General features: G+C 35.5%; 1 protein-coding gene across 1 annotated transcript; it reads left to right on the top strand.

Annotated features, from left to right (window-relative positions):
* The first annotated feature begins 4,494 nt into the window (after nt 1-4,494).
* Nucleotides 4,495-50,086, top strand: LOC145691055 (uncharacterized). The gene is made up of 9 exons (XM_081766696.1): nt 4,495-4,747; nt 14,376-14,574; nt 18,750-18,947; nt 19,879-20,022; nt 23,824-23,986; nt 36,751-36,806; nt 37,888-37,986; nt 42,547-42,754; nt 47,512-50,086. Exons 1-9 carry the CDS (start codon nt 4,563-4,565, stop codon nt 47,751-47,753), a joined length of 1,494 nt encoding a protein of 497 aa, XP_081622822.1. The 5' UTR covers nt 4,495-4,562; the 3' UTR covers nt 47,754-50,086.
* Nucleotides 50,087-54,403: the final 4,317 nt, after the last annotated feature.

Here is a 54,403-nt window from a genome sequence, read left to right as displayed (position 1 = left end):
CCGCTTATCTATCAGTGTTGCCAACTAAAAATTTAATCCTTCCGCTACCGTTTGCACTTTATTTGATTTCATTATGAGCATTTTTATGAAAATTATAAGCAAATTAAATCCGTCCAGACTTTATGAAAACCCTGTATTTTGGATTTTAAGTACAAACATTGAACATATTCTTCACCTATATCGATCAATATTTAGAAATTCACAAAGAAGGCTCCATCTGAATTTCCATTACATTTCACAAAATATTTTTTACCGCAAAAAGATCGAAATTAAAATGCTATTGATGTCGTCACATACAGAATAAAATTAAATAGTTTACAATTATTACTGGCAATTAATACTGTAACTGATTTCGAACAATTAAAAGAACATAGTCTAAATGTATTGAAATTTCATTTCTTATCGTTAGTACGAAGCGTTGTAAATAGTAGTAACTTTCGATAACTGTTCTCCTAATGAATTTGTATACAACCAAATGTAGTTTTAACAAGTTTAACAAAAAAGTCCAAAATAACACTCTTGAAAACAGCTCTTATTTGAAAAAGGTACATAATTATCGCGTTTGGTTCTTGCAATGGTCTTTCCAAGAAGATTAATAAAAATTCAACATAGCATAACAACAAAAGCTGTTTTGCTTATATATATTATATATATATATATATATATATATATATATATATATATATATATATATATATATATATATATATATATATATATATATATATATATATATATATAAATGATTGGTAAGTTGAGTGTAGGGGGGCGCCGAATTCTGCTTCGCCCCGGGCGCCGATATCTCTAGCTACGGCTCTGGTCTTGTTTCAATATTCTCTTTTCAGCACACACTTTCAACCCGCCTTATGGTTCATGTTCCAAGATGGATACACTGAAAAACTTGACGAAATGAATGTTGTCACGTGATCTCATCAGCCAATGAAAATGAGCTGTGGCTAGGCTGTGACAGGAATAAAAAATATGCCACCTACCCTAGACATACACTTACACTCTCTTTTTTACATTTACACGTACATACATCCCCTTCTGTTTTCTACATTTTTTTCTTCATTTTACACTTGCCACTTTTCTCTAACTTTTGCTCTGTCCAACTGAGCCTTCAGCCCTCTTTCACTGTCTGAACTTCTCTCCCGATTTTGACCTTTTTTTTTTTTTTGACTTTGACATTTCTTACCCTGATTGTGTCTTTCATCTTACTGAGTTTCTTACAAAAATCCTCCTTGTGAGGTACACACAAGACAATTTGATTATTGCATTGATTTATTCGGAATCAGGAAGTTCGGATCGTTCGTGCCAATTTCGCAGTTTACTGCGCATTAATTTTTATCAATTTTTATTCGTAATCAATTCCTGCACAATACAAATTTAGTGACATGGCTGACTTGACTCTGTAGTCGCGGCCCTAGTGTTATTGGGCTCCTAGTTTTTCTTGAGCAAGTAAAAAACATTCATATCTCCCTCCCGACAACCATTTTTGCCGATCCCAAATCTTCTGTATTCGCTCGCTATCCTAGCAAGCTGTTTTAAGTTGGTCATGTAAAGTGTACAGAAAAAATTTGGGCAAGTCTTTAATTTGCCTATTTGATGTCGGGAACAGAACAGTGTTGAATTCTGACATTTTCCCCCGGGGGGAATGTGAACTCCTCGGGGGAGGGTTGTTTTTCTGTAGTTTTGCAAGAAAGCAGACAATTCCATTCACATGCACACCTTACCTAATATTGAGACTAATTGCGATAAATATTCAATGTGAGATTATAATTTTAAAAAATCGTTTAATTTTATCTAAAACATTAAATAAAGACTGGCAAAAATATTTTAGACTAAACTTGAACTGCTATTTGCAATAGCTACTTTTGTTATTATTTCCTATATTCAGTAGTTACTGTTTGTTACTAATGTAGAAGTTTTTAAAAAGAGTTAAATTAACCCAAATATTTTTTGTCCTAAAACAAACATACATAGGAATATCTTAACAAAAAGTTATCATTCTTTCTAAACTTCTAATTCTAAATCAAGGATATTAGCCTTGGTTTCTTCACTAAATACACACCAATAGTTTAGTTTACGACATCTTCAGTAGGATTAGTGCCGTGTCGTGAAATATCAGCGCTTGGGGCGAGAGTATACTACGGCATCCCCGTACATACAAATGAAGTCGACAGACCAGCCGCGAAGGTGAAAAATTTTAAGAAGTAAACCCTGCTTTTCCTTGATTTTGAGCACATATTACTTTTTTCCTTTCATTTTATATATGTGCACATGTGTTTCATTCCTCTCTTTTTTCTTTCCTTCTTTTCTTTTCTTTTTCTCACTCGAATTTTGCGCCCTTACTTCGGCGCCCGGGGTCGTTGCCCCTCTTGTCCCTCCCCATGGCACGGCACTGAGCAGGATCTTCGTCACCTTCAATAGCAATCTTTCACTTATATACTACTATTATATTGATAAATTCTATATAAATCTCTAACCCAGGAGGGATAACTGTTCCTCCCTGATCCCTCTAAATGACGCCCTCTGAACCTCACCCTTTAACTGACTTATTTTTAGTTAAAGAAAGGTGTGTTTACTTTAACAATCGTGAAACACGTTTACGTCTGTCACTTCCGATGCGAGAAATGGGATTTAGGCGCTCTATTTCAAATAATGCAATGTTCTTCATTTTCAAGAACTGAAGTCTGCTGACATCAGAGATCATATGGAATGATCGAAAGATCTTTCCTTTCCTATCTCAATCTGTGCTAGTTCTACCACAGAGAAAATAACAAGTTGTTATTTTCTCTGTGGTTTCATCTACTAATATATAATATAGGGCGAGAGTATATAGTACCTACTAAAATACAAACCTTTCTTCAACAGTTGACAATTTCATGTTCTGCCAAACTCGGTCATAGCGTTAAGAAATACAGGTTTTATTGACTATTTGGTATTCTATCTTAGATGTTACATGTTTAATATTTATATAGAATGGGTCTGCGTCATTCCCGTCCCCCGGGCTACCTCCTGAATTCATCCCTGGAACAGAATCCAATCAACCCCTGCGGGGCTTCTAACCCGTTCCTACTACTACTACTACTACTACTCCATGTTAATCAGTAGATCCCGTCTCATATAGCCTCGCTGCTGAAAGGGACGTTAAACTCAAAATCAAATCAAATCAAGATCAGAGGACGTTTGGGATCCGCAAATATGGATCCATATAGAAAAACTGCAAGCTTATTTTATTTTTAAAAAGTATTATGAAAATTTTAAAAAGTAATAGGTAAATCACTTTTTTGAGTATTATTTTCAATCTTATTTTAATGAAAAAGTGTTACAAGTGTTACGAAAATTAAAAAAAATAAAATAAAATAAACTTTCCTTGGGCCGGGTTTGAACCCACGCCAAAACGACTTTCGTTATTAGCATGTTACACTAGCACGCTCGACTGCGAGAGCCGACAGTATTTGGGGTTTACTTTCTGCTATATGTGGGACTAGTGGCGGACCCAGGATATGGTCAAGGGAGGGGTTAAACTATAGTTTGCAGCTTTATCCAGTGTAAAGCAGGATTGACGCCTATTTTATCCAGTGTATACCTGAGCTTCAAGAAGGGCTATAGCCCATATAGCCCCTCTTGGATGCGCGCTTGTGTAGGACATGACTCTTGTTTTCTTACCTGTGTCAGCCAATAATATCAGAATATGAGCTCCTTCGTGGCTAAGCGGTTAGGGTACGCACCTTTGGTGTGGGAGACCCGGGTTCGATTCCTGGCGGGAGCTCACGTGGTTCGGACTCCATGTTAATCAGTAGGTCCCGTCTCATATAGCCTCGCTGCTGAAAGGGACGTTAAACTCAAAATCAAATCAAATCAAGATCAGAGGACGTTTGGGATCCGCAAATATGTTTCCGACAACTCCTTCCAGTTTCAACCAATAAAAGTATATAATAACACAACAGCGACTCCACAGAACATTTGCTAAATAGATCTATGCATTCTACCAGCAATTATAATTGTATAAAATTGTATAATATTGTAAAGTGACGTGAAAAGTATAAAGAAACGAAAAAAAAAAAAAAGTAGGGGGAAGCTCAAAGTCGGAGACGGGCGGATCCAAAAGGGAAGGAAACTTTCTTATTTTATATATAAATAATACCTATCCCAAACTTAGGAGCTCTTAAAGCTAGCACTAAGTAGCAATTTTACAACCGACCGCCCCCTCCCCCCAAAAAGTCCGTCCTGGAACCGCCCCTGATCTTAGAAAAGATATTTAAGATTGGACAAAGTTGGGAAGGAGCTCTTTAAATTGAAGAGTGTCTGCTATCCAGATAGTCGGGAAATTAATAAGGAAGAACGGAAAGAAGCACATAATGTAAAAGCATAAATGGAAATGAGTGTTCGTATGCATAGAATAAACGAAACAAGATGGATGCATGTTCAGTATTTCCATAACGAATAATTAAGATTCTGCTGCGCAATTCGCTCTTCTTCTGTTAGAGATTTCAGTAGTGTCCGTAAACTGTCTGCATCAGTGCTTCCCTATGATTTTGTGACGAGAACGTGGTGTCATGGAAGATGGTGTAAATGCTTTGAGTGCAGAGGTGAATCCGAATGGCATAGTTCTCGTTGATGGCTGTTTTAGGACATTATCTTCTCTTTCATCTGATGATGAAATCCAAGGAAGTACGATTAATGCCGCATCTGCAGCAAATGATTTATTGGAAAACGGCATTCTTGTTGAAACGAACATGGGGTGTGTATCTCAACCACATTTTTAATTACAATTTAACGAAGAGTACAGCAGTACGAGAGAGAAGTACAACACGTGGTGTTTATTGTGTAATGTTACATTAATATAAGCTTGCATTCATCCACTACAAAAACAATAGTGTCACTCCATACAAAAAAAAAAAAAAAAAGTTTGGAATATGGGGGTATTATTGGGACGGGTACACTCAAGTATAGAGTAGATATTTTGGTCACTATTGGCATTAAAGCATGAAGTGTATATTACATATTCTATATGTACGCAGTGCTATATAATGGATCCCACTTTAAGCTGTAGGTTCGGTGCAGAATCACCATAAGAGGGGGTTATTCATTTTCTCGTTCAAAATTCTATAGTTTTTAATAAGGGATTAGTGCTGTATTACAAGACATGAAAAAAATAAAAAAAATGTACTAAACTAGGTTAGGTTTAAACCTTCAAAAGAAGAGTAAAATTTTTCAGAAAATCAAAAAAAAGGTAGTATTCAGTTTCTCTCCAACATTACTTCGTAGTAACTCTGGCCCTGGAAACTTTGCATTCTTCTGTGCAGATTCACTTTAGAACTTCAGTATACGTACCTAATAAGAATTATAGTGCGAAAAACACTGACCAGCTTGTGTTAGATGACCACTAAAAACTAACCGGTTCAGGGCAGGACCGAAACCGGGGAAAGGGGATGAGCGTTAGTGAGGGTGCGTCCGTACGTAGTGGGCGCGTGAGTGACGGTGGGTATCCACATAAACGTGGATGGCACAGGAGGTAAAATTCCTTTGGAGGGTTAACTGCTGTATCGCCGAACCAGTTTTAGGATATTTACCGGGTCAGTTGGAGAATTTATTTAAGTTTATGAGGAAGAATGAGTGAAAGTCAGGTAAGGAGAATGGTAAAAATTAAGAAAATGGTTGTATTTGGTGTTGTAAGTGGCACTGTATGTGGAGGTGGATGGACTATTTCGCGGAGAGGTACACTAGTTTTATTATACAGATCCATAGACTGTAAAATGCACAGAAAAATTTGGGCAAGTCTTTAATTTCTCCATTTCATGTCGAGAACAAATTCCAAGAAACCCCTGTGGGGCTTCTGACCCGTTCCTACTACTACTACTACTACTTATATTATGGATCAGTTTAGTAAAACTACACTTCTAATAACGTAATGTAATCCAACCAAATATAACCGAATGCAGTACATTTATTATTATTATTATTATTATTATTATTTTATTTTCAAATTGGTCAGGCGATACAGCAGTAATGCCGGATTTGGATGAGGTACTGAATGTCATTCAAAATGGTGGTAAATTAGGTTACATTAGATTTGGTTAGATTATACCATTAAAATAGAGGTGTGTGAACTTTTCCAATTTCAGGTAGAATATAGTATGGAGATATACGCGCCATTTCCATACTAGCTTTCCCGCGACTAAATCATAAGTGTATCTCTCCGCTTCCACGTAGTGTCGCTTACACCATCAAAAACAAACAACCACACCACACTTTCTTCACTTCAGCTATTCGGCTCACCTGACTTTCACTCTTTCTTCCTCACAAACCAAAATAATTTTCCAATTGAACTGGAAAATTTCCTATAATTGGTCCGCGATACAACACTTAACCCTTTGATATACCCGTTAAAATATTATTTTTTACCAGGGTGGAAAAAAATCATGATTTTTTTAAAAAAAATCATTTTTGTTGATTTTTTTGATTTAAATCGATTTTTTTGATTTAAATCAAATCTTTCTCCTCGTAAATTACAAGTCGCGAATTGAAGAAAAAGCATTAGGAATTAGTATTAAATGCTAATTATGCCATTTAAGTGAAAGTATTAGGGTTGAATTTTAAATTAATCCCCAATTGTCAACCTCTGTTAATCCCAAACAATGTTTCTTAACCCTTTTAAATTATGGCTTTTTTAAAAAGGAAAATTATGGACTTTCAGTCAAGCAGCTATATCATCATCCCTATTTATCCTAGGATTACGGTTCATACCTCATTCTCTTCAGAATAGAACAGCCTTTGAAACGGTAACATTCACATTTCCCTATCATGTCCCTGAAGCGGGAAGTTTTGAGAGAAAATGGAATTTTTCTGATTTTTTTTTTTTTTTTTTTAAATTTTGATCCCCTCTGGACTCCCTTGTGTTAACGCACATATCTCAAAATCAACTGAGAAATACTAAGGAGTGTACTAAATGTGTGTATAAAATTTCAAGCTATCTTGAATAGTAAGGGCGGATAACCCGCATGTAATATAAAAATTTCCTCAGATATCTCTATTTATCCTAGGGTCGTCATTTGTATATTATTCTCTTCAGAATAAAAGATTTTCAAATCGTATCATTCAAATGTCTCCATCGTGTATCTGGGGCGGAAAAATCACGAAAAAAGGGATTTTCTGTTAAAAATACCCTTTTTTACTTTCTACCCCTCTGGACCAACCCCGTGTTTTAAGGTAGAGATCTGAAACACTGAAAAATACTAAGGGGTACATTAAATAAATCTGCAAAATTTCAATCTTCTAGGTGCAAAAGTAAGCCCGCGAAAAATAATATCCCCCAAATACCCCAGATTCCCTTATAAAACAGTATCTCAGGTAACAGTTTCCTGAAACCTCCCTATTTATCCTAGGATCATGGTTCGTACGTCATTCTCTTCAGAATAGAACAGCCTTTCAAACGGTACCATTCATATGTCTCCATCTGAATCGTGGAAAAAGCTATTTTGTTAAAAATATATTTTTTTTACATTTTTCCTTCTGGACCCCCGTTTTCACGCAGAGATCTGAAAACATCTTTTAAAAATACTAAGAGATGCACTGAACGAGTGTGCAAAATTTCAGTCTTTTGAATGCAAAATGTAAGCCTGCCAAAATAATAATAATAATAATAGGCATAACAAAAAAAATCTTTTTAAATTTATGATATCATCACACACTATATCTCGACGCAGAAAGGCGTGAAAGCATATGTAACATGTTCTACAATGCCTTCAGTCTTGAAAAAAAAACGAAGTAAAGAGGTTTATTGGTACTTTTTTAATCGAATAATGAAGATTCGATTTTTAATAGAATAAAAACAGGTAATATAATTTAAAAGGTTAAGCATTAAGGAAAAAGTATAGCAACGTTTATCAAAATATCACTTTTTTCACAAAAGTTACTGATATTTGGTAGGGGCATATTTTTTTAAAAAAATGGAACTAGCTTGAGGCAGGAAATACATAGATTTCGCTTAGTTATAAATCTTTAAAAAAAAAAAAAAAAAAATCTGAGAGGGGATAGGACCCCTCTATATATGCCATATTATCCGGGAACAAACAAGCACGCGAAAGAATTTTCGTCTTAAATGTCGATGGTGATTTCCCCGTTGGAATAGTTAACGATTTGAAAACCCAAACCCATTGTTACGAAGAGAAGAAAGTAGCATTGCTTCGTTACCCGTTCAAAATGGGATTTTCTCTAATCATCCAGTGCATGACACTTGTTTTCATACTATGCTGTACATACTGTACATTTGATTATGATCATTGTATTATCATAATCATTGTATTATGATTATTAACTTCCGTAACCGAAATAACAGAACAGAAACGGGATTTTACTTATTTTTACTTTAAATTATTTTATTTCGGAATTTTGATTTAAATCAGCGATTTTTATTAAAAAAATCAAGTGATTTAAATCGTGATTTAAATCAGACTGATTTAAATCAATCCACCCTGTTTTTTACTGCTCCGATTACAAGTGTTTGGTTACGTTACATAACCTAATAAGGAGGTCTACTTCTGTATGTGATATACATAAGTAGAATCCTAATCGGTACAGGTTAGATTTGAAGATATTAGGTCAATAACCAATAGCAGGGTTGGCAAAAACCATGGGTCTTATTGAAAAAAAAAATCCGGTTTTCTGGTTTAAACCAGTTTTTTTTTTTTTTTTTTTTTTTTTTGTTTAAATCATTTGCTTTATGTATTTATATCATATATGGACAGAAATAAATTTGTTTCGCGTTGGTGTTATTATGCAACAACCGGGTTATACTGTAAGAGATCACATAAACTTAAAGCGCAATCCAAACCGCTTCACGGCATACATCCGAGAGAAATTGTCCTCCATTTGAACTCGAAACCGGTACTAATTAGCCACAAATGCGATACGTCTGCCGGCTCACTCGCGAAGGACTCATGATAAAAATACGTTGTACTGATCTTTACATACTTGTTAAAATAACTGCCAAGAGTCATTACAGAAGGACGTAAAGATAAACAGTTGCAAAAGTGAAACTATTACACTGAATTACATGTGGACAATTTCAAAATATTTCAGAGTACAGAAGAACTAATTTAGTCCAAGTTAGTTCACTACAACTTTCATTAGCCCAAATTAAAGAAATACAATGACTTAATTTGCATATCAGTAAGAAAAGTGAATAAAGATACGAATTATTTGAGTCCACTTTGCTCTGACCATTTATACATAAATAGATACCAAAGATACCTCTGATTTCAATAAATGCCTCTCGTTGCATTTGTATGACCCTCCCCCAAGGGCACCGATCCTGGGGACCTCGGGCCCCCCAAAGCTCATGTGGACCTCCTATTGTATTTATGAATATACAATATTTGGGATAATTTGAATGCAATTTGTTTTATACTATATACCTTCCCGTTTTTACTATGTTGGTTGGCCTACATTCACCAAGTTTAGGTTTGGTATCGTCTCTAAATTTATATCTTAGTTGACTATCACAATATGATTGGTTTGGTTAGGTATCATCTCAAGAATGTTTATCGTGGTTGGCTGCTCTCAATATGACTCACATTCCGTTTTCACTTTGTTGAAGAATCACAGAAGTATCTATTTCACATGCATATTTTCTGTTTGGTAGAACCGTCTGTGGAAGTGAAACCCAAATTTGTGCCAGTTTTTGTCCCTGGGTTTCTCAGTTTTCCCTCCACGTTCTCATTCCATCAGTTATGTTATAATCATTGATTCCTCCTTGCTGGTCTTCTGGCTAGCTCGTGTGCCTTTGATGCACATGCCTCCGGTGAGAGAGTACAAAAATTTAATTTCATAATTATTTACTTTCGTTAATCATCCGTCACCTTCATTAATCGTGTCGTCCTTAGCCTAAAGGGCGTAACGATGGGACGTAAATTTAAAAATGTCATTGCAAATTTCTGTAGGCGACATAAATAAACCTTAAGTTTGGGCGCTCTTGTGGTGACGTTATTACCGGACCGCCAATTTAATTCGGTGCAATAGGATAAGGTTCGTATAGTTCTGTGAATGCGGCCCGCACGAGCGCGCGAAGCTTAGATGAAGGGGAAAATAAAATTTTAAGTTACGTAATATTTCGTAGAACAGTAGGTATCATATCTTGCAGCGAGTGTTGTTAAAAATTTCGCTAATTATTTGTATGCCTTTTAGACGAAAAATTATGTTGGTCGACATGAAATAAGTAAGTGTTAGGATAGGGGGGGGGGGACTGACAGAGGAAAGTGCAATTGGAAGGGGAGTTCGACAAGGATGCTGTCTCTCGCTAACATTATTTAATATCTACCTAAAAGAGATAGTGAAAAAGACCCTACATGCTGAAGACGGCGTTTCGGTAGGAGGTAGAATGATTAGATGCATAAGATTTGCAGATGATATGGCGCTTGTTGCAGAATCTGAAGAGAAAATCAATAAGATGTTAGAAAACTTACGGAAGGGTTTTGGAGAATATGGGATGAAAATAAAGGAATGGTTAGGAAGATGGTAAATATGTTGGAAAGACAAAAGCCATGGTGATTGGAACGAAGAGGTCTGTGTCAAATATAAAAGTGGGAGCGGAGAGAACAGAACAAGTGAATAGTTTTTGATATCTGGGTAGTATTCTTAATAATGACATGAAGTGCGAACGTGAAATAAAAGCAAGGATAGAAATGACGAAAAAAGCCTTTAGCAGGAAGAAAGGTATGTTTTGTGGGATCTTGAATAAAGAGTTGAGAAAAAGAGTCATAAAATGTTTCGTGTGCAGTGTTGTACTGTATGGGACGGAAGCGTGGCCATTAACGCATAAGTGATGAAGAACGACTGGAAGCTTTCGAAATATGAGTGTGAAGAAGATGGAAAGAATTAATTGGATCGAGCGGAAAACGAATGAGAGCGTGTTAGAAATGATGGGGAAAAGAATAATTTTAGACATTATTGAGAAGAGGAAAAGAAACTGGTTAGGGCATTGCCTAAGAAGAAATTGTATGATGAGGGACGTGATAGAGGGTAGGGTGGTAGGAAAAAGGGAGGGGGCAAAGGAGGCTACAATTAATATACGATATAAAAGCAGAAAGATCATACGTGAAGATAAAAAGCTTAGCAGAGGACCGTGGAGCATGGAAGCTTCTCAGCTGCGGCAAGTGACCTGCCAATATGAGCAGAATACCTATGATGATGGCATGGAATAGCGTTCTTTTCGTTCAGGTGAAATTATCCACAATGAAACAGTACATACACTCCAACACTTCATATGTACTTCAGGATATTTTAAGTCGTAATTAGTTACTACGAAGTAGTTTCCGTTTCTGAGCTTTCGACTCGTGAAACCTCTTCTACTTGCATGCCTTTGCATGCATGCATGTATACTCAACAAACAAAAAGTTCATTAAGCAATGATTGAGGACGTCCAACGTAAAAACTGATATTTTTTCTGTAACTGAAATTACGTAATCAACAAGAAATGATGAAAGTCGAAAGCAAAAACTAATCAACTTAGGGAAAAAACAGTAATTGAGATACCGACGTCATGTATACCACCAAGGAACACTTAGGTTCTTGCCAAAACAGTGTCATGAAAGCTTCGACAGAACAAGACTAGTTGAAATATGGACGTTTCTATGTAAACAAGTGCAGACGCTATAGCGTATTTCCTCAGAAGTTCTTTCTTGACTGGTCTGGTTTTACAGTCAACCCTTTAATTGTAAGTTTAATGTGTTTTTGCACAAGCAAATTCAGTTCCAAAGTAATAAATGCCTTATTGTATATTACCTGTACTGTTGCTCCAAACTTCAAATTAGCTATTTCAAGCGGCAATAAAGAGTGGACACACAAAGTCACTTACCCCAAAACAAGGAAGGAAAGAAGAGAGAAATAAGCGATCTATCACCGATCTTTTGTTTTGTACTAGAACGCATTACTGTCTCTCTTAATGTGACTGGGATTGATAACTGTGTATTCGTACATATTTTATTTAAAAGTTGTTTAGTGAGTGAAGTTGTGCCGAGTAGTACAGGTGTTGAGATGAATCGCAAATTAACAAAGGAGCAAGTTAGCGAACGTGGTAGAAACACAACAAAAACATAAATGTAAAGACAGCAGATTTCAGATGATTTCCATGTGTGGAACCATGATCATGTCAAGTCATGAGAAACCAACAATTCGAGGCTACAGGTTCTGTGTATGATCTAACGCAAAGCAAACGACCATGAAATGTACGAAATTTAAGGAAACATTGAACTTGTTGCTCAGAGTTGTGTCTAGGTCAAAGAAGGCGCGTACGCGACCTGGAAATGAAACTTACCTCTTTTAAGTAATATGTTACAGGATTTGAAGATGAAACCTTACCGGTCAAAGCTTCTTCACCGTTGCACGAGTGTGATGTGGACCAGTATTAAGTTGTATGAGTGGTTTCTCATTCGAAATGAACCTGACAGAGACTTCGGGAAACGAATTTTATGGACAGATAAAGCCTCGTTTAAGATGAACGGTCGTGTAAACAGACGCAGTTGTGCTTATTGGAGTGATACCAATCGACACAAAATTGACAGAAGAGTTAAACGTCCTTAGTGTCGCTGTTTGGGGGTATGTGGATTGGTAGTGTCATAAGACCATTCTTTTTAAAAGGAAATGTTACCAGTGACACACGCCTTCAGATGTTGCAGCAAGTTGTCATTCCAGAACTTGATAACAATCCTCGTTACGAAAACATTCAGTTCACGTGGCAACACGATAGAGCACTGCCACACTTTGGTGGTATTTTAAGGGATTTCTTGGAAAAATATTTCGATGAATGGATTGATCGTCGTGGTACGACAGATTGACCGCCCTGTTCATTTCACCTCACAACATGGGAGTTCTTCATGTGGGATATTGTCAAAGACGAGGCGTTTTTGGCAACCACAGGATTTGGATCATTTAAAACAGCTAATCGAACAATCATTTGAGAGATAGGATGCCAATCTTCGGTTGTGCCGTGATAATTGCAAATCAGTGCAGAAGAGATGTATTTTGTGCACTGAACATGGTGGGAAACAGTTTTGAAAGTATTGGTACAATAAAGATTGTCAGGTCTCCTAGTGCTTCTTTTATTTTATTTCTTCACATATTGAGGAAAATTGGGGCTTTAGTGGTAGGGTGTTGTCCTTTGGTACGTGGGGTCCCTGGTTCGATTTAAACTAACGCCAAATGGGTTTTATGATGGACAAACACCGTGTGCGTAGGTTTTCTCTGGGTTCTTCTTTTACTTTCTTCATTCTTTTCTCATCATCGCCATCTCTTTTAATCTACACGGCGTAACCGTGGGACGTAAAACTGAAAGATGTCATTTCATTTCATATTGGAAAAAGCAACTTTGTGCTCCATGTATAGTATAGATTCTAAAGTGAGACGTCAGATTGTCGCGTTACTTGCATGGATGTACGAATATACGGATTTCTTTTTATTTTGATTTACAATAAGATCTTTCGTAAGTGGCAACAGCAGGACTTCGATACAGAATTTTGCCAGATAATCGAATATTCACTATATATTTCAAGAACTTTATTTTTTGTTTATATTTCATAACTTCATTATAGAAATCATAGTCGTTGTTCATATTCAATAGCGGCACAACGTGAACAAACATTTTAAAATGTATTTCTGTTAACTCAGAATAGCGGTATACGCTGAACTGTTCGCGAATGAGCCGCTTGCAGTAACCTATTGTGTGAAGCGTTCGTTCAGGACTTACCTGTGTTAGACGAATCGACAAAGAATACAAAAATGCTGTGGTTGTGGTATTGGCCGTTAATTTGGTTAGTGTCCGGTTACAGGAGATCTTACTGTGTTTGAGTTTGTTATTCTTCACCGCAGCTGTATGAGGCTGGTCACATTAAGCCTTCGTTAGAAAGACCCTTGACTTACCAAGAAATAGTCAGGATTACTCAAGAAATGAAATGTCCGGGAAAAGGAAAACGTTGTACTGTCTTTATTTGTTTACATGAAAAAACCTAGCTGTTCGCATAAATTGACTGGTGTTGTGCTTTGTCGAAACAATCGCTTTGGCTTGAAGCTAGGTGTTTCCTGATGTAATTGATGTCGCTATCTTACTTTGTTTATTTCTGACTTGTTAGGACTTCTCATATTCAATAATTAAAATTGAATATCTTATGAATTCAATGGAATATATTGAATTACTGACAATCTTTTGGTATTATATATATATATATATATATATATATATATATATATATATATATATATATATATATTATAAAGATTCGTTATAATGGTTCAGGCTAAAAGTAATGTTACTTTTAATTATTTAAGTTCAACTGAGGTTTTCACTTTAATATATTAACTGTTCTCTTTCTTTTCAGTTTGACATGTGTATCTCTGAAAGACGCCTTAACAAGTGGTATAGGAGGATTAAAGCTCTCTGCGGAAGATCTTCATAATGTAGCGGCCCAATTACTGCTGTCACAGCAGACATTTGTAGATAATACTAGTGGAGAAAATGAGCCAATTTTCAACAATTTTCCAGGTTTAAAAATTAATGTATTGTCAGAGGAAACTCAGGTATGTTCACATTCAGTTGTGTTTTTGTCTCGTAATGTATCAGTTGCATACGAAGATAACCCTTTGCTTTGTACGGACACACGTATCTTCAGTTAGAAAAGGCGTACGATCATGTTCAAGAAAATTTGAACATTCTTTAAGTGCACCCATAGGTAGTATGTTTTCAGTACAATATTGCCAGGAAGGTTTCAAAGAAAAGAATATAGATAGGAAAGCAATAAATTGAGGAAAACCATGAGTTTTTTAAATTTTTGATTAGGTGTGTATCATAGAATTGCTCATAGATGCTATTGAGTGCAAATTGAATAACTAATATAAAGAATTTTTTACTATGCGTCCAAAGTGAATTAATATCTAATTCACCGTATGCAAGGTTAATTACTTATCGCAGAATTTAGAGCATGTCCTTCTCATTACTTTTCTAACACTTAAAAATTCAGCAGTTGGAAACAAAGTGAAAATGGGAAATGTAATTAAGTATTTGAGAACAAGGGCGTATATTTGCTGTAGTCCTCTCAAATACGGATACAAAGCTTCTGAAAGGTGATTGTTCAAACATTGTGAACATGACTGTATGCGAAAGTTTAAAAAGTTTGATAATTAAGACTAAAAAAAGAAAAAAAAAAAACAGGAGGCCACGGTGGTCCAGTGGTTGAGATCGCCCATCTCACGCGAAGTGGAATTTGTAGTGGACGAACATAGTAGGCGTGCGTTTTACTGGGGTTCTCCCGTTTTCTTTCATTTTTTTTTCATTCTGCCATTTCCTTCATTATCATTATTACCGTTTTTCATAGTTTCGCAGCATAACCGTAAGACGTGAAACTCAGTAAGTAAATAAAAAAATTAAGGAAACAGAATAAAGAAAATATCAGGAATACAACATAGCACTCACAATAATCCATCAAATTTCGATATTGTAACAAAATCACGTTAAAGCACAAAAGTAATGAAAAATTAAGTTACGTACAATGGTGCCAGAATGTTAGTTCTTTAAGGGTAGCTTTGCTAAACATATTGGATAGGAATAAATCTTAATGTCAGTAGATTGGCTTTGGAATGCACACGTAAGCTGTTGCGAAAACAGTACATATCTTCCCTTAAAATAAGCAAAATACTAGCTTCATTGAAAATGTATGTAGAAGACATTTCTTCTGTAGGCCTTTCTTGAAGTCAGCGTGTGGGGAAAAGCTAACGATATAGATATAACTGAGAAAGTAGTTCCAGGAAGTAGAGCAATCTATAAATTAGATAGTTCTAGTAGTAAACGAAAACGTGTCGCAAGTTTAAAATGGTTGAGGTTTGTTTTTGTCTTCAGTCGACGGAAAAAATAGATCTTCTTGTATCGTATTATTTTAAATCAGCTTTTCAATCTTCCTAGAAGTTGTAGAAATGTGTTACCAAAGTGAAGATAATTATTTGGGTGTGTCGAAATTCAATATACTTACTAGAGTGAAAGATCATATTAAATGTCCGAGATAATAATTAAATAGAAGAAGTTATTCCCATTCAAATAAGTGTTAACGTATCTCAATCAGAGTGTCCACATTCTGGAAAGTCAGGGAAGTAAAAATGTATCAGGGAAAGGAAAGAAACAGAATTGGAGAGAGAACAAGGCCAGCAATGGAGAAGGTGGAGACTGGGGTTTCTTTCTTTTTTCTTAGTTTTAAATTATTCAATGGTCAGGAAAATCTGGAACTTCAGCCATGGAAAGTCAAGGATTTTTCTTCGCCAAATTGTGTGGACACCCTATCAATATCCCGTGGCAATTTTCCTTGTGAATGATGTCGGTTAGTGCTGAACCCTTGTTCAGCATCAATTCTTTTTGTTGAGTTCGATTAACTATATATATAAAGATTGGTTGAAGTAGTCTCTCTAGAAATATGAAGGAAACAGGATCATCTGAAAAAACGTTAAACGTGTGTATAATATTTGTTACCTTCGCACTTACCTTTTTTTTTTTTTTTTTTTTGTAACGTTGAAAAAGGAAGTCACTGTTTTTTGCAAATTCTATTGACTATGATTAAAAAATGTGGCTCTCTCTTTTAACGAATGTGAATTTAGTTTGTTGATAACAGCAGTATAAGCTTTTCCACATTCAACTCTTCAAAACACGTAAAAGCACTTATTTTCCATTCCATCTAACTTGCAGTCGATGTCTCATAAAAATTTCACAGCGGGAAACAAGTACTTTTACGTGTTTTGAAGAGTTCAGTGTGGATAAACTTATACTGCTGTTGATGTCAACAAGCTAAATTCACATTCATTAAAAGAGACAACCACATTTTTAATCGTCGTCCTTTATTTAAAAAAAAAAAAAAATACATAAATAAATAAAAACACCTTTGCACAGCAAAAAGAAAAAATTTCAAGAAGTGTGTACAGCGAAGGTGACAAGAAGTATAAAAGTTCAATGTTGGTACAGAGTACAGATGCTCCTGTTTCTTTAATAAATTTTACAAGGAAGCAACCTGAACATTTCTTCATATTACTCACCTAATAGTGTTCCTTATTCATTTTTTCTTCCAGTATCTTGAGTTTGATACTCAGGAGCACACGATAGCTTAAATCTTTTTTTGTTACAACACGATTTCCACATTGCTTTTTCATGTCTCAACATATGTAAGTTAATAATATATTTTTTCGATAGGTATGGTTACCCTGCCTTTTCCAATATACTGTATTGTATGTTAGTCTTATTCTTTTAGTATACTTTTAGTGTACTAGGCTCCCTGTTTATTTTACACTTTTTATTTGTGTTATTAGGTTTCCCATCTGATGGTTTCTTCTGAATTGAAATGAACACGTAGTTCATTTAAACAGTACCTAGATAGGTAGTGCATTAACGTATACATGGTATATTTAAAAAAAAAAATAAAAACAACCTTTAACACTGGGAAAGGTAGGTAACCATAAGTATCGAAAAAATACATAATATATTAAATTACCACTTGAGAGAGAGAGAGAGAGACGCGGGCTCGTACGTGAAGATCGTGCTGTCGAAAGGAATTTCAGGCACTTGTGGCCCATGAGGATGAGTGTCCGAGTGTCACTGAAAATGTTTAAAGAAAAATTGGCTGAGGAACGTTACTAGCTGAGTAATTTGAAACACCGTGTTTCAAATGTTTTATAAGTAACTTCAGTAGTGTTCATATAGATAATCAAACTCTACGAAAAGAATTGTTGCTGAAGAAGGCTTCAGCGCGAACCGACATTATTTAGAAGAAAAGCTGTTACGAAATATAGAGGTAGGCCAACAATTAATTAGTATTTATGTGAAATGTATCCTATAGCGTCCGTTATCAAAAAGATTCCCATTCAGTTTTTTCACACAAGGGAGGACCAACACACAGTGAGTAAAGTGAAGGTAATAAGTAAAAGTAAGAATGATACAGAAATTAGGGTTGATAAATAAAACCTTGCATTTAAAAATACACTAATAGAGGGAAGAAAGAAAATAAAAGGTTAGTACGGAAGCACATTGTCATAAATACCTGATCAGACTTGGGGAGGAAGCTTGTTAATAATTTCGTAAGTTTTCCTCCCTATCTTTTAATCTGTCCGTAACATTCTGCTACTGGAAAATAAATTTGTGATTGAAAGTAACAATTAGGAGGATAACCTGTTAAATTCTTTATCCAAAGCCTTTCTGCTTACAAACAATTTAACTAGTTTTTAATTTTTTTTATTTTCATTATTTTTTATTTTATTTTATTTTTTTTATTTTTTTTATTTTATTTTATTATTGATTGATTGATTGATTGATTGAAATGAAGAAATATAAAATTCATACCAAGGACCTCGAACGGAAGATCTGATAACATGTTGCTCCATTTAATTTGTTAGATATGTTCGCATTTCACACACCGTCTGAACTTTCCTCTCGTAAACTTTGTGTTTTAACAGTCACATTTTTTTCTTGCCTTTTTATGTATACAGTTATGTCTGGCATCAGCAGGTGAAATATGATTAGTGAACTTTTTAATATTGAGAGCATTTACGGAAAGATTTTTACTTTTATAAAATTTGCAAATGGCTTTCTTAGTCATTATCAGTACTACGTGTAATTCAATGTGTTTACTATTGAAGAAGTTACATGCAATTATCTGCTTCCTGTTTTATTATTAGTATTAGTATTACTTGATGTGTATAACTTTATTTTGTGTTTTTTGTTCCAGGAACCCGAAGTACCTGATTCTGTAAATAGTTCAATAAAACATGACATGCAAAAGCAGCTTTCCCAAGCCACTGATACCAAAGGGACCAAGAAAAACGTTGATAATATAAGACTGACAAAGAATGATGTAGTGGTGTGTGATCCTACCTCATCTTTATTACAGCCAGTAGCAACAGTTGCTAGCGTCGAACAAACTCAGGTACATTAGTTGTTTTCATCTCATTATTTAGTAATTAATAACATTTGATGTTAGTGTTTACCTTAGGCTTAGGCTTACATGATGTAAAGAAACGGGAGAGATTTTGTATATATTATAATTGGAAATTACTTTTCTTGTTTAAGAGTCTAATTGTCGATATCCAGACCCAGGTTTCATTGACTTATTTTCATGCAAGCTAATATTTAACTTTTAAAACGCGGAGTTCATACTTAAAAGGAATCATTTCACTACAGATTTTGAGCATCCTTCCTTTTCTGTACAATGAATGGAAAATTACGAATGGGTTGGAATATTTTCCTCCAAAATCTCTCGAGGAACTGAGGTTTTTGTATGAAGGGTGAAACGGCATGCTAGTAAACGCGATCCAGGGTTTGTATGCTTCCATCCCGAGGAAGTACAGGCTGTTTCGATGCCAAAGCTGATCTTACACGCTATAGGTAAGACATTTCTTCTTTTATAGGTTTGCATTATTTTGGCCATGCCCTGTACACAGATAGTCTATCCCAAAAATAATAAGAATAGTTTTGGTGCGCTGGTCTGTAAGGTCAGGAGAGGGATTATGAAACAGGAAAGTTGGTGGGGAACTTCCGGTATATAGTCAGATCGTACAGATTTGACTGAGTGTACAGGTTTTATATTTATAAATATTATATACAGTAATTGAACTCTCGACTCAATATTTTAAATTTGCGTTCGATTTTTGTGAATGATTCCCCTTTTCATTTTCTAAAGTCCTTTTTTAATTTGGTTTCCCAATATTCAGGAGTATGAAAAAGAAAGTGTTCCCAGCATTTTCTTCAGTGTTTGATATTACACTATTTTAATTTTGCAGAGAAGACTCTTTTGAACCTACTATAAGTAGTGATATTGCATAAGTTGGTCCTATAAATCTTGTATCTTTTCGTTTAAGGTGAAAAAGCGTGGTGGGTGGCCCAAAGGTAGGAAACGTAAACCAGAACTAGCTGAAACAAGGCCTCCAAAAGCTCCAGTAACCGGATATGTATTGTATTTAAATGAAAGGAGAAAATATTACAAGGCATTACCATTTCCAGAGGTGAGTCTGAAATCTTGAAACGTACATTTTCTGCAAACTATAATTTAAAAAGTAAGAAAAGACCATAGAAACTTTTGCTTCCCGATCGCCTCACTCATTAGGATGAAACTGCAAGTTCAGCCTGGGTTTGTAGCGTTGCAGTTGATAATTGATGGCCTATTTTTCTCGAAAATATTACAAGGTGGCGACAAACCTGTAAAACCGGGGAATGGCAGGGAATTTGAGAAATCCTGGAAGTCAGCAAATTCTGCGAAGAGTTAGAGAATTTTGATTTGCTAAGAATGAGATTTTAAAAACATTTAGAAATGAGAATTTTAAATCGATTTCAGATGTTGTTGAGTGCTTGTCTTTTTATTTAGCAGCTTCAAACTTAGCAACATATTTGTTTTGTACTAAAAATGTGTTATAAACTGATGATCTGCAGCTGTGTGCATTATCCTTTGCTTTTCGCTTATGCAATGGAATATCATATTGGTAAATCATCCAAAATTGCAATTGGATTAACGACGGAATGGTAAATTTATTTTCGATGCACACACAATTCCAGCCTTTCTCTGGTTTCGTTCCCACTAGTGTCGATTTTATTTGAAGTTTCCTCTTCTACATTAAGTGAAGGTACAATTGAAAGGATTTTCTAATACGATTGTTCTTATTTGAGCTTATGTGCTTTCATTGAAAGGTATTACAACTTGCAGAGAGGTTTATGTCGGAAGTATGTATGAGTTTATGAAAGTTACTGATAAAATTGCACTCAGCGTATACATTGAGTCAATATTCAGTGGATAGCTGGTCTAATTTTATCGAACCCTTGATCCTTAAATATGGGATACTTATACAGATATCAAGGTGTACTTTCTACTTTGTGCTTATAATACAATGTTTATTAATTGTTATATATGTGTAGGTACATTTCTAATCAGTCTCCATCAATAGTTCCGCATGTGTAATGATTTATTAATGATGATGTGTCTTATAAGTTTAATATATATATATATATATATATATATATATATATATATATATAAAATTCTCATTTCAAAATTATTTTGACATTAAAAATGATGCAGCAGTTTGCGAACAATGTTTATAGTACATGAGTTCAAATAAAGTTTTATTCTCTCTCTCTCTCTCTCTAATCATTCTTTAAGCCAAACTTTTGTATGCTTTTTCAGTCCCAATACGAAGTTTTATAAAACAATATATTGTTTCTCAGACGAGACGTGTAAAATCATATTTAGTAATTTGGAATGCAGATTTTGAGAAAAGGGCATAAAAACAGTTCTGGGATTGAAGGGCGTGCCGCCATGGGGATCCGTGTTAGCACCCCTCTCCAAAAATACGTAACAACGACTGGATTTTTGTATTTAGTAATTCAGAGTGAAGTGAAAGGAAAGATAAAAGGATGATTAGAATTTACAGTTCAAATTATGATAAAATATTAATTCGTTTCCAGTATACTGTGGAAGTAATGAAGTTTCATGATGTGCAACTCCTGTTTTAATGTTGACATATTCGTACCTTTACTGTGAGGAAAAAATTGTAAGTGGGATTGTTATCATATTCATATGTTGCTGTTCTATATCTCGTTTTTTCGCCCAAATCCTTGCGTTTTGAAACTAGGGAGGCAAACATGTTCTTTCTTGTTGACGGTTCATTATCATATGTTACATTAAATGAAGAAAACTGATCCAAGAGATCGATCATGTTTCAGAGCTATGCAGGTTTGAAATATTTTCGCATGGTGATACTAACGTAAACACACATTCGGTAATGTAGCCGGTAAAGCGTTCACTTCTGGCGTCAAAGTTCCTGCGTTCAAACCATGGGTGCGGGATACGGATTTTGTGAGTGGGCAGGTTTTCTCAGCACACTCTCGTTTCCTCACCTATTCGCATTCATTCCATTCTTACATCATTAACTCAGTAATTAGCATCTCGTTTGTGGGACGTAAAGCTAATGATATAATATGAAGTATAAATGTTAAGCTGCGAGTCTGTCAATAACCGTAAGGCACCTTCAGGAATTGTAAAATTACGAATTTGCAATAATTGATTTCTTTCGCCTTTGTAAATAATGTTCGGGATATGATTTCCTGTTTCTCAGGAATGAGCTGTTTTCTGTTCGCTTTCTGACGTAGCGGTAGTATACGTTGCTGGAAAGTAGAATTTTATAAACACCTAAATGAGCGAACGTAATAGTTAATACAAATTAATAAAGACATAACAAGAAATTCCAAATAAATTAATAGGAAACTGAGAATAGCTGTTTACTCATTATGGTGTATTAACCGCACGATCGTGTTTCAGTGTTTACCTGTTTTAGATAATCATTTTCGTTTCTTACAAACTTAATGCTTTAACGCCTAGAATACACACACAAACTGGCTGTGTCGAAAGGTAAAAGTAGCCACTGCCGGTTGATGATACAGTGGACCGAAGTGGTGCACGCGGCAAAAGAAAATATTTTGTACAATCATCATGAGGTTTTTATTTACGACAGTATATTATATATAACGGCGGTCGAGAAGGGAAAGGAGGGAGGTGCAGCATAGTAACAGCTTCTGATAAATTTATTGCTAATGTCTTTAAACATTACTGTTGGTTTAGCATGGTTGTTCAAGTTGCAGAGGCAGGATCGAAAGTGAAGAGGTGTTGTAGTTGTGGTGTTCATCATTTGCAGATAACAAGCATGCCAATTTCTAATTATTCCAAGACCGCGTTCAATCCTTTCTGGTTGTTAGATGATTCTTCATCACGGATTTGGGAAGTACCAGATGACAGATTTTTTGCTTCTTGGAACAATTGCCGGAGCGTCTTTTCACTGAGTGATATTGGACGGCAAACTATAGCAAGTCACATGAAAGGTAAAAAGCATATGGAAATGGCCATGTCCATCTCAATACCAGGAACGGATAAGAGTTTTCGAATGACAAGAGCATTAATGAGGTGAAACTCTTTAAGTCCACAGACTGATCCATAGATGTGAGAAATATAAGGCAATAAGAGGTGAATATGTGGAGAAGGACACGTCCGTGAACCAAATTACAGATCCCTAGCTCACCTTGATCGTGGCTACTCATATATGTTCATTATTCAGAAGTAACGCATTCGTTTGTCTAGTCTCAGACAATTTTGTTCATTCCCAGGTTTTAACTTTCCCATTCGCTTTCTATCACTCAATTTTTGTTTGTGAAAGCCAATTGCAGTCATACTTTACATGAAATTAGAAGATGGGAACATTATTTCATCAATTCAGCGTGAAGGAAGTAAGCGAACTATTGTCTTAGTAGAAAAATAAACTTCAAACTGTTTTGAAGTTTGTGTTTAAAACGTGTGTATTATGTTTAAAACATAACGTGTTTCAAACAAGCGTTTTCGGCAATTTAGGGGGTATAATCGTAAGGCAAAGAGAACCAAATAAATAATTGAAGACTGATAATTTAATAATATTATTAATAGTAGTAGCAATATTACTGTAGTTACTCTGTCCCTATTAATGATTATACTTTGAAATGAACCGTTTTAACTTTTTTTCATGTGTTATAAGAACACCAGAAATGACCATATTGGTATCCTGAGACTCGTTACAAGCTGGTACTGATTGTCGTTGGTACTTTCACGTCTATTCATGAATGAATATCTTTTTATGTATAGTATGAATTCCGTCTAATAATGGAATTTCAAGATTGACAGTAAGGCAATTAATTAGGTGCCTAAAAGTAGTTCTAATGAGTTTTCACATCATTATTAACTAAACCCTTTGAAATTACATTACGATATATATATATATATTGTTTTACAGGTGACAAAGCTTTTGGGAAATGAGTGGAGTCGATTAAGCTTGGAAGAGAAACAAAAATATCTGGTCCGTGCAGAAAGAGATAGGAAAAGGTACAAAGAAGAACTTAAAGTCTATAGACAGTCGGAAGCATATCAAGCGTATCTCGTAAGGAAAAGACTGAAAAGTAAGGTTTTTTATTTTTATTGCGAAATGTTTATTATATATTTATGTGTAAGTGTATTTGTTTATTTATTTACCAAGAAACAACACAACAAGATAAAATTACAAGGAAGATGTACTTTAATTTTATTGTGATGATTCTCACAGTAAAAATATCAATATCTGACGGTAAACTATTGCACAGTGATGTTAGTCTAAAGTACAAAGAACTTTGATTAGTTGAAAGTCCAGGTGTTTCATATATTAGTAACGAAAGTCTACGTGTAAGGCGAGAGGGTACACAAAAATTGAAAACTGAAACCAGGAGTACAGAGTTAATTTTCCCATTAATAATCTTGTGGAAAAACAACAAATCTGTCACTGTGCATCGTGCAGGGTTTGAAAAAACCCGGGTATTTTTGAAAAAACCCAACCCACCTGGGCCCATGTGGGTTTTTTCGGGTTTAATTGGGTTTTTTCGAAATATTTCAATCTCTTTGGGGTAAAAATGTTAAAATATGATTTACATTTCATGAGTGTCATTGTCACAACTTGCAACAACTTTCTGTTCACTGCTGTTTTGAAAACAATGCCGCCATTTTGAAATTTTATATTGGATCGCCGAAAAAATCTATACAGCAAATTTAGAATGTCTTGTGCTTCTACCCTCAAAATATCAACTTAAAAAGTCCGAAAATTGCACCTTGTAGCATGGATACCCGCTATTTTGAAAAATGGACGCCATTTTGAAATTTTGTGCCGCCAAAATATATACAGCTAATTTAGTCTCTCGTGCTTCTACTTTGAAAATTTCAACTTGAAAGACCTAAAATTGCGCTTTGTAGCGTGGATATCAGCAGCGGCGCAAATTTGTCTTCAACATTGGGGGGAGGGGTAAGACGGTATGTCTATATATATATATATATATATATATATATATATATATATATATGCGATGTACAAAATATTTATGAAGGCGAAAATCAAAGCTGAGGAGGATTACTCATGTCGGTCCCGGCGTCCTCCACAGGGGACATAAAATATGACGACATTATTATTGCTTTATAACTTTAAAATCCGACCGGCAACATTGAAAACTGTTTACAAGGGATGATCCAAATATGATCATTCCCTGTAAACAGTTTTCAATGTTGCCAGTCTGATTTTAAAGTTGTAAAGCAATAATAATATCGTCATATTTTATGTCCACTGTGTGGGACTCCGGGAGAACATGGGTAGGGGAGCAGAGTTGTCTTCAACATTGGGAGGCGGTCAGATTTGAGGCTTATTCTGGGAGGTATCAATTTCATCTCACTTTTCTTTGTGACAGTTGGACACAAATCATCACATTTCTTTCTAAAAGACACATTTCCAATCGGATTATTGAGGAGGACAGTTCCAAGATTGTAGGGGATATGTCCCCATCATCCCCCCGGGATTTTCGCCAGTGGATATCAGCTATTTTTTTTTAAACGCGTCATTTTGTAATTTTACGTTGGTATGCTGCCAAAATGTAAACAGAAAATTTAGAGTGTCTCTGGTTTGTGTCCTGAAAATTTAAAAGACCGAAAGTTGAACACTGTGTGGTAAAGGCAGACAAATAAAAAAATGTAGATTGAGTCATCCTAGGAGCCTCAGTGACGTTCGCCAAATATGAATACCAAATAGCTATATTAATTTAAAACAAAGACATAATTCATCAAAATGTCTTAAATATTTTTCAACGTGAAATAAATGGTCTTATTGTTGAAGTTCACTTTCGATGCTTTGTGCATTCAATTACGGGAATTACCCGAGCACTTGTTGCAAGACCGTTCTTTTATGAAAATTAATTTAAAACAATTAACAAAGATAGGCCTATAGTTAATATTTTATAAAGTAAATGTTTCAAAATGTCTAAAATGAAATGAAATATCGTCCAGCGTAAAATAAATAGTTTTATTGTTGAAGTATTCCCTTTCGATGCTTTGTGGGTTCAATTGCGGGAATTTCCCGAACACTTCTTTCACGACAGGTTTTCCCTGAAAATGCAGCTTGCTTTACTGTACATCGAAACTTCCATTAATACTGAAGTTTGAATGCAGCACTTGAAATAGTAAGCGTTACGTAGTCTTCGGAGCTCCGAGCATTAAGCTTCTTAATTTTGACAAGAATTTTTACGTTATTGCTAGTGTTGATTCTACAGAATGCTTATTTGAAGGCTAGCAACAAATGACTGAACTTAATTGTTGTTGGAAAACCAAATTTTACTGAATACTTTTGTTACCTTCAAAGGTTAGAAATAATACTAATAGTTGTACTAATGTATTTACATATTTACTGTTAGTACCGGCACCTATGACCTTAAACCCGTCAACGTATGAGGAATAACGTCCCTCGGCGGCGCCGAGTCAGGTAACACACTATTCACGGAAAGTATTTTCTAAAATATACAATCGCTTACTTTACTTCAAATAGGTTATAGACATAATCCGCACGTTAATTTGTTCTACAATAATCTCAAGCTAAGGTGAGGTTTTTAATTTATTTATTTATTTATTTATTTATTTATTTATTCAGTGCATTTAGAGCTTTATAAAGGTCTTATGTTGAATATTGTTGTCTATCTTAACATCTTAACATGAAAGCATATAATTCGCCCAAAGAAAGTTTAAAATCTGATAAAAATAAATTTCAATGTGATCACCTTAGTTATACCAATAATACACTAGCAAAAAAGTCAAAAACCTAGGTGGGTTTTAAGATGGGTTTTTTCAGGTGGTCCAACCCGAAAAAACCCGGTGGGTTTTTTCGGGCTGGGCCCACTTGGGCAAACCCTGGCATCGTGTCTTCGGATTTTGTATTTTAAGAAATTGAATTCTATTACGCATTCTCTCCAATGGAAGTCTTTGTTTAATAATGGCAAGAAAAAGTTAAGAACAAGACGGAATCAAGGCGGGACAGACAAGAAGAAAAAGCCATATTCCTATCAGTGAGCAATACTCAATTTTAGGTGATACAAAAGCTTTGAAGAAAATATTTAGAGATTTTAGATCACGAATTTCAGTAAAACTGTACAAAATATTGAGCATTCTCATAATATTCTTCACAGTAGCAATGATGTAATCAGCGAAATTAAATTTGTCAAATAACATTCCGAGAACTTTTGGGTGTCAAATAACACTCCGAGAACCTTTGGGCATCAACTCTTTCGATAGGATTGTTATTAATACAATACATGTAGTAGAATTTATTTTTCTTCAAAGAAATACTAAGAGTGGAATACTTTAAGGATTCAATGTTAAATTCTAGGTCTAACACCATTTGATAAGTTTAGAAAGAGTTTGTTGAAGCTGTAAAGCATTATCCATGGAGAGAATTTCCTGAAAAAGCTTACAATCGTCAGCGAAGAAAATATTCGTAGATGGTAAAGAAAGATAGGATGGGTCATAATCCTTGTAGGGTAGAATAACATGGGCCCAAGAACACTATCTTGCGGAACACAGAAAGAACTGGGACAAATCTCGACGAATTTGTTAGAGCAACACGTTGCTTACGATCATAAGATAGATAGTTTTATATATATATAAAGCAAAGAAAAGAATTGACCATGAACATTAAATCTATTGGATAGTTAGTGAAGAAGCAGCTGGATGTCAATTTTATCAAAAGCTTTTGAGAAATAACTATATTACGTTCAGTTGAGAGTTGTCCGAAACAATTAATAGCCTGAGCAAGAAATTCAGATAGGTTAGTAAGACATAATTTATGTTGAAGGAAGCCGTGCTCTGCGTAGTTTAAATAAAGGCTGTGAACTTTTAAAGCCTCCTCATTATGACTTTCTTCAAAAAAAATGAAAATGGAGAAAGAAGAGAAATGGTTCTATAGGAGTATACATCAATTTTTATGCCTGCTTTATAGATTGGAAGAATGTTAGCCTGTTTCCAAGGCTGAGAAAAAAACGCCTTCTGCGAAACACCTATTAAAAAAGAACCAAAGGATAAGCAATTCACGCGGCTGTATTGGGAAGGTAAATTGTATTGGTATTGTCAAGTCCAGAAGTACTATGGTCAGGAACCGTTGACAAGAGAGAAGAGTTGATTTTAGCGGACGTAGTTGAAATCGAGGATAGGGAATACGAACACACAGGTTCAATACAAGGAAGAGGGTTTGGTTAAGAAGTTTCTATAGAAATAATATTGAACAATTCTACTCTGTGCTCTCCAGTAATAAAGCTGCCACCATAAGTGATGTTCCTAGGTATGCTAGATTGATTTCTCCTTGAGTTAACGAGAGACCAGAAGCTATTAGGCGTAGAACAAAACATGGTTGAAATGTTAGAAATATAGTTACTATATTTCTAAGTAAAAACTTGGCATATCGACGACTTTGTGAAAAACTATTGTAAACATACTGGTTCGGATGTTGTTTCCAAAGTGATCGCTCTAGCTTCTCGCTTTTAAGAGAAAACCGAATCACAGCGTCGTACCAGAAGGAAACTTAGGTGACCATTGTGGTTTTCTCCGGATAAAGTCTTCAACAGCTAAAATGGTATCAGTAAGTAACGTTGTACATCATCAATAGTACCATTTTCCAACCAGCACCACGAAAAATGATCCGAGGCACGACATGTCATTCCATGGAGGCTTTTTCTAAAGCCTAGAGATATATTTCGCTGAACTGGATCGTCTGGTAGTAGTGCGTAAGATGGGACTCATATTATATCAAATGAGCCATGATCAGCAGAAAAAAAGAGCTTCAGCTCTGATACAAGGGACAGCTGAAAAATTCGTAGCTGAACTTAGAAGGAGTGCAAGTAGAATGATAAAATTATATAGTTTTAAAAACAGATATGTGCAAATACAAATTTTTCATATTAATAACGAAATTCTTATTGTGTTTTTCGACCCCCTGAAGTGTTCATGTGTAACCAACAAGTGAATTTCACGAACATGAAGATCAGAGCTGTCATCGAAGTTTTGTTCCACCAAGTAAAGTCACCGAAGCAAATTCATGCTGCAGATTCATGAGGAAATCATCGAACACTACGAGACTCTCCTTCGTCATATGCAGTGGTGAAGAAATGGTTGGGATAGTTTAAACGTAAAGATTTCTCAATAAATGATGCTGCACGTGCAGAAGACCAAAAGCAGTGACTATCCCCGAAATCGTGGATGAAATTCTTAACATCATTCTTGAAAATCGCAGAATCTCAACAAAATGTGTGACAGAGATTGTGGACATTTCACGGGAAGGTGTCGATACATAATTCATAATGACTGGGCTATGCGCAAACTCTCGGTAAAATGGGTTGTCAAAAATCTTGTTATCAGATCAAAAGCGTGAAAGAATGAGGGCATCGAGAAAAGTCATCTCTCATTTTGACTGCAATGCCGACCAATTCCTATCACGAATAGTATCCAAGGACGAAACATGGTTGCACTACTGTGATTCTGAAACGAAGCAACAGTCAACGGAGTGGAAGCACACAGCTTTCCCTCGTTCCAAGAAGGGTAACAGACAGAAGTCGGCTGTTAAAGTATTTGTAACATTCTTCTGAAATAAAGATGGAGCCGTACTCTTAGAGTACTTGCCCAAGGGTCTGACATTTAGTGCAGACCCTGCATTACTCACAAGACTAAACGACAAATTGAAAGTGCAACACCGCGGAAAATCGAAAAAAGGAATTTTGTTCCTTCAGAACAGTGTCCCTGTTCATCGAACATTGCAAATGCAACTGACATAGCATAATCTGGGTTTCCAGTGTCTAGATCATCCTTATTTTCCGGATCTAGCTCCGTCAACTATTTCTTACTCCTCAAATTCAAACAATACTTGCAAGGACGCTATTTTGAATCTGATGAATTTGAACCTGAAAGATGATGTAAACTTGTTAGAAAAGTGCGAGTGTATCCTCCCTGTGAATGTTTACTGAAGATCCCAACATACATATGCGCATGTGCACGTAAAAAGAAAATATAACCTTCACTTAACCGAAGATTATAAGTAAGGGGTGGCATGAAGAAAGAAAGAAAGAAAGAAAGAAAAAAAACTGCATGGTTAAATTGAGGCAAATAGTATTCAGTGATGATAAGAAATTCAGTTTCGATGTGTCGGATAGGGCAGGATATTATTAACGTAATTTACAGAGAGAAGAAATCATGCCAGAACTGTCAGTAATAATCTGGACTGCATTAAGTTATCAAGATGTAAGAACTATTGCATTCTCTCAGACCCCAAAGTAGAAGAACAGGCGACGGTGCGACGATGTCACAGAAAGAAAATGTGGGCTGCAGAAAGATTGGCTAACCTCTAAACGAAAATTACTGTCTCAGAAAGATGTCTACTCTCTAAATAAGAAATACGGTTGCAGAAAGATTTTCTCCGTAAATGAAACACGATTCAGAACAATTGTACGTTTGATAGTCATGATAATATACAAATAAACTTGAGAGGCACGGAAGGGAAGAGTAAGCGATACGTACAGTCGCCAGTGCTACAGTGCATGCAGCCGAGTCGAGAACCTAGCAGACAGCTGTTTTTGGGGCGGGATGCTTGCTGAATCATTGCGCAATACTTGGTGACACTGCCGTCGTGGTTATAAGGTGACTGTGATACTGGCTACTTCAGGACGATTTGTGAAAGTTGGGAGGGGGGTTCTTACGACTAGCCACCCTGCAGTCAGTGATTTTTCGTTTAAAGAGATTTGCAAAATTGGTATGTTGGCTTATATCCAGACAAATGACCCACCTGCTGATTACAAGATAAACATGAAATTTTTGAAAATGGGTTTATATCAGGAATTGGTAGTCAATACTACAGCCATTTCAAGCTTATTTTTGGGGACAAATTAATACCTAAAGAGGTGGCATTCAAAATTGTAAAAACGATTCAAGGAGACTTAAATGATTGGTCGTCATGTTTTAAGATGTAATAAAAAAAAATAAATTAAAAAAGATAATTCTTTTTGAGTAAATATTTGTGAAGATTTCTTGATTTGTTACTTATTCAGTTATTACACAACTCTAATAACTCCTTATATATATATATTTATCCATACATAAGTAGTCTATAAGTAAATTAAATTTAAAAAATAGAAATGTAGAAACTTTTTGCTTTTATATGTGTGAAAATTTTATGTTATAATTTTACTACGCCATTGCTAAAATGCTTGCAGAAAGTTTTTTGTAAATTGTCGCAGAAAGCTGAAAAACGTTCTGCTTTGAAGCCTACAGATCATATGAAAAAAACGAGCTGTGAGAACCTATTGTATGTCCATCTTTTCTATTGGGAAAATTGTTTATAGAGTTTGTATTTAATATGCTAAATTTTATAATAAATATAAAACAGTTTTTTCGTAGAGAGCGTTGGCAAATTAAAACTCTGCTCTATATTGTTGACAGGCTTCTGTTACTTGGCTGCGGAGAATCTATTCTCGAAAGTTTTTTTAACTGTTAACTACTTCATCTTATTTTTGTTCTGGTTGCTGGAACTAAGAAATATGTTGACAAAGAATTTGAGATCTTTTATTGTGATCAAGTGGGACTTAAATACTAGTCTTTCTATTAAGAATGAAGTTCTGTGAGAAATATTAATTTGTTTTATGATTTGCTTAACAATTGTATTCCTATTCATGTTGCACACTTTATATGGAATGGTTCCTATCCAATTCCATGGAGGTTACAAAGGACGAGACCTACTATTAACGTAAGCTCCGGACCACGACCGAGGCAGGTGCACGGATCACTATGCAAGATTAGCCCTCTCAATATAAATTGTTCCCCATCTTACTATTTTGCTTGCCGCCATCCCGTCTTCTAATTTCAAGGATGAACATACATTTATATGCATATCAGTATGGGTATGAAAAGAAATTTAGTTGGACACGAGAAAAATACTATTTTGCCCCTTGCTTGGAGGAGATAAAAAGTTTAGAATTGGCAACTCATGAATGTGTGGTAATGAACAGCTGCTCGATTGGACACTTGTTTAAGTGACTAAGCATTATCCCCTTCCTTAAAGAAAATGGTAATTGAAAGGAAGTGCATAAGTAGAGATCCAAACATTGCAAAGAACCAAAAATTTGAGAACTTCCTTTCTTGTTCAGTAGTTCATTTTCCGCAGCCACTCTGGGACCGATGCGTCGCGCGTCGCCTGCGTGGGACGCCTTAGCACTGACTCTGACCCAAACCACCATCCATTGTTCTTACGATGGGCTCGCCATACCCGAAAGCATTTTATACCTGCTGCCAGGTTTGTATTTCAGCTGCCCTTCACCTGAAGTCAAACGTTGTTTATACCTATTCTGGAGTACAGACGATACTCGAAGTTGAGTCTTCCGCCTTCCTTGCCGTTGGATTCTTCTATTCCTTTTCCGCTTCGGAAGCCGTTGCTCAATCTTTCTCGGTAGCCCTACATCGGGACCTGTGCGAGGTTGTATCAGCCGGGTCAGCTGACAAGGGAAGTTCGGGAGAAAGCACTCGTCTGCAGAGGAACTAAGCATGCCATTTGAAGGACCAATTCATGCTGGTTACAACAAGCTAATAAAATTCCTGTACGGTTGAGAACTGTTCGAGAGATTGTTTATATGAAAAAAATGAGTACATGCGCATTTAAACGTGTTAAGTACAACATTAATAGCAACGAATATTGACATACGAATTAAAATCTATCGGAGGTAACAGAAGAAAACTGTTTTGCAGTAACTAAAGGATTTGTTAGTTAAAATTAGTCATTATACTGTTCAGATTAGAGATGACAATTGGTCATTGTTCTTCTTCCGGTCTATGAAGAAATGATGCAGGCAAGAGACTTCCTTGCACCATGAACATTTTATATGAGTAATTGCGTTGCATTCGTCAAGGGAACAATTCGCATAACCAAAGCAAAAAGAGCAAATTCGACAGGTGATTCAAAACGTATATAATTTGTTCGGTAACTTGCCTTGTGGAACGCGAACTGAAACAATCCAATGTATCGCGGTGATGGGAACTGATTCATTAGCATGGACACGGACTTTATTTGATTATTTCGTTGGTACATCATAACGTCCGGATGAAGTTTTATACTATATACAGTCCGCAGCAAAAAAACATGCAACATGAGCTTGTAAGTTTATTGTGAAACGACGGTCTTCTGCTCCAAAATAAGTGTGCAGGGGAGGACTTAGAGGTTTCTCCTGGCGTGGTTCGTGCCACTTAGACGTTATGTTGTTTCCCTGGGCTGTTAGGCGTAGTTTCACTAACTTACATGCTTTTTTGCGGACTGTACAAATCTCCTGTCAATCTTTGATCTAAACACATCAAATGGTTGTACAAATCGTGTGCAGTTCTTTGGTATATTCCCAACCATTACGTCTTTGCCATCCATTACGTCATTGTAATGAATGAATGAATAATTTGTCTGTGAATGGACCCCAGTGATCAAGCAATATCAAGTTTAAACCATCAAAAGTACATAATAACGGTAGGTCGCTAGGAGGCGCAATCGTGCATTTAACGTTGAATCTCTCGAAAAGTTCTTAACCATACAGGAATTTTATTAGCTTGTGATCAGCGTGAATTGGTCTTTCAAATTGCATGTTCAGTTTCTCTGTAGGCGAGTGCTTTCTCCCGGACTTCCCTTGTAAACCCTACATATATATAACGAGGTGTTATTCCTCCCCTCTTTTAACATCCGGGCATGGAACCGATATTGGAGGAGCTTTGCTTTTGTCAGATTTTTTTATTTAAGAAACGCTAGTGCACCTTAAACTGCGAAGTATTGTCAATAAACTTCAATTAATTTTTTTTTTTTTTTTTTTTTAATACAAAGATTTCTCTGCATAATTTTGTTGTAGACTTTCCAGAAACTACTTAGTGTTTTTGAGTTGGTCTTAATTTCTCCTCTGTTCGTCATCTAAGCATACATCATAATTTATTTGAATATTATTTGTGGCAGAAAAGTAACGTATTGACAATACAGATTACAATAAGAAATATTTTTAAGTACTAAATAATTATGCAGGAAAATCTCAGTATTATACTTTTGATTTCCTTTGAAAACTCTCTAAGATGAAAGCAAAACTGATGAGTCCCATTTAGCATGTGAAAGGCAAGAGCAGGGCAGTTATATTTTCATTGAATACAATCTTTTGAATACGTGTAGTAGGCTTTTAAAAGAAACAATGAAATAAATATTCTAATTTTTTCCTAAATAGTTCAGCGACATATTCCAGGGTTTGCCTTGGACCCACCTGGGAAAACCCACTTTAAAACTCACCTGGTTTTTTGACCTTTTTGTTAGTATATTATTGGTACAAATAAGATGATCACATTGATGATCACATTAAAAGTGATTTTTATCAGATCTTGGACTTTCCTTGGGCGAATTAGATGCTTTCATGTTAAAGTATACAACAACATTCAACGTTAGACCTATATAAAGTTCTGAATGCACTAAATGAATAAAAAGCTTACCTTAGCTTGAGATAATTATAGAACAAATTAATGTATGGATTGTGAGCCTATTTGAAGTAAAATATGCAATTTTATATTTTAGAAAATACTTTCCGTGAATAGTGTGCTTGCCGACTCGGTGACGCCGGGGGACATTATCCTTCATACATTTGACGAGTTTAAGGCCATAGGTGCCTGTACCACCAGTAAATATGTAAATACATTTGTATTATTTCATACATTTGATGGTAACACAAGTATTCTTAAGTAAAATTTTGTTTTCCAACAACAGTAGTGTAGTTCCGTCATTAGTTGCTACTCTTCAAATAAGCGTTCTGTAGAATTAACATCAGCAATAGCGTAAAAATTCTTGTCAAATTTAAGAAGCTTCATTCTCGGAGTTCCGAAGACTATGTAACGCTACTATTTCAAGTGCTGAATTTAAACTTCCGTACTAGTGGTAGTGTCGATATACAGTAAAGAAAGCTGAATTTTCGGGGAAAACCCGCCATGAAAGAAGTGCTCGGGAAATTATCGCAGTTGAATGCACAAAGCATCAGAAGTAGAAGCAGAATACTTCAACAATAAAACTATTTATTTTAAGTTGGAAGATATTTAATTTCATTTAAGACGCTTTGAAACATTTACTTTATAAAATGTGGATTATCTCTTTGTTAATTGTTTTAAATTCATTTTTGGGAAAGAACCGTCTTGCTAGTGCTAGGGAAATTCTCGTAAATCAACGCGCAAAGTATCGGAAGTAAACTTCAACAACAAAACCATTTATTTTACGCTGTATAAGACATTCTGAAACATTTATTTTATAATACATGAATGATATCTTTATTTTAAATTAGTATATTTGGTATTCGTATTTGGCGAACGTTACTAAGGTTATTTGTTCGTTTGTCTGCCTGTACCACACACACATTACAGGGTACAACTTTCGGTCTTGTAAGTTTAAATTTTCAGGGTACAAGCACGAGACACACTAAATTTCCTGTATAGATTTTAGTGGCATACCAACGTACAATTTCAAAATGGCGGCATTTTTCTTTTCAAAATAGCGGGTATCCATGCTACAAAGCGCAATTTTGGGTCTTTTGAGTAGAAATTTTCAGATTAGAAGCACGAGACACTCTAAATTTGCTGTATATATATTTTGGCGGCGATCTAACGTAAAATTTCAAAATGGCAGCCATTTTTCAACTAAAGGTTATTCACGCTACAGGGTGCAATTTTCGAACTTTTTAATTTTAAATTTTGAGGGTAGAAGCAAGACGTTCTAAATTTGTTGTGTAGATTTTCTCGGCGATTCAATGTAAAATTTCAAAATGGCGGTCATTTTTTCAAAACAGTAGTGAACAGAATATTGTTGCAAGTTGCGACAATGACAATCTTGAAATACAAATCTCATTTTAACACTTTTACCCCAAATACATTGAAATATTAAAAAAAATAAATAAATAAATAAATAAATAAATAAAAATAAACCCGAAAAAACCGATTTGGGCCCAGGTGGGTTAGGTTTTTTTTTTATAAAATACCCGAGTTTTTTTTTTTTTTTTCAAACTGACATATTCACTCTTCTGTTGCAAGGAACTAGATATGATTCCCTCTTGTGCGGAAGACAGGAAATTAATTTCCAGGTAGGAGTTCATGTGATTCACATCCCGTATTAAGCTTTCAAACAAACAAAATTACACATAATCAGAAAAAAATACCAAAGCTTCTGTTTAATAATTCGACACATACGTTGCGACGATCAGTTGTTCGTATTCTCAGTGTGGGTTCCTTAAGAAATCACGTTGCTTGTAGAATTACATATTCGGATTAGTCCACTATAGAAATAGTGTTAATGGATCTTGAATTACTGCCTTTACATTTCCTTGTCAGGTAAAAGTTACCTGTAAATTATGTATTTGTGCAACGACCTTGTGAATACCACTTTACTTGATATGATAAACCAATACGAATGTCCCGCCTAATTATTAGTTAGTTCTTAAACCTCTGTTGTTTTTCCAGTACGAATGTCCCGCCTAATTATTAGTTAGTTCTTAAACCTCTGTTGTTTTTCCACTTCATACCTGTGCCCATAATTTCTTGTCAGTTTAATAGAAGCCTCTAACTTTCATAACTATACCCAGCACACTTGTAAATATTCCCTTTTAATATGAAGAACTGGAACGAATATCCCGATGAATTACTTTGACAAAACGTGTTCAATCTTTCCTGTTTTTCCCCTTACCGATACTCAAGTAGTTTAACAAAGCAAAAGTGTTGTGATCTACTTCAGATTATGATTTTAAAGCTATAAAGTTACATGCGTCTCCTGAAAAGGATATTGATGTATATTTTTATTGGAATCTTTCAGATCTTCAAGCAAATGGAACAGAAGAATCAGATATGGATGCTACTGATGAAATTGACGTAAGTTTTACTGACATGGACTTTTAATTTCAAGGTTCGTTTTCCATTAACAATACTCATCATTCATAAAGTACTAAAATTATTGGGATGGTTCCTTGTTGTTCTCGACAAAGAAACTATGTTCAAAGACAAGGGCCTCATGCTAGATGCGCCGTCTGTGTGAAAACATATCCCCAACATATGATTTCTAGTGTCATTTTGGTAAACTTTAGTAATAGTATTTAGGAAATGTGCGTAATATATATGTGTTGTACAAGATGGTTGCAATTAAAGTGCCGCCATTCACGGTGGTCCAGAGGTTTCCCAGATGTATGGTCAGGAAGATCCCCTAATCTAAATCCGTGTGACTTCTGGCTGTGGGATATCGAAAAGCTCGGGTCTACCAGGGAGATGTCTAGTCGCCAGCGAATCTCAAGGACAGCATAAGGCGACATGTCGCAACAATTCCGCCGGAACCGCTGCGAGTATTGCGTACGCCATTTTGCGGATGCAACATGTTGTTGATGTGTCTGGTAGGCATACGGAGCATGTTATGTAAATTGGTCACTGTAACCGCAAATGTTAATAAAATTATTCCCATTGCGCCTTTTGTTACCATTAAATGGAAATGAAGTTTCACCTTTTGTTACTCACACATTGTTCTTAAAGTTGTTCCCTTTGCACCATTTGTTACAATCACCTGTCCTTTACCTTGTTTTCATTACTTTTATTTCACATGTTTGACCTCTTTGACCTAGATAATCATCTTATCCAAACATGCTGGACCATTTCCACGTGCGTAATACCTGTACAGCGCCACACTTCCTCCTGGTGGCGGAAAGTGAAACTAGTATTTTTCCAGCGTAATTCTCTTCCGCATGGTTTTATTAGCGTATTTACCAAACTTCAATGTAATACGTTGATTACAGCCCACGCTGGACCGCCGTGAATAATGGCACTTGAATTGTAACCACCCTGTATTTGCTCGAGAATGAGGAGAGAATTAGAATTTTTAAATTTAGCGAAGTTTCTTTGTTGTTCCAGGATGTATGGTAAAGAAACCCTTATTAGATTATATATTTGTCCTGTTTTTAATCTACAGGATGAAGATAACGAAGAATTATATTGTAGGACATGTGATCAGTGGTTCACATCTTTGCATAACAAACGGGAACATTTGTATGGAAAGCAGCATTTACAGGTAGGTATATGATTTACTGTTATTTTTTTCGAAGCTCCGTACAAGCGTTGTCACTATTAATTAATGTAAATTATTGTTTTGAAGTATATATATTTAGAAAATAGTAGCAAGTAATTAAAAGCATTAACTTAATTTAAAGTTACCGGTGAAGTAAAAGGTAGTGGACTTAATTCATAAGGGCGACATCCGTGTTTGATCCCTATAGAGCTATATTGACTTCAGGGATTTATTTCATAAGAGCAAGTTTTGAACTCTCTTCTAGAGCTCATTAAATATTAAAACTAAATGCAACTAATAAATAATAAAAGTGCTGGTACTCGTTATTTGTCGTTAGTACTTGTAATTCTATGACAGTTGTAGAAATAATAATAATAAAACAAGTTCTACTCTGCCGTTACAGGGTATATCTTCTTTCATGTAAGAGGCACCAACTCAACTTACCAAACAAGTGGTAGGGTGATGTTTTCAGCAGAAACCTAACCCGTCCTATTATTATTATTATTATTATTATTATTATTATTATTATTATTATTATTATTATTATTATTATTATTATTATTACCATATGTTGCATACCAAATTGTATGATTCGTTGAGCTCGACTATGTTCCAAGAACACTTGAAACGTTAAATAAGTTTGCGATTGGTTTACGACCGTAATTGATAATTAACATTTGTGGTTGCGTTATGAGATACATACAGTGAAATCTTTCGATGTTGGCCAGTTAGTTTCACAGAAATCTGATTAACATATCGGAAATTGAAAATAATATAACCATTATGTTCCACAATTATACTCTTTAAACTAGAGGAGATGGATGATTAATGAAAGTCAATGATAATTGTAATCAATGTACTATGAGAGAGCCTCTAATGTTATTTGATATTGAAGAATGGGATAACCCTTTACTTTAGATATGTAATTTATTCTAGGAGAATTGTTATATTATGCTTAATACATGTGCATACCTTATTTCAGTAGAATATTACTCTTAACACACTGGATTATTCAGATTGAAGACATAGAAGACTGGAGTAACATCTTATTACAAAATAAAGCAATCATTGATCATCATAAAATCTCTTCTGTTGTACACCCTGTTTCTAAAAGAGTATACGTATTTACGAAGTATTATTTTGTCCAAACTATCGATCGCTGCGCCTCGGCTCGGCTATTGGAGAAACGAAGACATAATCTAGTTTATATTAATAGCCGCTAGATGTTAGTTGTCTTCTGTTTTGCTTGCTAACCGTCATATGTTTAAAATGGCTACTCCGCAGCAGAAATCATTTTGTGTTCTCGAGTTTGCGAAGTGCAATTCCGTGATGACAGTGCAAAGACGTTTCAGGTTAAGGTACCAAATTGATCCTCCGAATGGGTGGAACATTCGCAGATAGTATCGACAGTTTGTAGATACAGGATATGTATATAAAGGAAAGAGTCCTGGCCGCCCTCGTGTTCCTGAAGAAAATGTTGCACGAATTCAAACTGCTTTCCAACGTAGTCCTTCAAAATCAACTCGTCGTACCAGTCGGGAGTTACAAGTGCCGACAACAACAATGGCGTGTTTTGAGACGTCGGTAGGTTATGAAGCCGTACAAGTTACAGATGTTACAAGCTCTGCGTCCTAATGACAAACGCAAACGTGTGGCATTTTGTAACGAGATTCTGGATGCTATTGACAATGATAACACTTTTGCACAACGCATCATGTTCAGTGATGAAGCGACTTTCCGTGTTAGTGGTCAGGTAAACAAACAAAATGTTCGAATTTGGAGCCTACAGAACCCACATGCAGTCATTGAACATGTACGAAATTCGCCCAAAGTCAATGTGTTTTGTACGATATCCCGAGCATCTGTTTACGGCCCATCCTTCTTTAATGGAAACACGGTTAAGTCAGCAGTATCTCTCTGTTACAAAGTTGGTTGTTTCCGAGGATGCACGAAGACAACTTCATTTTTCAACAAGACGGGGCACCCCCTCACTAGAGTTGCCAAGTGCGTGAATATCTGAATGAAACTCTACCGAACTGTTGGATTGGGCGTCAAGGAGCTGGCGACTTAGCATGTCTCAGCTGGCCTCCACGTGGCGACTTAGCATGTCTTAGCTGGCCTCCACGGTCACCAGATATGACACCCTGTGACTTCTTCCTGTGGGGTTTCGTTAAAGACAACGTTTATGTACCACCACTCCCACAGAACCTTGAAGAGTTGAAGAACCGAATCCGTACTGCCATAACATCAGTGACACAGGACATGCTTGCCCGAGTATGGGAGGAATTTGAGTATCGATATGATATTGTTCGTGTCGCTGATGGGGACATATTGAACATCTGTAATTTGAACTTTGAACTGTAATTTGAACTTGAGAAGTTCGTAAATATGTGTGTAAAACTTCATATTCGTATTTCTTAAAGTTTAATAAATATATGTATTCGAAATACGTATGCATATATGCATTCTTTTTGAAACAGGGTGTACTATAGGAGAAACAATTGTCACCCGAACTGCATGAACATGAAAATTTTATGTGGATATTTTCTAAGACAATGTATCACCTGTCAAAAATTTTTGTTTGTGGTTGTTCATGGTATATGTGATTTATTTTAGCTGCAGTTTAATGAGGACACAAACATTTCGTTTATGGTGCACATGCACATATCTAACTTTGAAGATGAGATCATGATTAGCTTTTTCAGTAAGACGTGGCCAGATGTACGAAAACTATCTGTTGAAGCAAGGCAGTGATATGTCCACATTATCTAAAACAAAACATGGAAAATCTTTGTTGTAATATTCGTACAGTTACTTTCTTCCTCCACGTTTTTGTTGGCCACCTCGGTTAGTGATCTAGGACATTATTCTATAGTGCAGCGGGATGGAAGCTTTTGAATTTTTGTCAGATAATTTTAATATTTCAATATAAGAATAAACTTCCTACAAATTTACTTCGAATGCTATAAGACAATGCAGGTGGCCAACTTGAAGTAGTAAGTGATATAGAAAAGATTGATGGGCCTATATTCGTTCGATTTGGAAACGTTGCTGTCACCTAGTAGTTACGAGATAACCGTGAAATTGGTGTGGTTATCAGTGTGGTGTCTCAACTTTCAAGTACCGGAGTGTCATGTAAGTGATAGTGAAGTGTCACCGACATTGAACCGTTATTCTTTTCCACGCACACTTTTCGTACTAAGGAATATTGAAACAGTGTAGGAAAATGGTGTAATCATCCGTGGAACCATAGCTGAAGGTATCATGGCCAGGCAAATACAAATAGGGTAAGGCAGAAGCATTCTCTAATAAAAAGGGCTTATTCGAGGTTGTCAGGGGAAGTGTCATCTCAGATATTTCGTAGAATTCGTCGACTGGCAGGCTAAGAGAATTTACCACCTCAATGTGACATAACCCAGCGATTGAATCGGGCGCAGCCCATTGTGAACTGCATCATTTGTCGCAGTCTTGGACTGCGGCTCGGACGTAAGGGCTGAATTCACAACTTACTCCCGCGCCACATTACTGAACTTAAGACAGGGTACAGCAAACTAGCGAAGTCAAAATGGAAGACAATTGACACATTGGATGAGGCCTACACGTATCGCACACGTAATGGTAACGTGCGGGCAACTACGTACCAGAACACGAGTTTCACCGCCAGTGCAGAGAAACTTTCCCCACAGAGAATCATGATTTTCGGAGCTCCTCCGTGGCTAAGCGGTTAGCGTACGCGCCTTTGGCGTGGGAGGCCCGGGTTCGATTCCCGGCGGGAGCTCATGTGGTTCGGATTCCACGTTAATCAGTAGGTCCACGTCTCATATAGCCTCGCTGCTGAACGGGACGTAAAACTCAAAATCAACTCAACTCAATCATGATTTTCGCCAGATGCAGTTACGAGAGGAAGTTGGATGTACGTAAGTTAGACAGAAACGTGAAGGTGAATGCTGCCTACTTCCAGAAATCCATATTGACCCCGAATGTGTCGGAAAGACATCCCTCATTTGTATGGAGCCAGTAAGATTCAGGTGCAGACCCACATGGACGAAGCGTCCAGCCATACCTTCTTATCATTAGTCCTGTTTTATTATGGTGTGGAACAAGAAACAGGAATCCGTGTTATTCCCTTTCGTGATCTTCCTGTAGAAACGCCCTGACACCATTCTATGCATTTGGTTATGTTACACCGATGTCTGCAACAGACCGTTACTAGTGTATAGAAAACCTGCAGGGTGGAGTGGGATCGAATTTGTTTCAATGATGTTTGTTGCAGTGGAAATTGTGATCTTGGGCGATAGTCCATAATGCTGACGGTCCAATAGAACGCAACTAGTGGTGGCAGCACAGCTTTTCGTAGGGAAAGTACACTTCGAAAATCCGTCGAATATAACTCGATCAGTCGTCGGTATAACTTATGGATATTTTTGAATTCCACAAAAATAAGACCAAATTAACAAAAGAGGGTTTTATTGTTTTGTAATCGTAATATATGTATGCTGTATTTTATATGCAGGAAGTAGAATTTTACTGTTAATTTATTTATGTATTTGTTTTTAATTTCAGTCCATTGCAAGCGATTTCCAGAAACAAAGTCTTGCCGATCAAGATGGACATAGCAGTGGTTTTCATTCCGTATCCACATCATTAGATGAATCAAGCCTCGATGGACCTCCAGGATTAGTCGCATCTTCTTCGAAAACAAAGCAACAATTACCATGTGGACCATCCAATGTAACCGATGCAATTGTTCAGTTTATAGCTTTAAATGCAGGTGAGCAATTTTTTAAAAATATAGAACTCTGATAATGTATTCATGTGAAGAAACTCAAGCTTTTTCTTTATATTCTGTCTTGTACTCCCATCATCATCATAATCACATTTCTATTATTTCCCGTTGCCAGTATCTTGCCTTGCGTGGGTGTGGATAGTGGATCTCTTGCAACTTATTTCATTCCACCGTCTTCATCCTGCCATCTGTTCTTGGTCGCTTGGTTAGTTAATGTAATTTCCATATGTAGAAACGTCTTAGGTAGCTGTTGTCGGATACACTCTTGTTCTTTTCTTTCACTTCTATATGGAAGTCCTTTTTCTCTTCACTTACCTTCAGTACATTATCCTTTAAAGATTCTACTTTCATTATCTTATCTATTACTCGCTTATCCAGAATCAGCATACCATTAAGTGTTCTGCTTACGTTCTATAATTTTCATTTCGCACTTCCTTCTAATTATACACATTTTATCGCCAAATCATAAATTATTATTCATCGTTTTTTTTTTTTTTTTTTTTTTTTTTTTTTTTTTTTTTTTTTTTTTTTGTAACAGTCCAGTAACATGGCGTATTCTTATTTTTAAACTTTGGCCTCTATTTTTTTTTTCTTTTTCTTTGTTATCGACTTTCTTGTTATTACCTTCTCAGCCCCCAAGACATAATCTCTTGGAGGTCCGAGTGAAGGGATATTATTTTGTATTTTTCTCCGTTATTGCACTTTCGACCAACAAGCTCCTAAGCATCCCTCTCGCGGATCTGCATATAATATTTTGGCCTGAAAAGACCAAGTAGTCTTGTTATATATTAAAAATTCTGTTTAAGGTTAATATTCTTATCCATAGGTAGAGGCACGAGTTTTTCGCAATGCGCGATAAAACGAAATGCGTCAGAATTAAGTAGGTTTTAGTTTCTTGACGTTTTATGATATTTTATGTGCATTTTCATTGGTTTCCGTTGCGCGACAAAACGCGAAATTGTCAGCTATGCGCGAAATTTCTAATAATACGCGATATAACGCGAAATTTTAAAAATAAGTTTTCATTACTTTAAAAACGCCAGTTTTACGTTGACGAAACGGTAGAACATGGCATGAATGGTGCATTTTGTGTGATTTGAACACGGCTATAGAGAACATGTTGCGCATTAGCTTTCACCATCGCAGCTGGATGGGGGGGGGGGGGGACCGTTTTAATTAGCTATTCAGAGAGCCCCTTCGTGGGGAAAAAAGTGGCAGTAATGCGCGATGAGACCACTGACCGCTGTCTTTGTAGTTTTGGCCCGTACAATGGAGGGAATATTAGACAAGGTTCCTATTGGTAAGGGAAGTCAGGGGAAGTTGTGCAGGTCAGGAAAACTTAGGGAAAAAGACTGGAAATCAGGGAAATTTTATAAAATATATTTTTTGTAACAGCAATTGTACACCAATTTCAGCTTAGCCAACCATTAATGAACACAGTATGGAACGTTGCTCAGATTTTTATGGGTGGTAAGTGGAATGCACCGTACATATGAGCAAGTGATTATGATTTGTGTCTATAGAATAAATGTTCCCATATAAATATTCACTGTTATTTATTCCGTACTTATGTGTCAACGTCATCCGACACCCTTGAAAGTCAGGGAATTTCCTGCCAATGGTCAGGGAGAAGTCAGGAAAATAGATTTCTCCAGATTAGTTGGAGCAAGTTTTTTTTTTGCTTAATGTTACTTTTTTCTGGATGCAGTTAATGCAACCACATGTTCTTAAGTGTTAGTAGACACACTGCACCACTACAGCATTGAATATGAGAATTTTCTTAGTTTTATCTTGGACAGTGCACGTTATATGTGCAAGTGCTTGGACACGTTGTTTGTGATATGGAATGCATATTGTTCATATGCAGTACAGTGTTGGTCACACAAAGTGAGCTTGATTGGAGATATCTGGCAGAACACTTGAAAGAACTTAATAATTTTGTGTGCAATGTGAAAAATGCATTTTTGAACGCAAGAAAACTCAAAAGCAAGTACCAGAGATTTCTTAAAGAGAAGTATCCTGATCTTGAACTCAAGTTGTTTCCCGAACCTATTCTGATTAGGTGGAGTAGTTGGTTCCATGCTGTGCAGTATTTAGACAAATAGTTAGAACCAGTAGATCAATTCCTTTCAAAATGCGACGATCTAAATTCTCAAGCTAAAACGCTAAAAAGTTATTTGAAAGATAAGAAGCTAATTTTGAAGGCTCAGTGATGTTAGTTTTGTTTTGTTAGTGATAATTGTGGTAACCTTGTTGATTTTATAACTTTCACCGAGACGGACAAATCTGCAGCACAACTGTTGAGTAGTCATCTTGACAGACTCAGTACTTAATTCTGCAGGGACGGTTTTCTGCAAAGCGTCTTTGGTGAAAAAAGTAAAGCACACTTACGTTTGTTTCCAAGCGAAAAGAGAGCTAGTGTTGAATGCGACTTATATATATATATATATATATATATATATATATATATATATATATATATATATATATATATATATAAGCTTTCTTTCCAAAGGAAAGACTCCCAAACTGCAGAAATATATGATGCTTTGGGAAAGCTGTTTGATCCTTCTTTAATTGCATGCAGTAGTGAACCAGACATTGTTGAGTTAAGGAAGTTTTATCAAGCTTTGCCTTCATTTAAAAAATGCAAGCACCTAATTATGAATTACCGTATTTGGAGTTTTACAAAGCGGCCTATGAACTCTTGACAAGTGATTCGGTTGGAAAGTGCAATGTAGTGAATGTTTTGAATGAACAAAAATTTCGAAGTGATGATTGTCTGAAGTTTGTTGTAAATGAACTTACATCTGTGTGGCTTCCAACAAGCAATGCCAATTGTGAGAGGTTTTCTTCCAAGTATGCTTATAATTAATGCTTAATGTGACTTTTGCCTATGTTTTCAGAACACAGCAAGATTTTCCTCCTCATAGTAAGTTTACTGATTTTCCTTCAGTTTGGTTAAAAAAAATATAATTTTCTATGAGTGAAATTTACAACGTCAAGTGAAATATTCAGTATATTTTGTTTTTAGGTAATTAATGGTTTATTTCTGTAGTGATCTATGAATAAAAGGAACAATTGTAAAAAAAATGGCAGGGAATATCTTTTCCACAAGAGCTACAAAATGTGAAACGTTATTTGGAAAATGCGAAATGTGATAAACGAAACGCGAAATTTTCAAATTCTTCGTGCGAAAAACTCGTTCCCCTATCCATAGGAAATAAAATGGAATTAAAACAAACGTGAGAGTCCTTGTGTGATAACTGATGTGCAAGTTGTACCATCAATGATTTTTGTCAATCTGACTAGTGGACAAACTGTACCTCCTTATCTTGTTAATTGGAGACCCGTCTTTCAATATTTCATTTAAACCAAATCGATATCAGAGATCCGTATAATGATAAAATATTTCAAATTTCACTATAACACCTCCCCAACTGACACAAAAATATCTACTACCTGCTAAAAGTTGATACGAAAATCCCTTACACTTCATATTGTTCATGTTTCCAGTGTTGATTTTCACTGTTACTGTCTTATATATTTTGGGGGATCTTCTTCTGCAGCTCATATTTAGTCCTTGGATCACATAAATAATTTATGAACATTTTATGTTAAGCCCCCTGCTACGTGATTTTTTCCCTCGATGTTGAATATATATTTTATTTGTAAAAATGGTTTCATACTAACCTTTATAACAAACTAATAAATAAAATTTTGATAATAGACTGAATTCAAACGAAAATTAGAATTCTACTGCATATGTTCACGTTAATAGTTTTTTCAGAAAAATTTGTATGAATAATGTTTAAAGCAACAAGAAGTATTTCATGTTTCGTAAAAGTTTCGTTAATATTTTCTGATGTAACGCATTTTCTCTCTCAAAAACGAAACCTAAAATTTACAAAGTGATTAATGCACACCGTTCCTTATTTTGAATTATTATTATTACTTGCTTCAAAAAGCACAATCCGCCAAGTGAACTTTGTGGTGGACAAACATCGTGTGCGTTGGTTTCCTCGGGGTTCTCCCACTTTCTTCATTCTACCATTTTATTCATTACTCATCATCACCGCCTCCTTTAGCCTAACCGGCATAACCGTGGGACGTAAAACCCAAATATTTCATTTCATTTTTCAGAAAGCACAATATAAACTATGGGAGCAATGGCTTAAGTGGTGGAGCGTTCACATTGGTGCGTAGCGTCCCTGGTTCGACCTCGGCTCGCGCCAAGTGGACTTTGTGGTGGACAGACACTATGTTCGTAGGTTTTCTCGGGGTTCTCCCGTTTCCACCCACTTTATTCATTCCACATTTCATTCATTTCTCATCACTTCTTTAGCTTAGCCGGCATAACCGTGGGACATAAAACAAAGATTTCATTTCATTTCGGGGTTCTCCCGTTTTCTCCCGCTTTATTCATTCCACTATTGCATTTATTGTTCATCATCACCGTCTCCTTCAGCCTAGCCGACATAAACGTGAGACGTAAAACAAAGATTTAATTTTTTTTTCAGCACAATATAAACTGTTCTTGTGATTGGTATAATTTATGTGTTCAAGCCAACTATACAAATAAGCAACATTATAGTTCATGTTTCATATGGTATACTATATACTAAAAGGTTTATACCAAGTGAATTATTTAATATAATCAATTCTGCTGTATACAAGTATGATTAACTATTCTTACATGCCTTGGTCTCGTTATTTGTAAATTGTTTATTTCTTAATTGCAGAAAGAGAAGAGGAAATAAAAACGTTAAGCAGTCAATTAGAATCAATGCGAACCAAGAACATTCAATTAAAGAACGAGCTTCTTAACTTAAAAATGAAAGCAACTCAATTGGAAAGTAATTTAAAGTGTGCCAAAGAATCTGCAGTTAAATTGAACCAAAATATATATAAACTTACTATGTTGCCAAGCCTTATGAACATTCTATCTGACTTTGATGCAAGATTAGACATATTGAATCACTGACGGTAGCTAGTGCCTTCGTACTCGACGATAACAGGAGAATTTTAGAATAAAAGTTCCTTGGGTTATATGTATATTTAGATATGTAAAGTGCTCTTATTTTCTAGGGAAACCGGGAGTTTTGTACCGGGGATTTTTTCTTAAATGACAATGCGAAAAAAAAAGTCAATGGTAATAGGACCAAAGTTTGAAAAAAGTATGTAAGGAATTCTGTGCTCTATATTTCTTTGAAGGATCTTGGTATTTCGTGTTAATTCCTAGAACGAAACAGTTAATTTATATTTTGCTTTACTTGCAATTAAGTGCAACGTACTTAAAAAATACAAAGACAATACGTGACATACTATATGTATACAATTGCTGTGACCATACTCAGTTTGTTGTTTCCCGTTGTTTGTTTTCTTTCTACTATTTGTGATAACTTTATTTCTTTATTATTGAACTTGATCGTTATTATTTATGGAGTACATAAGTTATTGTTGTTTATATAATCATGTATAAAATGGCTTGTATAATTTTTGGTTGTCTTGTTCGCCCTGGTGCTTATAGTCTTTTATCGTGCAGCAAAGTTTTTTCTGCTATTGAAACAATGCAAGTTGTATTATAGTCAAAAAAGAATTAAAGGAATTGGATTTTGTATTTTTTTTTTCTTTCTTTCTTTCATACAAAACAAAATAATGTTTCATATTAACGTTATTAGTCCAGGACGACGCTATGTTTATTTTTTGCTCGTAGCAAGTGTTATTTGCTTTGTGGGTTAAATGTGTGTAAAGTACTAAGTCAGGTTGATGAATCTGTCTTTGTATGTAAATGTTCTTTTTATTGTGTATAACCGGAAATATAAGTCTTGTTCTAATGTGATAATTATTAAGGACAAGATGATAGTATTCTGTACATTGAATTGCGTAAAAGAGAATTGCCTCTTCATGAGTAGGTATGCATATTTTCATGAACATTAAGAGTGCAAAAGTTATTTTTGTTTTCTTCTTTCTTTCTTTCTTTCCTAAAGAGATTGCATTTCTGAGAGGCTACATCAGCCAACTCATTTTTCACTCCAGATACAATTGAAGGGCCTGATGACAGAAGGGCGTATCTCACATTTACAACTTTGTGACGAAAAAAAAAAAAAAAAAAGAAAATAAGTTTTCAGGAAAGGTAACAACACATAATCCCTCATTTGCAACTTCGTGAGAAAAAAGCTGTTTAAGTCGTCAAGAAAGGTAATTGTCCATAATTCTACCAATTCCAGACAGCAAATAGCAAAGATGATCAACCCATATGTAACACATGGCACCAGCTTTAACATAATACGTGAAAGACAATTTCTAAAGAATGAGATAGGCCTTCCTACCATCAAGCTCCTCAATTTTTTGTGTAGTAGAAAAGGATTAATTCGAGTATTTTTTGTACGAGATATTTTTTACTGGTAAATATGTTATTCGACGTGGTAATTGGTGTTAAGAGAAACTGAAACAAAAAGATGAAAAGCTAAAAGTTTGTTTATAATGTAGAATTGTAAAGAAATTGTAAATGTGTAATGCTTATCATCTTACCCTCAATTATGGTGCGCTGTGGTAATTTTGGTGGAATATTGGTGCATACACGATGGCGGCTATCGTTAGTAGATTAACAAGTGCAAGTATAAAAAACTAGTTCAGGACCTAACAGAAATTAGTTCATTTGAGTTTTTGTTTTGCTCTTTCTACACAAATTTCAAATCGTTTACGTGCTGATTGTTGTTTTGTAATTATCCAGTGTAAATTGCGAAACATGTGTGAATGAATAACTAGGAAACCGGTCTTCTTATTGCTTGTAAAGTGCCAGTGTAGAAATAGCTGCTTTACATATTTGGAAATACTTTCTTCATTGTGATTTTTTTTATTTACATGTTTTAAGAATTTTAAGTAACGTCATGAAAATGCATTAACTGTTAATAACGAAGTCCATATACTACAAAATCCAAAATTTGATTATTATTGGATCAATAAGAGATGCACTGCGTTGTTCTATAAATAATAATGACTAGTCATGTACTTGCATTGCATCTAATAAAAAATAGGATGCGAATGATGATTGTAGCCGTTAGAATCTCTTTAACACATACTGTTTCACTTGATTGTTAAGCAGTTGAGGAATGTATTAAACTTAATGAAACTTCAAATTTAAAGGGTGCTCACCTTGTTTTTGTGTAACCTGTTAGCAGATTTATTCAAAAAATCTCGAATATCTCTCGCTGACTCCTATCACCATTGTCAAATTTTAAAGTATTCATTTTATACGCCATTATTTACAAATAAGAAAATAAATTCCACGGACCTTGGTATTTTTTTTTTTAATCCTAATCTATCAACTCAGATCTGAAGAAGAAGAATTGAATCTGTGTATACAGTGTGCAAGAAAAAAAAAAAAACGTTTATTATTCGCAATAGTTTTCGAGTGCATTCGATTTAAACATGCAAGTGTTACGCCCTCCGAAGATGTCGGATTGCTGAAATCGAAATGATTAGAAAATTTCGCAAACCAATAGCATAGTGTGTTGAGTATTACTTTACTACTCCTGACTCAAATGCACTGTCAAGTCACTAAAAAAAAAATCATGAGAAATTGTGATCTCCCTGTTGTACTTTCCCACGACCATGTTGTTGCCTTCTGACTAATTGGACACTCCAACCAGTTTTCTCAACATGTATTGAGTTTGCGACGACGTATACGTGACATTAGTCCATCTATTGGTTGCATGGGACGGTGGTTTCATCAGACATGAAACGGGATATTTCAATCACATCAACGCAATATGAGCAAAGGGCCGCGGTGGCTCAGTGGTAGAGCGTTCACCTCTGGTACTTGGGGTTCCGGGTTCAGTCCCAGCCCCCTCCAAGTGAACTTTGTGGTGGACAAACACCATGTGCGTGGGTTTCCTCGGCGTTCTCCCATTTCCTCCCACTTTCTTCATTCCACCATTTCATTCATTAGTCATCACCGTCTCCTTTAGCCTAACCGGCATAACCGTGGGACGTAAAACTCAAAGATTTCATTTCACTTTCCAATATGAGCAAAACCGAGGTGTCTATCGGTTACGAAATCAGAAAATAGTCATGAAAGTCAAGAAATTTAGCTTTTGGCTCACGATTTTTTTTTTTTTTTTTCAATCTGTACAAATATAAATGCAGACTGAAAAATGTTATTCTATAAAACGTCAAAATTCACCACCAAAAATGTGTATGGTCAGCTTTAGACGCTACCAAATCGCAAGCAAAGCACGTTTCTATCGCATGCGTGAACATTCGACCTCATTCACCCTTGAGTGTGTTACGAAATTTTATGGTTCAATAAAGAAAAGGTCACGAAATTTCATTTTGGAATTTTAGTCGACACCTGGCAAAACAAATGCATGGAATAGTAATACTTTCGTTGTCAAGACAGGACGTATTTAGACACAATTCATTTAGCAAGAACAGAAAGGAAACAAATTATATGTTCTAGAACAACAAACTCTAGATTTTTATAAACAATAGTAATTTGCAGTAGTTTTCACCCTGCTTTGTCCTTAAGAGAAGGCACAAGAAAGACTGGAATAAGTTTTCATAAAATCTGACCTTGAGAATAACATCATGATACGCAACTTCTTTTTCTCTGCATTCTTTTCTTCTTTACAGTTCGCCAGAATATCACTAGCCACCGTTATGTTCTCACAGATTTGTTTGTATTTTAATATAAATTAATTTAATAATTGTAGCCTAGTCACATGCAGAAATTGATATATTTCATATAAGAGAACTTTTAAGTATTCATGTAAGTAACAGAATGTCTTTGTAAGGATGTTATGGGTAATCCAAATTGACTTCAAAATTAAATCGAATGCAAATGTATTTTACATTATTCGTAGGTTAATAATGCTAAGATAACATCCCACCAATTTATCATCGAAAAAGATACATAGACTGTGATGTAATTGGAACTCTGCTTCCTATCTCGTGGTAGGTTATTGTAACAGAAAAATGTAACATGTACAACCCTTCTATTGACCTGTAAATGTTAAGGTGGAAAAAATAACTTAAGGTGCTTCAATGTTTATTCATTGTAAAACATGAAATAAAAAAAAAAAAAGATTTCTAATTAATGAATACAATATTGATTTACCAATTTTGACTGACTTTACTATATTGAAGTTATATCCCATACATATCTTTGCCCATTATTTTTGGTCGAGTAGACTGATCAGAGTAACTGATGTTTATTTATTTATGAAGAGGAAGTAATTATCCGAAAATTATATTAATATTGTCGAATATTGTCTATTTCTTCCTGCCATTTCCTAAAAGAGCTTCCAATTCATATTTATTACTATAATGAATTATCAAAAGCATAATTACTGTGTTGTGGTCTTGCCCCGTATTGCCTTCGAATGTTTTCACCCTCCTGGAATCTTGTCCACATTACACTACGAACCACGTTCAACTTGATACTCTCAGCTCATTCATTTGCCCCATTTTAAGCCTTTCAGTGATATGGCCAAGCGAAATATCCAGATCGCTGCTTTGTGTTATCCTCAATGTTCTGTATGCATTTGATGTGTACCTATCCAACGAAATACACCGTACGTAACACTTAACTACCAAGTTGGTCTTGCATGTACAGTCACGAAAGAAAGTATTCTTCAGTTGACAAAATTTCTTTTTTCTAATAACTCCAAAAATAAATTAACCTATCAGAGTACCGATTTTGGCAAGTTATCAAATTATAACTATTCTAAGGATAACGACAAAAAGATCCATAATTCATTTGTTCCCGAGTTATTGGTAAAAGAAAATTTGTCAACTGTCAAATACTTTCATTTCCGTGTGTACCACCCATCAATCATTAATCACGCTTTTAGAGGATACCTGTGTTGCTCACGTATTTTCTGGCATCCACAAAATTACATTTTGTGCTATGGTTTTTTGAATAACACTGGCCTGTGAAATAAAACTTTTTCTCCGGCAAAAGCTTGAAGAGGTGATTTAACCTAATTTAGGTGTGCTGATTTCAAATATCGAAACCGTTGTCGCCTATCACGTACATTTTTTTTTTCTATTTGCAATCGAAATTTTTCAAATTATTGTAACTTCGATAGTAAACACGATACTAGAGAATATGTGTAATTTGAATGGGACATGATCAAATTGCCACGAATATACACAACAATACTTTATGTAATAGGTTCACTTGTATAAATCTCACCACAAGAGCATTATATTTTGCCTATCACATACGGTTTGCTACTATATGAGATCAATTTTTTTATACTGTTTTAATTTCAACACAGAGTTCACCATAAAGAGAGAATATCTGCAATGTGAATAGAATATGATCAAATTGTAACGAATATACAAAAAAGCACTACTTAATGTAACATGTTCATTGCTAGAATGTATGAATCTCACTACAAGAACACTATTTTTTGCTGCGCTTTGATATTTAATTTTAGCGTTTAATAAAAAATCCAAAGACAAGACTTATAGCAATCGATAGCTATTCAGCTGAACAAAATTGTGTGTCAGTATAAATAAATCATGCTTAGTTTTCGAGAAAAACTTCTTTTTTTCAATTGCTGCGTACAACAACCATGCCACATATCAAGGTGAAACTGATACTACAACGAGTATATATTATCAATCGATAGAGCACATCGAGCTGAACAAAATTACGTTTGAGGAAAATTGAGAAAAACTGTTTATGCCGCTAAGTGTGTTCAATGCAAATTTGATGCAGCTAGTTTTTATTTTGCTGGAACAAATTATTTATTTATTTTTATATTGTATATGAAAAATATACAACATTAACCAACATATTGTTTGAATAATTCTAGCAGTGATAATACTACTACTTGTAAACTTCGTAATTTTAATAAGAGTTAGTATAACAAATCATGGTTAGTGATAAATCTAACATAATATACTACATAATCTCAGTGCCAGATGGCAGTAATAATTAAACCTATACTTTTTACTTAGAGTTATTTGATTTGCTGTAGATGCTTTAATGATAAGAACTTGGCCTGCTTTTCAACAAAATCAAACAACAGTCGCTGTATGCTTAGATATTAAGGATGCATTTGACCATGTAGTTTTAGATAACCTAGTTCATTTTATGTACAACATTAAAACTTCTAGTAAATTCATCCACATTATACATATTTTTTTTAATTAATAGGGAAATTATATAAAATTAGATAAATCTAATATAGAGTTTGTGTGCGGCCTGGGGACCAGACAAGTTGATCGACAGTTACCAAATTTCGGTCACGGATACCTTGTTCCAGGCCCCAGACCAAGACGAAGAGATTTTTTTAAAATTCGAACCAGGAGGGTTTCTGGGGGGAGGGGGGGGGGGAGTTTGCCGGGACATGTAAAAGTAGTAGAAAATGACCGATATTAGTGTCGAATTCATAGTTCTCGCGGTCGCTGAGATCAATGGTGAAATTCCGATCGCTTGAACTTCCAAATTCGCCCTATTCGCCTGCGAATGGGGTTCAGCGGGGGGAGGGGATACCAAGACGTAAAAATAGCCCAAAATGACCGATGTTAGTGTCATATCCACAGTTTTCGCGGTCGCTAAAATGAATGGTTATACTCTCACAGGCGTTGACTTCCAAATACAGCCCCTATGCGAAG

Source organism: Thermobia domestica, chromosome 1 (assembly GCF_964235325.1).
Source record: "Thermobia domestica chromosome 1, izTheDome1.hap1.1, whole genome shotgun sequence".
NCBI classification, from domain to species: Eukaryota; Metazoa; Arthropoda; class Insecta; order Zygentoma; family Lepismatidae; genus Thermobia; species Thermobia domestica.
This window is presented reverse-complemented; position numbering and strand designations above follow the sequence as displayed.

Excerpts from the sequence above, each read along its gene's own strand:
- LOC145691055 (XM_081766696.1), top strand. The coding sequence starts at position 4,563 with ATGGAAGATGGTGTAAATGCTTTGAGTGCAGAGGTGAATCCGAATGGC. Across the intron at positions 20,023-23,823 it reads AGGCATTACCATTTCCAGAG|GTGACAAAGCTTTTGGGAAA; the intron begins GTGAGTCTGAAA and ends ATTGTTTTACAG. Across the intron at positions 42,755-47,511 it reads GTTTATAGCTTTAAATGCAG|AAAGAGAAGAGGAAATAAAA; the intron begins GTGAGCAATTTT and ends TCTTAATTGCAG.